Source organism: Carcharhinus amblyrhynchos, chromosome 16, assembly GCF_965287045.1.
Source record: "Carcharhinus amblyrhynchos chromosome 16, sCarAmb.v2.hapA, whole genome shotgun sequence".
Lineage (NCBI taxonomy): Eukaryota > Metazoa > Chordata > Chondrichthyes > Carcharhiniformes > Carcharhinidae > Carcharhinus > Carcharhinus amblyrhynchos.
The window spans coordinates 4,197,951-4,263,581 of record NC_137339.1 but is presented as its reverse complement, the minus strand read 5'-3'; the positions used below and the strand labels follow the sequence as shown (position 1 = coordinate 4,263,581).

General features: G+C 42.8%; 1 protein-coding gene across 1 annotated transcript; it reads right to left on the bottom strand.

The window, feature by feature from the left end:
• Window positions 1-6,879: 6,879 nt before the first annotated feature.
• Window positions 6,880-48,811, bottom strand: LOC145353603 (double-strand-break repair protein rad21 homolog). Its single transcript, XM_080204362.1, has 13 exons — window positions 48,668-48,811; window positions 41,943-42,072; window positions 38,934-39,033; window positions 37,207-37,307; window positions 34,032-34,223; window positions 31,888-31,995; window positions 30,137-30,250; window positions 27,108-27,337; window positions 19,891-20,005; window positions 18,070-18,212; window positions 17,321-17,431; window positions 14,474-14,554; window positions 6,880-7,068 (listed from the first exon to the last, which is right to left on the bottom strand). Exons 1-13 carry the CDS (start codon window positions 48,809-48,811, stop codon window positions 6,880-6,882), a joined length of 1,758 nt encoding a protein of 585 aa, XP_080060488.1.
• Between the last annotated feature and the right edge of the window lie 16,820 nt (window positions 48,812-65,631).

Below are 65,631 nucleotides of genomic sequence, written 5' to 3'. Positions count from 1 at the left end.
GTAGTCGGGAAGGGAGAGCGGGGGGTATAAAAAGAAGGCAGTGATAGACAGCGGGCAGCGGAGTGAGTGGGAGCTGAGTGAGAGGTATAAGGGCTTTGGCTCGCTGGGCTTAGGCGAGAGCAGGCTTAGACAAGGTGAGTTGCAGTTTCTATCTTTCCCGTGTTGCATTTCGGCACATACAACCCAAGTGAGGTTGGGACATGGCAGGGGCTATGGGGAGGAGCGTTAGCTGTGTTAGGTGCCACATGTGGGAGTTCTTGGGGGCATCACGTCTCCCGAAGGCCCACATCTGCATTAAGTGTTTAGAGCTGCAGCGCTTGAGGGCCCGGGTCAGGCAACTAGAGGTGCGTTTAGAGGATGCGTTTCTGGTCAGGGAGAATGAGGAGTTAATGGCTAGGAACCATGAACAAGTGGAGGTCCCAGGGGCTGAGGAACAGGATGGGTGGACAACTGTTAAGAGGTAGAAGAGGAAGAAGAAGAATAGTCCTGGTCCAAAGACCACCCCAGTGGCCCCCCAAAAGGCATTGACAGGGGTACAAAAGGAAAGACAGGAGGGCCAGAATGACTCAGAGGGAAGGAAGGGGGCTGGCAATGTGATAGTGGTGGAGGATGGGAGGTCAAAGGAATCGACATGAGGTTCTGTGGGCAGAAGTGTGACTCCAGGATGGTAGTCTGCCTCCCTGGAGCAGGGATACAGGACATATTGGAGAGGATAGAGGGAATTTTGAAAGGGAAGGGGACCCAGGCAGAAGTAATAATACACGTAGGTGAGAGGGACGTAGGAAGGCAGAGTAGGGCAGATGTACGCAGGCAGTTTAGGGAATTGGGGTCCAAACTGAAGAGCAGAACCTCCAGGGTGGCATTCTCTGGGCTGCTGCCTAGTACAAGCAGGGCTAGGAATAACGAGATCATGCAGCTGAATGCATGGCTGAGGGATTGGTGCAAGGTAGAGGGCTTTACTTTTGTAGACCCCTGGGAAGTATTTATGAGAGAAGGGCAACTGTACAGGAGGGATGGGGAAAATTTGAATGGGAGAGGGACAAATGTCTCAGCAGGGAGATTAGCTGGGGTGTTTAGGCAGGGTTTAAACTAATAGGGAGGGGGGATGGGGATGAGACTGATAGCTCATTTGACACTGGGGTCAGGAGTGAGTTGGGTGATAGGGTAGGTTTGGGTGAATGGAAAATTATCAGGGGGAAGGAAGTTCTGAGTGGCCCTGGTGGTTTGGACTGCGTCTGTTTCAATGCGAGGAGTGTGACGGGTAAAACGGATGAGTTTAGGGCCTTGATGTTTGTGAGGAAGTTAGATGTGGTTGCAGTGACGGAGACGTGGTTAAAGGAAGGGCAGGACTGGCAGCTGAATGTTCCTGGGTATAAGTGTTTTAGGTGTGACAGAGGAGGGTTGAAGAGAGGTGGTGGGGTGGCACTGTTAGTAAAGGAGCACATCACAGCAATGCAGAGGGAGGATAATATGGAGGAGTTAGGGATTGAGTTGCTGTGGGTGGAGTTGAGGAATAAAAAGGGAGAGATTACGATGCTAGGGGTATACTATAGGCCACCCAACAGCCCGAGGTCAGTGGAGGAAGGTATTTGCAGAGGCATTTTAGATAGGCGCAGAAAGAATAAGGTGGTTGTAGTGGGTGACTTTAATCTTCCTGGAGTGGATTGGAAGGTGCCTAGAGCTGGAGGTACGGATGGGGAGGAGTTTGTAAAATGTGTGTTGGAAGCAGTACGTAACTAGACCGACTAGGGAGGGGGCTATACTGGATTTAGTGTTGGGTAATGAGCCGCGGCAGGTGGTTGAGGTTGAGGTAGGCGAACGTGTGGCTAACAGTGACGACATGTCTGTCTACTTTAGGATAAAAATGGAAAGGGATGAGTGCCGTCCGAAGGGGAGGGTGCTGAATGGGGGGGAGGTGAGCTATAGCCGGATTAGGAGGGAGCTGAAGGACACTGATTGGGAGGGGTTGTTGGCTGGCAAGTCCACGGTTGGTAAGTGGGAGGCTTTCAAGGGCAAACTGATAATGTTGCAGGAAAGGTATGTGCCGGCAAAGAGCAAGGATGGGAAAGGCAGGATTAGAGAGCCGTGGATTACAGGGGGTATCGAAGACTTGGTCAGGAAGAAGAGGGAGGCATATGTTAGGTCAAAACAACTGGGAACGGAGAGTGCACTGGAGGAATATAGAGAGAGTAGGAGGGAGCTTAAAAGGTGAGTTAGAAGGGCGAAAAGAGGGCATGAAATGGCTTTGGCTGATAGGATTAAAGAAAATCCAAAGGCATTTTACTCTTATATTAGGAGCAAGAGAGTGGTTAGAGGGAAAATTGGTCCTCTTAGGGGCAAAGGAGGGGAGCTATGCATCGAGTCTGAGGGAATGGGGGAGATCCTGAATGAATACTTTGCATCGGTATTCACAAAGGAGAGGGGTTTGGTGTCGTGTAATGTCTTGGAGGGAGCTGTAGATCAGTGGAAGGAAATATCCATTACGAGGGAGGAAGTGCTAGGGTTTTTAGGTAGCATAAAAACGGACAAAGCTCCGGGACCTGATGGTATTTATCCCAGGCTGCTTAGGGAGGTGAAAGATGAAATTGCTGGGCCTCTGACGCAAATCTTTGTCTCTTCTTTGGACACAGAGAACTGGAGGATAGCTAATGTGGTACCGCTGTTTAAAAAGGGTAGTAGGGATAACCCTGGTAATTATAGACCAGTGAGTTTGACATCAGTGGTAGGAAAATTATTGGAAAAAATTCTTAGGGATAGGATGTATGAGAATTTGGAGCGTTGCGATCTGATTAGGGATACGCAACATGGCTTTGTTCGGGGAGGTCTTACCTTACGAATCTGGTAGTGTTTTTTGAGGTGACAAAAATGGTTGACGATGGGCGAGCCGTTGATGTCATCTATATGGATTTCAGTAAGGCGTTTGACAATGTCCCTCACGGTAGGCTGGTAGAAAAGGTTAAGGCACATGGGATACAAGGACAGGTAGCTAGATGGATTGAAAACTGGCTGGGAAATAGGAGACAGAGAGTAGTAGTGGAAGGGTCCTTTTCTGGCTGGAGGTCAGTCACCAGTGGTGTGCCACAGGGCTCAGTACTGGGACCTCTCCTCTTTGTAGTATATATAAACGACTTGGAAGAGGGCGTACGTGGTGTGGTCAGCAAGATTGCAGATGACACCAAGATGGCAGGATTGGCAGATACTGAAGAAGACTTTCAGGTGACACAGCAGGATATAGACAGGTTGGTATATTGGGCAGATAGATGGCAGATGGAATTTAATCCTGACAAATGTGAGGTGATGCATTTTGGAAGGAATAATGCAGGGAGGAGTTACATGATAAAAGGTAGACCGATTAAGAGTATAGAAATACAGAGGGACCTGGGAGTGCAGGTGCACAAGTCTCTGAAGGTGTCAACACAGGTAGAGAAGGTTGTGAAGAAAGCTTACGGAATGCTAGCCTTTAAAGGACGGGGTATAGAGTATAAGAGCTGTCATCTAATGCTTCAGTTGTACAGAACGTTGGTTAGGCCGCATTTGGAGTACTGCGTCCAGTTCTGGTCACCTTACTACCGGAAGGACGAGGAGACCCTGGAGAGGGTGCAGAGGAGGTTTACCAGGATGTTGCCTGGCATGGAAGGACTGAGTTACGAGGAAAGGTTGGAAAAACTGGGGCTCTTCGCGTTAGAAAGACGAGATTAAGGGGAGATCTGATAGAGGTGTATAAAATAATGAAGGGAATAGATAGAATCAACAGTGGTAGGCTTTTCCCTAGATTGGGGACAACTATTACGAGAGGTCACGATCTAAGGGTGAGGGGGGAGAAGTATAATTTGGATACTAGAGGAAGGTTTTTCACGCAGAGGGTCGTGGGGGTATGGAATGCGCTACCAAGTAAGGTGGTGGAGGCAGGCACGTTGGACTTGTTTAAGGGTTACTTAGATAGACACATGAGTGAAACAGGGATGGAGGGTTATAGTAGACGGTTATAAAAAGGGTCAGAGCCTCGGGATGACACTGGAAATGTATTACATGTTAATGTTTTGTCTCTTTTAATCCACAGGTGTCGGTCCACCTTGTTGTCAAACGAGGGGCATGCACACGGTGGGTCGTGCGTGGGCTGCTCTTGGAGGTTTTGAGAGTGGCCTAGTACTTTGTGTCATTGTGTGTGCTTAATCCTGGACCAGCAGACGGGCACCACAACAGCTCAGTGACTATCACTGCTAGCTGTGCAGATACATGGGATTTGGGCCTGTGTCTGTGGGGGTTTGCGCATTCTCCCTGCGGTTGCGTGGGTTTCCTCCGGATGCTCCGGTTTCCTCCCACACCCCAAAGATGTGCTCTTAGGCTGATTGGTGTACAAAATTGACCCTACACTATTCTGTCCTGAATCTGGCTACATTAAGGGTACCATTCACATACACACGGGGCAGGGTAGGTGTAGGAAAATGCTTTTTTGAAATGGCGGCGCGGGCTCGTTGGGCCGGAGGGCCTGTTTCCCGTGCTGGGTTGTTCTTTGTTCTTTGTCTCTCTACAAGGCCTGCCAGACCTGCTGAGTGTTTCCTGGATTTTCTGTTTTCATCAGATTTCTAAGGTTCATTTTTGAAAGGCATAAATCCTATTATGGCCACTAAATCTTGCGAGAGATCCATAGTGGGATTTGCATCAGTGAGATGTCTGTTTGAGATCTTCCTCGGCCCCTGACTGGGCATCAATCTGATTTGCATGCATTGAAATCAATTTTAATATCATCAAATGGCTTTATGCTCTATCACCTAGCCCTGTGGAATGTTCCCCCACACTGAATTGCACCAGCGTGCTGTCACGCTGGTGCAATCCATTATTGGTTTTCGAAAAGGAAAACCAGTCGTGATGATCACGTTGGGGTGCAGAGGTGCCAAGAAGCCCCAAAGGTTAAGGGCCAAGACTGGGCATTGCCCCCTGGGACTCAAGCAGCGCCATGGTGCACTAAGTTGTGCACTGCTAAGGGTTGCCCACAATAAATGGGATGTGCACGAAGGACAGCGCCGTTTGTAGGCTTGGGGGGGGGGGGGGGGGAGCGGTGATAGGGGGGCTAGAGTGACTCTGATTCTTCCATGGGAAAGCGGGATGGTTTCCCTGACTATTGTTGGGTGCAGGTATATGGGAAGTGTCTATTATTTTTATAAGTTGGACACCCTTTAAAAAGGGCACCCTGATCTCTGTGGAGCCAACCTTGCCAGGTCTATCAGGCCCCATTCCATCAGAATGACAGCACAAACCATACTCTACCAATCTTTTTTCTACATAGCATCAGAAAATCTGCTGAGAAATCTTGACTGTGTTTCTGGAAAGTCAGAGCCTCACACTTTGCCATTTTGTTTGGGAAAATCAGTCCCTAGTATCTACAGGACACTGTTTTAGTATGAGGTTCATTATTTCTATATCCAAAAGTCAACTTGCAGCTCATTGGTAAGGATGAACATTGGGAAGTAACTTGAATTGGAACATCCTTGTAGGGTCTAATGAGCTTTTACTGCTGTCATGTTTATGCGAGACTACTATACAATTGTTTTTGAATACTAGTTATAAAACTGTTTTTTAAAATGTAAGTAAATTAATGTTCAATGGTATTTGGATACACGAGTGGTGGTGTGAATGCTTTAAATCCAATTTCCCTGACAGAACAAAGCATATTTCTTGGCCTCTTATAAAGCTAATTTCTATAATTAATGCAGCAACATAATAAATGATTATGCCAGTCTAGTGTTCACAAACCCTAGCAAACATGTTTATTTACATACAATAATTAAATAATCAGAGCCAAAAACCATAGCTCCAAAGACTGCAAAGAAAACACTCCCTATTGAGCAATAGAAGCAAGTAGATTATTTCATGGCAATTATTGTTGGCCAAAAAAGATTACCTGTCTTCAAAGTTAATACAGCCATAACAAATGATAATAACAAGTAGAAAAAGCACAAAAATTAAGCAAATCAAGCTATTTGCAAAAACTGAACTGCTTTTAAATACAAAAACAGTGCAAACCTAAACTTTAAAACAAACATTTTAAAATAATGTTTCATGGTTGAAATTATGCTAATTATAAAGAAATGTATCATCTTTCTGAACAATCAATGTTAACAGGCGGGCACATTGATAGAATGAGGACCTTCACTATAAACCAAGTAAATAAGTGATTTTTAAGGGTATGTTACTTATTATCTCTAGAACTACTGGATCACCTGGGTGACGCAAACACAGGAAACTGGGTGGGTGCTTTTAGAGATGTTTACTTCTCCCTGACCTTTTCCTGTATTGTCTGAACTTAGTTCAATACATCCAGTAGAAGGACAGTCTTCCTATGCAAGTTAACTTAGTGGGGCTGAACATTAATAGGTGAATGGAAGGACAGGACAGATGGATCAAGGTACCCATCTTGACTAACTGCTAACCTCACTGTATCTAATCATGGTACTGCTATTACACTTCAGGCTGATCTGTGTTCAATGTCCTTTGAATTCTCTTCACAGGTGAAGCTACATTCAGTCATTAATGGTGTATGATAACAAGCTACTGAAGAATCTGCTAGGAATCTTATCTTTGCAGTGTCCAATTAACTCAGAATTGTTTTTTACTGGTCAGTGTGCTTTAATTTACTTACAACTGTGTTAAACCCTTTGGAAGGAACGCTCCCTTTATCTTTGTGTTGCGATGAACTCTTTATTAAAGGAGGATTGTAGTATTTCAAGTCAGAAATATTAAAAACTTATTTTAAGGCATTTGTGGCTTGAGGAATGGTTATCATTATCTGAATCATAAGTTTCAATGCAATAAAGGTATAAATATACTTCCTGTAATTTTGGAGGCTATTTTAAGGAGACAAAAAAAAACAGTATGTACTCAGAGGTAAAATGTTGCTCCTGGGGTTGCAATGATATCACTGTAGGGTTCTTTTTGGGTCAGTTCAAGCACCAACTGTTTCTTGAGCATTAGGAGGCTGTAGAATTTAGCAGCAGCCTGTTTGCGATTGTGATCCCTGCACAGTTCCTGTAGCGTGAAAAACTTTGCACCTGTTCTGTGATGGATCCGCTAGAAAAAAACAAAAGTAGAAGTAAAACAAACTGTCGCTGCATTTAACAGCATGGAAAATGATCAAAGGAAAAGTGATGCTTTTATAAGCATCAAATAGGTTGTCAAATAGGAGGCAGAGAGTGGGGGTCAATGGGTGCTATTCGGATTGGCGGTTGGTGACTAGTGGAGTGCCCCAGGGGTCGGTGCTGGGGCCTCAGCTATTTACCATTTATATAGATGATCTGGAGGAGGGAACCGAGTGTAGGGTGTCGAAATTTGCTGATGACACCAAGATTGGGGGAAAGGCAAATTGTGCGGAGGGTGTGGAGAGTCTGCAGAAGGATCTAGATAGGCTGGGCGAATGGGCCAGGAAATGGCAAATGGAATTTAATGTTGGCAAGTGTGAGGTGGTCCACTTTGGTAGGAAGAATGGTAGGAAGGACTATTACTTACGTGGCGAAAAACTGCAGCAGGCGACAGTGCAGAGGGACCTCGGGGTCCTTGTGCATGAGTCGCAAAAACCCAGCCTGCAGGTGCAGCAGGTGGTCAGGAAGGCGAATGGGATGCTGGCCTTCATAGCGAGGGGGATTGAATATAAAAGTAGGGAGGTCTTGCTGCAGCTGTATAGGGCATTGGTGAGGCCGCAGCTGGAGTACTGTGTGCAGTTTTGGGCGCCGCACCTGCGCAAGGATATTTTGGCCTTGGAGGGAGTGCAGAGGAGGTTTACTAGGCTGATACCGGAGTTGAGGGGGTTGAGCTATGAGGAGAGGCTGAATAAACTAGGCTTGTACTCGTTAGAGTTTAGAAGAATGAGGGGAGATCTCATTGAGACGTATAAGATGATGAATGGGATGGATAGGATAGAGGTGGAAAGACTCTTCCCGCTCAAAAAAGACAGTAGGACTAGGGGGCACAGCCTCAAGATAAAGGGGGGGCAGTTCAGAACGGAGTTGAGGAGGAACTTCTTCACTCAAAGGGTGGTGAATCTCTGGAATTCTCTGCCCGTTGAAGTGGTGGAGGCTGCCTCGCTAAATATTTTTAAGAAGCGGGTTGATGGGTTTTTGATAAGAGAGGGGATTAAGGGTTATGGGGAGAGGGCGGGAAAGTGGAACTGAGCCACGACAGATCAGCCATGATCTTATTGAATGGCGGGGCAGGCTCGAAGGGCCAGATGGCCTACTCCTGCTCCTATTTCTTATGTTCTTATGTTCTTATAAAAAAGAATATCAAAACTGCAGGTAATGGAACAACACCAACAGTGCAGCAGAGTGCAAGGTGGAAAAAAAAGAACATAAATACTACTTTCAGAAATAAATCTGTAACATGACACATTTAAGGTGCACTTTTACAGGCCAAATCATATTTATACTAACATGCTTTGGCCTGTAAACCCAAGGTATAAACTGAAAATGGAGAAAGAAAAGAGTTAACTTTTTGGAGCCTGAAACATTAACATTAATCTATAAATACTGTCACACCTGCTGAGTATTTCCAGCAATTTTTGTTTTTATTTCTTATTTATATTGCCTGGCTTCCAATCAAACGTTCATAGCCACAAGACAATTTTTTTTAGTTGTATCTTCAAAACAACACCTGTCCAATCATTTTTAATGGTGGTTAATTCTTGGGATTTCTGCATTACTAGCAAAGATGTAACTTCTTGCCTATTCATAGTTGTCCTGAATGTACTGGTCTGCTAGGCCACTTCATAGAGAAATTAAGAATTAACCATACTGGTGTTATGGCCAAATGACCAACAGCCAAGTTGCTCAATCTAAAATTTCCTCCACTATTCTTCATCTGTTATTCCAACTCCCACCCCCCAATCCCTCCACCCCCTACTTAACATATCCCTATGCAGATTCATTATCTCCTCCTCACAACTTGTTTCCCAACTATTCTTTTTGGGGCGATCTAACAACTCTCCCATGCCTATCCTATACAGGCAAGGTTAACTCTGATCAGCTTTGCAGAGAGAAAGAAGTCCCTGAAGTGTCTTTACTCCTATCACAACTGATTTAATGCAGGACTCATGGTTTAGGTGAATTGAGTTTCTACTCCCAAAAAATCCCAGTGGAAAAAAGCAGCATGGGCTGAAAATTAGCATTATAATAACTCCAGGAGCCAGTTGTAAAGGAACAGCACTGTATCGCACAAAATAAGGTAAAGCAAAACCACAAGCCTGTGGTCAACACAAACAGGTCCCAACTGGGACAATGTAATAATGGACCCACTCAGGGGCCTGCTTTATATAGGGTTCAATATACGTTCTCCACCTAGTGTTAATTACCAATTCCCAGAGATCTCGTATTCAATGAGTCTGACAGGAAAGTCAAACAGTGATTCCCCATGCAAGTCCTAAGGGTTATTGTACCCCACCCCCTCTGAGTCCAAGGGTTTGCCCTCATTCTTTCAGCTGTCTTCCTCTTTCGGCTCACAGCCTTCTATTTCATGCTCTGCCTGGTCAGGTGGGGTATACCGTATCAGCGAGTGTCTCTTTCTGGATGATTGTCGAAGTATCACTAAAGATGGTTCTTCCTCAATAACGACTTCTGACTGGGATTCCGCTGCTTCTGTTTCCATTTCGGAGTCGGAAATCTCATAGGCTGTTTTTGAGTCTCCCTTTGGTTGAGTTGCTTTGTACTTCCTCAGTGTTTTTGGGATCCCAGATGGCATGCTGATTGTATTAGCTACTTCCATCAACAAATCCCGATGGCATAGGTGGTGTACGTGCTTCCTTAGGATCTTGTCCCCTATCATAAAGGACATTGGCCCTACTCTTGCAAGTGTGTTCCTAGTGTCCATGAGGTGCTGCCTCCAAAATTTTACACTTGGGTCATGTCTCTTGATGAAAAACTATCAGCCTTGAGTAAATTTTAGTCCTTTTTTTGGGCTTCTTGCTTTTCTTCAATTCTTCCACTTGAGTTCAGAAAAGTAATGCTTAGCCTGGTCTGTAGGCACTTGCCCATCAGTAACTCACTGGGGCTAAACCGGGCATTACGTGTGGCATTGCTCTGTAATTAAAAAGAAAATATGCCAATTTTGTGTCTACAGACCCTCAGTCTGTTTCTTCATTTCCCTTTTGAAAACTTGGACTGCTCACTCCACTAATCCGTTTGATGATGGATGGTAAGGAGCTGTGCAGACATGTCGTACTCCATTTTTTTCCCTAAGTGTCCTAAATTCCCAACTGGTGAATGGGGTTCCACTGTCCGTCACAAAAATTTCTGAGATTCCATGAGTACTAAAAGATTGCCTAAGTCTCTCTATTGTGTTCTGTGATGTGGTAGACATCAATTGGTGCATTTCAGCACATCTAATAATGCTGGTCCATACTCGCAATGCTCCATCAGTTTTCTTAGTCGCATCTGGAATTCCGGCACTGTTTTCCCTGCAAATCTAGTAGTTGTATTCAACCTGTACCATTGCAAAATCGTGGAAGGTTTAGGTTGGTAATAACTTGCCACACTTCCACTAACTCATCAAAAGTTTTGGCATTCAGTGCGGCTAGATACATCAGACTTCTCTAATACTGAATATTGCAGCTTCACACGCAGTTAGTAGGATGACCTTTTGCTGGTTATCTCCTTCTATTTTATTAGCCTGAAATAAGTACGTTATTCTCTCAGCATATTGTGGCCTGTCCTCAGTACTCGTGTAATATGGCTCTAAATTCATGAAAAATGGCATCGCACAAACTGAATGATACAGGCTTACCAGGATCTGATGAGCAGAATTACTAAAACATTTCTTTTACCTCGTTGCCAGAATAATAATAACTCCAGGAGTCAACTGTAAGGAACAGTGCTATAATGCACAAAACAAAGTAAAACACCGTACCATAAGTCAATGGTGAACGCAAACAGGTTCCAACCAGGACAATGCAATAGTGGACCCACTCAGAGACTGCTTTGAACAGGGCTCCATATACGAGCTCTATCTGGTGAGTTAATTACCAATCCCCAGGGAGCATGTACTCAATGACTCCTACAGGCAGGTCACTCGGTGATTCCCCATGCAAATCCTGGAAAATAAAAACGCTTCTGCAACTCAAGACATTTTCCTGTCCTGCTGGTCAAGTTTTTGGCAGGAATCTGTGAGATGGCCTGATGTGTTTATATCTGTTGCCTGTGAAACAAACAGTAACTATGGATAAAAGTAAATGTGAAACTTTTGCAGGATAGTTAATTATTCAAACTTTCTATAAATGCAATATAGGCAAATTTTATTCTGTCAACGCAAGTTCTAATTTGCCATGAAGTAATTACTTATGAAGTGGAGCTCAATTTTGCAAATATGAGTATGATCTCACCTATTGCAAATCAATTGAATCAAGTCTGATGGAACTATGTAGTGCCTGGTCCATTGTGTCTCCACACTGACCAAAGAAATGTCATAAGCTGCTGCTATATTATTGTTTTTCCTGCTGGCGGTGATATTGTTTCATTATTTGTCAGTGAGCTCAGTGGAACCACCAACCACAGCAGGTGGAACTGCACGTTACATATTTCTAAATGCAAGTACAAGTGCAGAATTGTGTAACTCTGGCTGGCAACTAAATGGCCAATATCATATCAGATTGGCTGATGTACATCGACACTTGGTGCAGTAGAAAGTCACCCAGGCAGCAGTACAAAGTTTTTTTGATTTGATTTATTTATTGGCACATATATTAGTATACAATGAAAAGTTTTGTTTCTTGCCCACTATACAGACAAAGCATACCATTCAAAGAGAAGGAAAGGAGAGAACACAGAATGTAGCATTACAGTCATTGCTAGGGTGTAGAAAAAGATCAACTTAATGCGACATAGATCCATTCAAAAGTCTGATGGCAGGGAAGAAGCTGTTCTTGAGTTGGTTGGTATGTGTCCTCAGTAGCACTTTTTTCCAAAGGAAGAAGGTGGAAAAGAGTATGTCTGAGATGCATGGAGTCCTTGATTATGCTGGCTACTTTTCCAAGGCAGCAGGAAGTGTAGATGGTGTTAATGGGTGGGAAACTGGTCTGAGTGCTGGACAGGACTTCATTCATGTCCTTTTGTAGTTTCTTGTGGTCTTGGATAGAGCAGGACCCAGACCAAGCTGTGATATAACCAGAAAGAATGCTTTCTATGGTGCATCGGTAAAAGTCGGTGAGTGCCATAGTGGGCGTATCAAATTTCCTTAGTCTTCTGAGAAAATAAAGGTGTTGGTGGACTTTCTTAACTGTAGTGTCGGGGGAGGGGGAAGGAGACAGGTTGTTGGTCATCTGGACACCTAAAACTTGAAGCTCTTGACAAATTCAACTTTGACCCCATTGATATAGACAAGGGCATGTCCTTCACTATGCTTCCTGAAGTTGATGACAATCTTCTTCATTTTGTTGACTTTGAGGGAGAGATTATTGTCATTGCACCAGTTCTCCAGGTTTGCTATCTCTTTCCTATACTCAATTTCATCATTGTTTGAGATCCGACCCACTATGATGGTGTCATCAGCAAACTTGAAAATCGAGCTGAAGGGGAATTTGGCCATATGGGCATAGGTGTATAAAGAATATAGTAAGGGGATGAGGACACAGCCTTGTGGGGCACCGGTGTTGAGAATGATCAGGAAGGAGGTGTTGTTGCTTATCCTTATTGACTGGTTGTGGTTTGTGGGTTTGCAAGTTCAGGATCCAGTCACAGAGAGAGGAGCCCAGACCCAGGCCACAGAGTTTGGAGATGAGTCTCCAAGAAATAATGGTGTTGAAGGCTCAGCAGTGGTCGATAAATAGGAGTCTGACACAGGTGTCTTTATCATTTAGGTGTTCCAGGGTTGAGTGCAGGGCCAGGGAGATGGCATCTGCTGTGGACCTGTTGCAATGTTAGCAAACTGTCGTGGATCCGGGTAATCTGGGAGGCTTGAATTGAGTCGTGCCATAACTAACCTTTCGAAGCACTTCATATGATGGATGTTATAGCCACCCGACAATAATCATTAAGGCATGCTGCTTGGCTTTTTGGTACCAGGATGATGATTGTCTTCTTGAAGAAGATAGGGATCTCAGATTGTTGTAAGGGGAGATTGAACACCCCCGCCAGCTGACTTGCGCAGTATCTGAGTGCTTGTCCGGGTACGCCATCCAGGCCAGTTGCTTTCTGTGGGTTGACCTTCGAGAAGTCTGCTCTGACATCTGCAATGGTGACCTCAGATACAGGTTCATCTGTGATTTCCGGGATGGAGGCCATGCTCTTGCTGACCTTTTGCTCAAAAGGGGCATAAAATGCATTGAGTTCATCATGGAGGGGTGCATTGGAGCTGGTGATTTTACATACCTTCATCTTGTAGCCTGTTACGTCTTGTGGACCTTGCCATAGTCAGTGGGAGTTTGCTTAGCTGGCCTGGACGTGTAACTTGATCCAGTACTGTCTTTTGGCATTTGACTGGATCTCCTTAGATCACATCTGGCTTTCTTGTATAGGTCAGGGTCGCCTCAGTCGAACACATCAGACCTAAACTTCAGCAAGCAGTGGATATGCCTGTTCATCCACGGTTATGGTTTTCGCTGGGGTGGTGGTGGCAGGGGTTGTTTGAGGCCTAGAAGCACATAAGATGGACTAAGGTCTGGATGCACATGGAGAAATGTTGGACAACTAGGAATGGAAATAAGTAAGTGCAGGGCAGTGGTCTACTGACTTCCAAAATCTAGGATTTTGAGAATTTCACATGTTCCAGAATTTGGCAGCATTTTGCAGCAGAGTAGGGAGTATTGCATTTGGAAATCTGGAATTTAAGATTACTGGGCGTGAATCTGGAGTTAGATAACACTTGAGGGGATGTAGGCCTTTCAATGGGTTAGGCTGCAGGTAGGGTGGGGAGGGCAGAAGGCAGCACGCAAAGTCTATGTAGAAACAAATAAAGTGATTAATGCAGCAAGAAGAAAATACTACTGAACAGCCAGAGAAACTGTCAGTGGCAACAAAAGGAAAAACAGAATGACTAAGGAAACCTGAAAGAACAAAATGTGGTCAAATTTTGATTGGGAATAAATACCATGACCCTTCCACGAGGAGTGTTGCTTGGCCTTAACTATTCTTTCCACCCCCAATTCCTATGAAATCTCTACAGGACTATCGTTGGCATCCCAACAGTTTAAAATCAGTGTCTGCTCCTTCTGCCAGTGAGCTGCCTAGGGTCCACAGCTTACTGGTTTAACTGAAATAAGCTTCAAGGTCCAATTTCAATTGGTGTCAAACCTATCTGTTCTGCATATTGTTCCCTGCACCCAGTTTGCATTGGTAAGCCTTTATCCAATTTCCCAACCCCTCACGCTGCCTCATCACCAGTGTTAATCATTAGCACCATATAAGAAATATGACAAATAGAATTATTTTTCTCTAGTTATGTGCACAAGTAGACAATTGGCTTCAGCTGTAAATGTAAGTACTATGAAGATAATTACCTGTAAACTGTGCCAAAGGTGCAGCGATCTTTTGTTGCAATGCGTTTCATCATATTCCTGATTTCCTGCTGTACTTTGCTTCTGTGCAAAAACCCACAGTGAAGATTAAAATTTTAACTGTTCTCACTTTAAAACATAAATTCACAATTCACCGAGACGAATACACATATTGTTATGATTATGTTCCTAGACTAATAATCCAAAGGTTTGGATGAATAATCCAAAGATCATTAATTCAATTATGAATCTAAAGTCATGGGATAATCTAATTTGATTTATTATTGTCACATGTATTAATACAGTGAAAACTATTGTTTATACAGAAAAAGCATACCCTACATAAAGAAGAGGGTGCAGAATGGAGTGTTACATTCTTAGCTAGGATGCAGAGAAAGATCAACTTAATATAAGGTATGTCCATTTAAAAACCTGATGGCAGCAGGGAAGAAGCTGTTCTTGAGTTGGTTGGTACGAGTACTCAGACTTTTGTATCTTTCTCCTGATGGAAGAAGATGGAAGAGAATGTGTCTGGGGTGAATGGGGTCCTTAACTATGCTGGCTGCTTTTCAGAGGCAGTGGGAAATGTAGACGGTGTCAATGGGTGGGAGGCTGGTTTAAGGGATGGACTGGGCTTCGTTCACGACCCTTTGTAGTCTTGGATAGAGCAGGAGCCGTGATATAACTGTGATATAACCAGAAAGAATGCTTTCTATGATGCATCTGTAAAAGTTGGTGAGAGTCGTAGTGGACATACCAAATGTCCTTAATCTTCCAAGAAAGTAGAGGTATTGGTGGGCTTTCTAAACGATAGCGTCGGCATGGAGACAGGTTGTTGATGATCCGGGCACCTAAAATCACGAAGCTCTTGACCATTTCTACTTCCTCCCCATTGATGTAAACAGGGGCATGCCCTCCACTATGCTTCCTAAAGTCGATGACTATCTCCTTCATTTTGTTGACATTGAGGGAGAGATTATTGTCGTCGTACGATTATTGTCGTCGTACAAGTATTGTCACTATCCCCTTCCTGTACTCCGTCTCATCATTGTTTGAGATCTGACCCACTACGGTGGTGTCATTAGCAAACTTGAAAATCGAGTTGGAGGGGGATTTGGCCACACAGTCACAGATGTATACAGAGTACAGTAAGGGGCTAAGGACACAGCCTTGTGGAGCATTGGTTTTGAGGATGGTTGTGGAAGAGGAGATGTTGCCTATCCTGACTGACTGCTATCAAGATAACAGGGGTGAGCTCCCACGGAAGGCCATGGGGCAGCATTTTAGCATCAGATATTCTAAGTCCGGTGAGCAGAAACCTGCCAGCATTGCTGCATCTAGGCACCACAAAGTGATGATTAGGAAGCAGACCCCACCTCCCCAAGCCTCGCCTGAGGCTGCTGCATGGTCTATTCAGCAGATTGGAAAGCCGTCTGGTTGTAAGGCACAATCTAGAATCTAGAAGTAAAAGGATGTGTTTACCTGTTACGGTGACCATATCAGATACTGCCCCTAAGAAGATGGTGGTGAGCCAGCTGCTTGAAACACTGAAGACTATCTGGTGTTGGGGCACCACCAGTGTAGGTACACCAACAAAGAGGGAATTCCACAACCCGAAGGAGAAAATGCCGGAAAATCTCAACAGGTCTGGCAGCATCTGTAGGAAGAGGAAAGAGCTGACATTTCGAGTCCAGATGACCCTTTGTCAAGGCTCTCCTTACAGATGCTGCCAGACCTGCTGAGATTTTCCAGCATTTTCTCTTTTGGTTTCAGATTCCAGCATCTGCAGCAATTTGCTTTTATCCAGGAAATTCAACAATTTTGACCCAGTGACAAAGAAGGAACAGTAGTCTAGTTCTAAGTCAACATGATGTGTGAATTCGATGGGAACTTTGACATTTGCGCATGAAGGTCTGCACACTTAATTCACTGCACTTTTGTTTTCCTAGACATTCAGTCTGCTCTATCATAAAACCATATGGCACAGAAGGTCATTTGGCCATTAATATCTTTGCTATTAGGAGCACAGCCATGCAGAATTTGCCCTTTTATCCTTAATCTTAAAACCCAAATTTTGAATTCCTACGCTTTCCCAGATTTTTTATATGCAGACTTGAGAAAGATGTTGTTCCAGCAATTACACAAATTTTGTACTAGCTTGAATGCTCTGACGAAGCACCATCCAGGTTCAAAATGTTGGCTCTATTCTTTCATTATAGATGCTATCTGACCTGCTGAGACTTTGCAGCATTTTCTGTTTTTGCTTCAGATTCCAGCATCCGCAGTATTTTGCCTTTACCATTTGTTATAATGAGTGTAGGCAGTTGTGAAGCTTTCTCACAGAGATTGAGTTCCAGAGGACAGCAAAGCCCTTCTAGCTTCAACCAGGCTTCAGCAGCAAACCAAACGGCTTTCTGCAAAAGCTTTTTCTGTTTGCCACAGGCCCAGGACCATACATAAACCCCAACACTGCATGACCCTCAATCACTCTAATTAGTAATCCCCGGTGAACCTAAGTAAACAGAAGTCCATTAACTCTACTTTACATAGCCATTTGCAAAGTTAAAATGAGTAATTATCCTGCTCTTCCAAAATCTGAGCTACATTCCCTCCAGACATATCTGCAGCATAAAGCTGAATTTTTAAATGCTCCCTTCAAAGATAAAAAACAATATATGCATCTGTAGCAATTACACTATTATCATCAGATAACTATTAGATTAAAAGGACACAAGCTGCTTTTTACAAATAAAATGTAATCATAAAGTATATTTATTTTTCCTCCAGCGCTCTGTTAGCCTTATTCTTCCTTTCAGTCTATGTTGCAAGAGACATTTGCATTTTACCCACCTCTGCAACTTCATTTTGCAGACTGGCTTTCTCATCTCCAGTAGAAAGATGAACAACCAAAGAGTCCTCAAGAGGAAGCTCCACCGATGTTAAGTCAACATCAGATTTTTCCTATTTGAAGTAAACCAAAAAATATTTATAACTGCACCTTTTATCACTACATTTTCTTGTGCCAGGTCATCTATATTACAAAACCTTTCCTCCTGCTCCCACCCCTACCATTTCACCTATCATCCCTCGACGGCATGCTTGTAAACTCTCCACAGTAAACACAAATTAGGTTGGGTCTGAGTCTGAGACTGCGGCTGTGTTGAGTTTTGCAGAGGCATCTCTACAGCACACCACAATGTAGCACAACATTCTGCAGTTAGTTGTTGTATCATCTGCTTAAAAAAAATCTCTTCTGGATGTTAAATGGAGCTATTCTCTTACAATATGCTGAAAAAGTGTTATTCAGTCCATAAACTCATCAGCAATGTAATCTTATGAGAGGCGGAGGCAGGGGAGTTTGTGTGGAAGCAAGGCCAGAAAGTGGAGTTGAGATCATGATCTATCGAATGGCAGAGCACATTTGAGGGCCAAATGCTCTATTCCTGCTCCTATCTTGTGATGTTTTTCTGTTTCCACAATAATCAAACGTTTCAACAATTTTAGTAGGTTTCCTATTATGCAATAATAAAAGCACCTTTAACATTCTTAGAAGTATGTTGTTGCTAATTCAGACAGAACATTCGAATACAGACACTTACAGATTCATAGATCTCATTTTCAAATGGACTCTTCTCTTTGCTTATTTTCTGTACTGATATTGGTCTGTGATCAATGCTGCTCCTTCTGGATTCAATTATTATAGAATCTTGCAAATCACAAGGCTGCTCCGTAATGGGCAAATCTTTATCAAACCAGAAAAGGGTTTGTGTGGGGAGGGTGAGGAAAGAGAAATTTGTAAAACCATAATTCAGGTACAGAACGCTTCAAAGCACATTATGTTTGCAGTGCTCATATTCACATTTTGTAAACTATTTTCTATTATATTAGAAATGTTATATCTGCATGCATTTTTCCTTTAAAATATTATCTTCTGTTGTCATGTTTATTGCCACTAGTGTGACTCAGATATGATGGTGCAGTGGTTATGTAATTGGGCTAGTAATTCAGAGGCCTGGCCCAATAATCTTGATGCACAAATTCACAATCCTATAATGGCAATTTGTGAATGTGAACTTAGTTAGAAAACAAAAAGCTGGAATAAGGAGTCGGTATCAGTATTGGTGGCCATGAAGTTTTTGGTTGGATTGTTACAAAAATCCACTAATGTCCTTTGGAAACAAAAAACAACTTATATTTACTTAGCAAAATCAGAAAATGCTGGGGAAAGTCAGTAGCTCTGACAGAATGTGTGGACAGAGAATAGAGCCAACGTTTCGAGTCTGGATGACCCTTATCAGAACAGGTAATGGGTCATCCAGATTTGAAACATTGGCTCTATTCTCTCTCCACAGATGCTGTCAGACCTGCCGAGTTTCCCCAGCAGTTTCAGTTTTTGTTTCAGCTCTGATGAAGGGTCATCCAGACTCAAAACAGTCAGTCATTGATGACATTGCTGCAGTGCTCCAGACCTTGGCCCAGTCACAGAGGACCATGGCTGAGGGCTTCAGCACAATGGCTCAGTTAGTGGAGGGCCTCCAGAACTGTCGACGCCAGGTGACTCAGAGGCATCTGGACCTCACTTCAGCCCCTCTGTCCCATGGAATAGCCCACGGGCCAGCAAGCACCAACCCCCACCCCCCTCCCCAAGGAAGGAGGAGCACTGGAACCATTCCAGAGCTTTCCACCAAGCAGCTCCAGTAGTCTAGCACTTCTGAATCCCTCCCTCCTAGGCAGTGGGCAAATTAGAGTGACATGGTGATACCTGTGACACCCAAAACTTGGCTGGAGCCCTCCAGGCCCAGGCCCTTCAGAGGATGCCTGTCAAGAGCATCACAGGCCAGAGGCAGCAGATTGCCTCCACTTCTAATGTGCTCTCAGGGGAAACACCTAGAAGGAGCAGTAGGTCATAGAAATTTAAGAAGATGGAGGACACTGAGTCAATGACCCCACCTCACAACCTACCCTGTGTACAGCTTTTTACTATGTGCCAGAAGGAGGTGCTGCTGGGTGCAGAATTTGCCAAATTGTAACTCTTAGAATTATTGGTACAAGTGCACTAACATTTGGCTATGCAAAACCATACATTGCTTTACTGTATGTCTAGCACACAAGGTCATGCATTAGATTTGTGACTTGAACCTGCCATATTTGAGGCTCTGCAATGTTGACGCTGAATCAGGACTCTTATGTATTTTGTGATGGTTGATATTCAAAACTTAACCTTTAAGAATGTTTTTAAAAAACATCTTCCTCATTCCCAATCTAGTCTAGCAATAAAGAGATAAGAAAATTGTCAAATGTAAAAGGAAATAGTGCAAATATAAAGTAGGTCCCATCAGTTAAAATAATGGCCTATTACAGAAGAGAACAAAAAAAATCTACTTGAAACCTTTCACAAAATAACATTTTCAATTACTCACCATTTACATTGCGTTCCTCACTTCTCATTTGTTCTACAGCAGATCTTCTTTCTCCAGTGCTATTCCGATCATTTTGCTCCCTTGATAGGTTTGTTCTAAGGCAATGTCTAAACAACTGATGAATAAAATTAATTTTATAACAAGTTATTTATAATCTAATCTTCGAATTGAAATCAAATTGCATATCGACATTCTTATTTCAAGAATGGGATGCAAAAAAAAAACACCTGCCAATATTCTGGCATCCAATGCACCTGCCCCAAAAGTTTGTAGCCCTGATTTGTGATAGCAGCAAAATTAGGCTGCAGTCACTTGCAATATAGGCAAGCCCACAGCAGCAGAAAATCTGGCACCTAGGAAGTTTGTGAGACTAACTCCTAATTTTAATTTTAAGAAAGCTTGCATTTATATAGCACTGTTCATAGTGTCTGGACATCCCAAAAGAGCTTTACAGCCAATTAAGTATTTTTGATGTGCAGTCACTATTGAAATACAGCAACCAATTTACACACAGCAAGTTCCCATAAATGCTTTTGAGATAATCACCAGATAACAGGGACAGCACATTGATTAGCACTGCTGCCTCAAAGCACTAGGAACCCAGGTTCAATTCCACTTTGGCTGACTGTCTCTGGGTTTCCTTCAGGTGCTCTGGTTTCTTCCCACAGTCCAAAGACATGCGGGTTAGGTTGAATGATTGCAAAACCGGATAAATGTGGCATACTTTAATACACTCACGTAAGGACTGGCCACAGCCGGGACTATCTAGGTGTCCTGTCATCAAACATCAGGATATATGTTTTCAGAAGGCTGATCACAGCTACCTCAAACAAAGATGCACTTGCATGGGCCTTCTGCCAGTTACTGACCAGTATTTTGGTTGTGGTCCTTGCTTCAATGTATTTATCTTTCACTGGTGTGTGAAGATATCAACATTTTCAACAATGTCTATCTGCAATTTGATGCAGCTGTTTAGTCTATTTAGCCTTAACCCTGAAACATATCTAATTTTTCTAATATTTGTTTAGGAGATATGAGCATTGCTGGCTGTAGCAGTATTTACTGACTATTTCTAATTGCCTTTGAATTGAGTGGTTTGCTAGGCCATTTCAGAGGGCATTTCAGAGTCAGCCACATTGCTGTGTGTCTGAAGCCAGACCAGGTAAGGTTGGCAGATTTCCTTCCCTAAAGGATATTAGTGAACCAGATACGTTTTAACAACATTAAAGAATAGTTACATGACCCTAATTAGACTTTTAATTCCAGATTTTGTTTTGCTGAATTTGAATTTCACCACCTGCTGTGGTGGGATTCAAACTCAGGTCCCCGGGGCATTACCCTGGATCTCTGGGTTACTAATCCAATGACAATACCACTGTGCCACCTCCTCCTCCTAATTCTAATTCCATCATGGCAGCTGAGGAACTTAACTAAATAAAGTTTGGATATACCAGTATTAGTAATGACTATTAAACTATTGGACTGTCATAAAAACCCATCTGATTCATTACGTCCTCATAAAAGGAAATCTACTGCCCTTATCTGGTTTGGCTTATTTATGACTCCAGACCAGAGAGCTGGAGTTGACTCTTAAGTGTCCTCCGAGGTGACTAACAAGCCACTTGGTTGTATTCAAAAAGTAAGCTCACCATCACTTTTTCAGAAGTTAAGAATGGGTAATAAATGCTAGCCTTGCCAAGAATACCCATAACCAATAAATTAATGTTTCTTGAATAATGGGTGTTATTTTCATTGTATTTCTTAATAAGATGCACTGTAAAGGCTGACAAACATGGGAGACAAAAATGTGCTCAACATATAAAACATAATTATCAACTAATCACTCTGTCATTCTTTAATTGATAAGCACCTTGCATTTCAGAAGTTTAACCTCATTTTGATCAATATTCTTAATTTATTCAATAATTTAGTTTATTAATCCATCGGACATGGGAGTTGCTAGTTGGCCAGCATTTATTGCCCATCCCTAGTTGCCCTTGGAGGGCAGTTGAGAGTCAACCATGTCGCTAATTCTTGACAAATACATGAACAGAATGAGAATAGAGGGATATGATCCCCGGAGGGGTAAGGGATTTAGTTCAGTTAGGCAGCATGGTTGGTGCAGCCTTGGAGGGCTGAAGGGCCTGTTTCTGTGCTGTAATTTTCTTTGTTCTTTGAGTCACATTTAGGCCAGACCAGGTAAGGGCAGCAGATTTCCTTCCTGAAAGGACATTAGTAAACCAGATGGGTTTTTCTGACAATTGACAATGTTTTCATGTTCATCAGTAGATTTATAATTCCAGATATTTTTAATTGAATTCAAATTCCATTGTTCTGCCATGGTGGGATTCGAACCCGGGTCCCCAGAACATTACCTGAGTTTCTGGATTAATAATCTAGGATAATGCCATTAGGCCACTGAAAAGTCAAATAGTGTGTGGTCGCTACAAATGATATTTCTAACCTCATGATATTGTGACAATTGCTAATTGTAATAACTTCAATAAGGCCCATGAGGTCAGGCTCTTGGAGTATGAGCTCCCTGACTGGAGTCATAATTTCCTGTCCATTCTGGGAGCTTATACTCCAAGAGGCCTCATTGAATCATTACACTAGTCTATCCAATCTTGCATCCTATATGGAGCCTCTATCTCATGAGGAAGGGGCAGCTTGATGGCTCCATCAGGACCAATGTTCTTTGCCTCAGTGCCATACATTTTGTCATATACACTCTCTCCTGACTGTTTGGTGCTATTTATAACTTGGGTCAACTTCATTTGTTGCTTTCTTTAGCTAAATAACCAGTTTGGTCCGAATGTTATACTTGGGTCATGCTGAAAATCGATGCAGATGGGAGCAGATGTGAAACTCACTCCTGTCTGACATTGAGTTGTTAATGCAATATTACACCAGGTGGCCAAGTAAGCCCATCTACCGTGAACCAGGTCTGCCGGTTGGGTCTCTGTATGGAAAGGATTGGAAACACATAGGGCGCTGGGTCCAATGCAAAACATGATGAGGCAACTCCCTAAAGATTGCCTAGAGTTTTGGGGGAAGCTGAGGGTGTGGCTAAAAACTAAGAATTTTACTGTTCTACCCAAAGGGTTGTGAATCCACCCAAAGGGTTGTGAATCTACGGAATTCCCTGCCTAGTGAAACAGTTGAGGCCACCTTGTTGAATGTTTTTAAGGTAATGATAGATAGATTTTTGAACAGTAAAGGAATTAAGGATTATGATGAGTGAGCTGAGTCCACGAAAAAAATCAGCCATGGTTTTGTTGACTGGCAGAGCAGGCTTGATGGGCCAAATGGCCTAATCCTGCTCGTAGATCTTATATTCTCTAGGAATATTATCATTGCCAGGAGGCCAAGAAAAGTGGGAGGGCATGTTGGGTAGGTGAAGTGCCCTTGTTTTACAAACGAGTGCCTGCCTGTGATGGTGCAGGAGGTCAATGCCAAGTGTAACATCGTGATGCCCAGAGATGGAAAGAGAAGGCTTCCCACTTGACCAACAAAACCTGGAGCAAGATGGCTGCTGAGGTCAATTGGCATGACATTTTGCATTGCAAAAGGTTCAACAATCTTCTGCAATCAGCAGGGGTAAGTGCAGAGATGCCATAGTCCTGTGTGGGGATGTCCCCGTGCACTCAGAGGTCTGAATGTGTTTGCCAACTGGCACTAAAGCCTGCCGTGCCAAGTCTGGACTGTCAGCACAATAGGTGACAATGTTTGGAGGGTGATGTGTGCCACAATGAAATGGCTCACTGAATGTCCCTGTTGGGGGAGAATGGTCCCCAAGGATGATGAAATCCTAATGAGCCTTTCTATTGTCTATCAAGAGAAGACAAGTCAGAATGTTGTGAAATGCTGTCAAACTGGTGGGGGAGTCCTCAATCTGCAGATCCTCAGAAGGGAGCAAGAGTGACACTCTAGAGATGGATTGCCACTAGCCAGCTCATTCCTATGGTGCTGGTGGACTTGGGTCTGTGATGAAGATAAGTGTGTAGGTCCCAAATGCATGTGGTTGGGGTACGGGAAAGTTCATAGGCCCCTTCCATTAGAAAGTAAGATGTTCCAACCAATGTGCCATTCAAAATTCCAAAGTAGATGGCACCATCTTGCCATTGCCTCAGCAGACTATCTAGCATATATGGTGACGATTGAATTCACTGACATGTCTTCCTTCCTTAGGTAAGCCAACTGCATCAACCCCAAGTGACCCAGAGGATATCGTTCCTGCACTTGTGTCATGCTTTCTTTTGGTACCAGGCACTAGTGCAGATACTCCCATATTGGTGGGCGTGTGGTCGTCACCTCTGTCGACATTCCAATGGTCCAGACACACCATACTTATGTGAGAAGGTGGCAGAGGCACAAAGGCCCAAAGGTGCCGATTGTGGGGGCACTGCTGGAGACCAGGATCATTTTGAGTCCCAGGCAGACAATGAGTTTCCGGAGATGTCCATCAGGCAGCGAATGGTGTATGTCCAGCGGGATGCGTGGGGAGATCATAAGAACATAAGAACTAGGAACAAGAGTAGCAATTCAGCACCTCATGCCTGCTTCACCATTCAATACAATCATGGCTGATCACATCTTGGTCTCAACTTCACTTTCCTGCCGTTCTCCATAACTCTTCAACTTATTATTAATTAAAAATCTCTCTATTCCCCCTTAAATTTACTCAATGTCCTGGTGTCCACTGCACTCTGGGGTAGTGAATTTCACTGATGCATGAACCGTTGAAAGTTTCTCCTCATCTGTGTTTTAAATCTGCTACTTGTTATCCTAAAATAATAACCTCTTGTTCTCGATTGCGCCACAAGAGGAAGCATCCACTATACCTCTACTTGGTCAATATCTTTATCATCTTATATACGTTAAACAGATCTCCTCTCACTCTTCGAAACTCTACAGTATAAGCATAAACTGCTCAATCTCACTTCATAAGACAAGCTTCCTCATCTCTGGAATCAATCTAGCAAACTTTTTCTGAATTGCCTCTAATGCTACTGCACCCTTCCTCAAATAAGGGAATCAGAACTGTACACAGCACTCCAGGTGCAGTCTTACCAATGCCTTGTATAGTTGCAGCAAAACTTCCTTACTTTTATATTCTATTCCTTTAGCTTTAAATGCCAAAATTCCATTTGCTTTGCTTATAACCCGCTGCACCTGCATGAGTTTTCTGCAACTCATACACAAAGACACCCAGATCCCTCTGTAACGAAGTACTCCAAAGTCTCTTCCCATTTAGGTAGTAAGTTGCCTTTCCATTTTTACGACTAAAGTGGATAACTTCACACTTATCCACATTAAATTCCATCTGCCACATTTTGGCCCACACTCCTAATCTATCTATATCATTTGTAAATTTCTCATTTCCTCATTGCAATTTACCATCACTTATTTTACTGTCACCTACAAATTTGATTATAGTATCTTTTACCTCTGTATCCAAATAATTAATATAGATTGTAAATAGTTGGAGTCCAAGGATCGAATCCTGTGACACTCACTAGTTACATCTTGCCAACGAGAGAAACACTCATTTATCCTGATTCTGTATCTTCTGTTATTTGGCCAGTCTTCTAGCCAAACTAATAAATTACCCCAACCCTATAATATCATACCCTGTGAATTAACCTCCTCTGCGTCACCCTATAAAATGCCTTCCTGAAGCCTGGATATACTATATCTAAAGGATCTCAATTATCTACTTGGCTTGTTATATCTTTGAAAAACTCAAGCAAGTTAGTCAAACACAACTTACCCTTCATAAAACTACGCTGACAGATTGCTTTTTGACTTTCCAAATATCCTGTTATTACTTCCTTAATAATGGATTCTAACGATATCCCAACAACAGATGTTAAAGTAACTGGTGTATAATTTCTTACTTTCTGCCTCCTTCCCTTAGCATTCTTCCAACCTTATGGAACTGTTTCCACATCCAGGGAATTTTGGAGTATTATAACTACTGCCCAACCACTAGTCATTAATTAAACCCTGTACATTACACAATACCAAATCCAGAATATCCTGCTCTCTGGTTCTTGTGGAACCAACCAATCTTTAATTCAATGGAATAGTGAAGCAAGCTGTTTTACTTAAGGGCTGTTCCTAATTTTCACCATCACTGTGGCACGTGCTCACATTAAACACAAACCTTTAATAATCTGCAATTTATTAAGGGTTGGGCAGTAGTTATAATATTCCAAAATTCCCTGGATGTGGAAAAGGTTCAGTTGGATTGGAGAAATTGGACTAGTTGGATCCACCATCTCTGCTGCCACTTCCTTTAAAACCCTAGCATGTAGGCCCTGGGGACTTGTCTGTCTCAATCCCAACTGTTTGTCGAGCACTATTTCCCTATTGACAATGATTGTTCCAAGTTCCTCCCTTTCTATTTCCTCTGCATTACCTGTTACTACTGGGATGGTACGAGTGCCCTCGACTATGAAAACTGAGAGCGTCTCTACCACTTTAGCGTTCCCCACTATTAACTTCCCAGTTTCATCTTTCAAGGGAGCAACATTCACTTTTTATAAAATTGTAGAAACCTTTTCTATCCTTTTTTATATTTTGTGCTGGCTTTCTTTCAAAATTTACCGTTGCACTTTTTGTTACAACTTTAGTAACCCTTTGTTGATGTTTGTAATGGTGTTTCCAATCTTCCAGTTTTCTACTGGCCTTTGAAATATGGTATAACTTAGTTTATGTCTTTATGTTGTCTGTAACTTCCTTGCTTAGCAATTAATGTTTTTTTTCCCCCCTTAGAATCTTTCTTTCTCTCTGGAATATATTTTAGTTTGAAGGAATTGAACGTCTCCTTAAACAACTGACACTGCTCATCAACTGTCCTATCTTTTAACCTTCCTGCCCTGTCCACTAGGGCTAAGTCTGTCCTCATACCAACATAATTACTTTGTTTAACTCTAAAATGTGAATATGGGACTCAAACTGAATTTTGAAATCTATCATACTTTGATCACTGTTCCCTAGAGGATCCTTAACTAGTGACGTCATTAATTAAATCCTGCGCATTACACAATACCAAATCCAGAATATCCTGCTCTCTCCTTCTTATAGTAATATATTGCGGAACCAACCAATCTTTAATACAATGGATTAGTGAAGCAAGCTGTTTTACTAAGGGCTGTTCCTAATTTTCACCATCACAGTGGCACATGCTCAAATTAAACACAATGAGTTACCTTTAATAATCTGCAATTTATTAAGGGTTGGGCAGGCTGAGAGTTGAGCTTTTCAACACCACCTGTCTCCTTCCAGATCATCAGCTTCTTGGTAGGTGGAGCCAGCTCTATCATTGTGATTAGGTCTGAGAAGTCTTCAATCTGCTCACGAATAGTCTTACTATCAAGTTCCTTAACACAATCCACAGTAAGCTTTCGCCTTCTCTTACCCCGTTTTCTTTCTGAAGAAACTAACAAGAACAATATCAATATGATATGTGTATGACTTGTTCCATAGTGCTTACATTTTCGACACTATACCATTTACTAGTGTAATTTGAACGCTGTCACTATGATACAATTCAGATTGCATCATAAGTCTCGCTGATACATAATGCCATCACTAGCCATTTATTTAAAATATATAAAGGAAAGGAATATTTTATGCAATAGAAGTGTTGATTTTGTTCGATTCCTATGCAAATACTATCTTGTCACTAGCTACTCTGCATAATTATTTTATTAGTCATAAGAAATAGGAGCAGGCCCTTCGAGCCTGCCCCGCCATTCAATAAGATCATGGCTGATCTGAAGTGGATCAGTTCCATTTTCTTGCTTTCTCCCATAACCCTTAATTCCCTTGTCTATCAGATAGCTATCTACCCGTGACTTTAATATATTCAGCGAGATAGCCTCCACCACTTCAACAGGCAGGGAATTCCAGAGATTCACCACCCTTTGAGTGAAGAAGTTCCTCCTCAACTCTGTTCTAAACTGCCCCCCTCCCCTTATTTTGAGGCTGTGCCCTCTAGTTTTGCTATCCTTTCTAAGCAGGAAGAATCTCCCTACCTCTACCCTATCGAGCCCCTTCATTATCTTGTAGGTCTCTATAACATCCCCCCTCAGCCTTCTAAACTCTAACGAGTACAGACCCAGTCTATTCAATCTCTCTTCATAAGCTAACCCCTTCATCTCTGGTATCAGCTTGGTGAACCTTCTCTGTACTCCCTCCAAGGCCAGTATATCCTTTTGTAAATGCAAGGACCATTCTGTGTTAGTCATATTAAATACTGAAGTATTTCACTATCGATGCCTTACACCATATTATATTATGGCCACTGTTGTCTGGATGTTCCCCAGCTCTTACTTCTCTTACTAGGTCTGGTTCATTCTTCATTACTAGATCAGACTGCAAATCTTCCTTGTTGGGCTTTTCACGTATTGGGTTGAAATGGACTTCATTCCTTTATTCCCTTTACTACCACTTTGGTTCATTTAGTATCAAAGTAGTTGAAGTCCATAATGATTATTATTCCATTTTTTTAGGCAATTCATTAATTTATCTGCCTCTCTTTCGTTGTTAGGTGATGTGTAGGTTACACCTATTGGTTCAATTAATCTTTTAATTGATCTTTCAATATGGTTTCTATTTTTGTCTTGCTAATAGCTGTATTTGTTTCTTCTACTGCCATTATATTATCCCTAATAAACACAGCTCCTCCACCTCCCTTGTTTCCCTTCCCACCTTTTCCAAATGCATGATACCTTACAAAGTTGAATTCTGAGTTCTGATTTTTTGGTAGCCATGTCTCAGTTCCTCCCAATGAATGTGCCTTTTTTAATTGCAGACATTCACATGCACTGCTGTACAAACATTTTAACTATTTTTTAATAGGATTTCCTCACTTTGTGTAATAATTTTTCAGATTCTTATTCTATAACTCTATTTATTCCTTTGCCATCAATGTCTACCTTTATTCCTCCCAAACTCTCCTGCCCTTTTTTGTTTACATTTAGGCTGTTACAATTTTAAAAACCTTGTCCATTTCTTCTTGGACTTGAGTTCCATTCCAGTTCAGGTTCTACTTCAAGAAATTAGAAACACCTGTTTTCTCTTTGTTTTGCCTTCTATTACTGTTAAGACAGTGGGCCTATGCATTTATATCAAATGACCAGAATGACCTCAGCATTCTATGTAGTACAGGATGAAGTCCATACTAAGGACCAAATATAACCTTGCTGGATTACAGAAATGCAAGTGAAGTAAAGAACTATAACAGTGCTTCACCAACTATTTTCCAATGTATTTTAACTCACCAACAACTTCTCATGAACAATTAAGGACATGAAGCTGTTGTTGGCCTTGCCAATGATACCTACACCGCATATTTATAAAAAGCTCCTGAAGATTCACATGGCCCCAGACTTCAGAAGAAAAACAGCAATAAAGCAGTAATGTAACATTACGTTTATAATTATTGTATTTGACTAATTTGCTGGAGTCCTTTGAAGATAATGGGGGTCCTGTAGATGTGGTCCATTTGGACTTCCAGAAGGAAGATCCCAGGAGGTTGGGGGTAATATATTAGCTTGGATAGAGCATTGGCTAACTGACAGTGAGTGGCAAGCTGCAACTTGTAGTATGCCACAGCATTTGGTCCTTGGGCCCTAACTATTTACAATCTATATTAACAATTTGGATTCAGGGACAGAATGTACTATGGTCAAATTTGTACTATGAACAACACTAAAACAAGTAGGAAAATTTGGCAGATGGAATTTAATGTGGATAAGTGTAAAGTTATCCATTTCGGTCAGAGGAATAAAAGTGAACGTCTTATCTAAATGGAACGAAACTTCAAAATGCTTCGGTGCAGAGGGATCTGGATATCCTTGTACACGATTCGCAGTAAGTTTTCAACAGACAAAAAGTAAGGTTAATAGAATTTTGGCTCGCAATATGACTCACTTACACTTGCTAGAAGCTACATATATTCATATTTAGGGACTTGTCCTTTTTAGGCAAAAGAAGCATGTCTATGCATTAATTTTTTTTTAAAATTAAACAAAAGGTTGAGGGACAAAGATACCCTGGTGCATTTGCCATGATAACACCTCCACCAGAGTCAATTTGCCAACCAATCAACATCCTTTCCTCATTCAGTGTAAGTTGTTGCTCCCTTTGAAATTTGGCATCTGTCCTGAGCTTCAAAAGCATGTCTCTTTTTTCAGATATATTGTGTTTCATAGATACAGAGGAGTAAACTAACCAGTAGTATCAACGGGCTCTAAAGCGAAGCCCTCTTCTTCATTGAGTAGCAGAGTTGTTTGATCATACAGAGTAGTTTCTGCATGAGATAAAAGATCAGGAACATTTGAATCACCTATTAAGATAATGAAATGTAAAGATAAATTAAAAATGCCTCATCATACACTTTATGTTTTTGATGTTCCCTCGGAAGCAGAGCTATAATGCACATGATAGATGGCTTTTCCGTGCCCCATGGCATGTTTCACTTCAGTGGAAGCGGCTCATCACTGGCTGGTGATGGGACTTTCTGGTTTTACCACTGTCGACAGGGTTTTTCTGTCGTATGCATCCCATCCCCCATCGCCAGGAAACCTGAGGCAGGGGAACAGCCAGAAAATTTCAGTCAATCGCAAGAAACCACAAAGGGTCGTGAACGAAACCCAGTCCGTCACTCAAACCAGCCTCCCAGCCACTGACTCTGTCTACACTTCCCACTGCCTCAGAAAAGCAGCCAGCATAATCAAGGACCCCACACGCCCCGGACATTCTCTCTTCCACCTTCTTCTGTCAGGAAAAAGATACAAAAGTCTGAGGATACTTACTAACCGACTCAAGGACAGCTTCTTCCCTGCTGCTGCCATTTTTCTTTTGAATGGACCTACCTTGCATTAAATTGATCTTTCTCTACACTCTAGCTATGACTGTAACACTACATTCTGCACTCTTTCCTTTCCTTCTCTATGAATGGTATGCTCTGTCTGTATAGTGCACAAAAGAAACAATACTTTTCACTGTATACTAATACATGTGACAATAATAAAATTAAATCAAAAATCAGCATCAAATCAGAATCTAATAGATGCATGTAGATCACTGCATCTGTGCTCAGGGGTTGTTCATGGGTAATGCTGATGTATCAGCCAGGCTTCATAGAGTTTTTGGGTCTTCAAAAGGCCAATGTTACACTTCTTTCCAGGTCAAATGATGGTGCCTCAGTGGAACATCTTGCAAAATAGTCATCATAATCTTGGTGTCTGAGGCAACAACCAAGTACCATAACTCCCATTACAGTAACTGGAACATGAGACAATTTAACTGGAGGTCGGTTTTACCTTGTCACACAACTCAGGTACTGCCACCATTGTGAGTCACAGAACACCAATCCATTTTAGTGCATTTTAGCTTGGAGATTAATGACAGGTGTGATTTATTCATGTCTGTGGCAGTGTCACCTACCAGGGAACCAACCTGTGCTCTATCAAAATAAGAAAACCTACACATATTCATATAGATACGAAAGAGGTAAATTGAAATGAATAGGTCAACCAAATTAATAATCTTGCGTAGCATCACTAGTAACATGGACGATTTCACACACTAATGTAAAAGTACAATATACAGGTGAGTCATTTAGATTAAAGGAAACTGCAAAATGATTTAAAGCTCCCAGATCATGCAAGGTAAAGTAATTTTTGAAATTGGGTTAGATTTTTATTAGATAAGGGTGTCAAAAAATATGAAACTAAGGCAGATAAATGGAGTTGAGGGCAGATCTACTGCCATTCAAAATGAATGATGAGTAGGCTTAAGGGGCTGAATGGACTCCTGAAGCTATGTTCATTTCATTTTTGGATGAAACATGTCAAAAATCACTAACCTATAGAACAGTTTTACTGTTTACGGTTGAACTTTTTAAGTTAAAGAGAAATAACATGGAGCATACTAATGCACAGTATGATTTTTCACTTCAAATGCTATAAAATTCCATACCAGTCATATCAGTTGGTAGCTTTTTATTGGGTAGATTGTTAGTAATGCTTCCGTTAGTATCTGCAAAATCCACAAAAGCATTTTCAGCTTCGCCACTAAGAAGCTCCTCTGAAAATTAAATGAAAGTTCTCTGAGCCTTTATAGGTAGGATTACTTTTGTAAGTCATTTGAACACATGGGCAGTGAATCAATTTATTTCTTTGGCATTGCTTCTTGAATTATGCATTTGCAATCATACCACATCAATCATAAGGCAAAGCATTGTGTATATACCACAAAAACGTGCTGGACAAAGGGATAATCAAACACTATGGCTGGTACAAAGGTGAAGGGTTAACTTTAGTTCATCTAGGGGTGACAACTTTTGCCACATCCAAACCTGACTCACCTGATGAAGGAGTAGTGCTCCGAAAGCTTGTGATCCCAAATAAACCTGTTGGACTTCAACCTGGTGTTATGACATTTCTCACTACATCCAAACCAGGGATAGGATAGATGAGGGGCAGGGAGTAGGATCATAGAATAAGTTCTCCAATTTGTTTACCTGATGAAAATCTATGAATACATTTTAAACAATCTATTTTTCTTTACATTGTTGCTTGTCTCACCTTCTCTTCCTTCATTGGGGCATGCTGACACCATCTTATGTTAGTTTGCTCAAATGGTTACTGTTCTTATGCAACACAGCATATTGGCAAATTGCAAATAACAGCACCCAATCTCTGCTAAGGAGTATTAGAACTTAGAACATAGAACATTACAGCACAGTACAGGCCCTTCGGCCCTCAATGTTGCGCCGACCAGTGGAACTAATCTAATGACCCTCTAACCTAAACTATTCCAATGTTATCCATATGCCTATCACTGACCATTTGAACGCCTTTAACGTTGGTGAGTCCACTAGTGTTGCAGGCAGGGCATTCCACGCCCTTACTACCCTCTAAGTAAAGAACCTACCTCTGACATCCATCCTATAATTACCATGCCTCAATTTAAAGCTATGTCCCCTCGTGTTAGCCGTCACCATCCGAGGAAAAAGGCTCTCACTGTCCACCCTATCTAACCCTCTAATCATCTTGTATGCTTCAAATAGGTCACCTCTTAACCTTCTTCTCTCTAATGAAAATAACCTCAAGTCCCTCAGCCTTTCCTCATAAGACCTTCCCACCATACCAGGCAACATCCTGGTAAACCTCCTCTGCACCCTTTGTTTTATGTTGTCAGACCAGAGGTAAAGTTTCTTCCTGCAGCATAGGGTAAGGCAGTGTCAATTACAAAAAGGGCTAAATTAATATCATTCAGGTTAGATTATGTTATAAAAATGCATGTATTAGGTGTCTCATTTATTTGTTCTGTGAGTGCCTGTTCAGCTGTTGAGTAGCCTGCAGTCAATGCTTCTGTCACTTTGACATTGCATGCTTGTTTTACAAATGTTCATGACTCAAATATAATTCACTCAAGTAGTTTTGTCCACAAACGTTTGCCCACCATCTGAGAAATGTTTACAACAGGCTATTCTGCAGCTGAACAGCCACTCACATAACAAATAACCACGATACCTAATATATGCATTTGTATAACACAATATAATCTGAAAGACTAATATTCTGTCACCCAAATTTTCTGTATTTCAAAATAAAGAAAATCATGTGAGGTATAGCACTGGTTTGTTTTCTCTCAGTTTTGGTAAGCACGATGGATGGCATGGTGACACAGTGGTTAGCACTGCTGCCTCACAGTGCCAGGGACCCGGGTTCGATTCCCAGCTTGGGTAGCTATCTGTGTGGAGTTTGCATGTTCTCCCCGTGTCTGCGTGGGTTTCTTCTGGGTGCTCCAGTTTCCTCCCACAGCCTGAAAGGCATGCTTCTTAAGTGCACTGGCCTGAACAAGTGCTGGAGTGTGGCAACTAGGGTATATTCACAGTAACTTCATTGCAGTGTTAATATAAGCCTTACTTGTGACTAATAAATAAATAAGCTTCAGATGATAACCTATTGGGAGGTTTACACTAGATCATTATCACATGCTTAAAGGACAAAATCACAAAAGATAAAATGACAATTTTAGATCAGGGAATGGCTGAAGTGAATAAAACTTTATAAAATTAAAAGAGCAAAGTTATGCTTTTAAAAAATGAAACATACCTAACATATAAGCTGCTCCTTCATCTCCAAATCCATCATTATGAAATCCATTTTTATCACCGTTTAATGTAAATGTTTCTTTTGCAGCATTAGTGGAATTATTTTCTGGTGTTTGATCAAAAATGGATTCGCTGGTGCTATTCAGATTGTCATCCAATAAAACATTATTACTTAACATTCCATAATTATCACCTGGCAAGAAGAGTAAGTACTTATAAAATTGCATTCTTTTTTAAAAGCACACAAACAAAATGGTGAGGCCACAGGCAATTCTGAGAATGCAGGATTTTTTTTTCACTTGAGTCCAAGTGAACTAACAGCAGGCTTAGCTGCGAAGATGAGTGTTCACTGTGGTACTATATGCAGTTTTGGTTTGCTTACCCAAGGAAGTACATACTTGCCCTACAGGGAATGCAATGAATTACTGGTTCCTGGGATAAAGGGATATGATGAGAAATTGAAAACTTGGCCTATATTCCTGGCATTTAGAAGAACAAAAGATGATTAAGTTGAGACATGCAACATGGTAGATGCTATAAAATGTTTTCCCTGGCTGGGGAATCTAGAACGCCTGGGTTGAAAGTCTCAGAATTAGTAGTTAGTAATAGAGGACAGAGATGAGAAAAAATTTCTTCACTCATAGGGTTGTGAATCATTGGAATTCTCTAAGCCAGAGAGCTGTGGATGCTCATCTGTTAAGCATATTCAAGACAGACATTGTCAGATTTTTCAGTAATAAGGGAATTAAGGAATTCAGGAAGGTGGAATTGAAGAAGTTCAGCCATAATCTTGTTGAATAGAGAAGTAGGCTCAAAGGGCCAAATGGCTTACTTCAACTGCAATTTCTTGCTTTAAGTACCTACTTGCTTGGAGAGAGATAAAAATTGGTAGGCTCAACTTGCTTTTGAAGTTTTTAATAGAAAATTAATTATGATCCTGGTTGGCTCTCAAGTTAGAAAGTTGTGGGTTCAAGGTCCACTCCACAAACCAGAGCATATAAGCTAAGTGGACAGTTCAGCATTGAGGAAGTGCACTTTGATGCAGTATTGGGGGAGTGTTGCACTATCTTTCATTGAGACATTAAAGCAAAATGGGGCAGTCTCCTCAGTGTCCAAGCCAATGAAGAAACAATTAGGCAATATATAAGGAAAACAAAAAAGACCTATCTCCTTTAAGATGTTTAAGATCAGGAATGTATTGTTGCTCACGTTACCTTGTTTTATTTGACAAACTGTTAGAAGATCCAGAGAGAAACACACCAGTTTTCAGTCAGAATCAGCCACCGTTTCAATTTTTTTTGGAAAATTCTGCCCAGTATCACTCACTACGTTATTTACAAGGAGGAAGAATGGGGCCACTTGGATGGTTCTGTGGTATTTTGGTACCGCTTTACACAAGGCAGCTCCATAATGGAATTGTTAAATTTAAATACTTGCATTAGCCAACTTTCTTGTCAGAGTCAAATCATCTGAGATGCTTCACAGAATTAAACTGTTCTTGAGTCTAGTGATTATGGCCAAAATTTTCTGTACTCATTCGCGGCTGGGACTTTTAGCTGAAAGTAAATGGAGTTTTGGCTGGTATGCCAAATTTCCCATTCTCGTTTGCAACGGATCCTACCTTGGACACGATCAGATCATGTGTGCAAATACAGAATAAGTAAAAGTACAAAGGCAGCTTTGCAGATCCTGTTCAGTGTGTCCTTAAAATCAGCAAGAAAAGATCCAGTGAAATGCCATTTAACAAAACATTTTCTCCTGCAATAAAGCTGGGCACTCAGCTATGTTGCCAACTTTTTGTTACAGCCGTACTTGAAAAATGTGCACTAGATTGGACTCCGTTAAGAATTTTGTTCCATCAGCTTGACATTTTAAGACTTTTGCACATTTACAGCAGTATCTACATTTCATCTTTGATTTGCATGAGAAAGAGTGTAAGCAGGCAGTAATCTTAGAATGGGATTTCCAACCAGCCATGTCATCAAGCTGATCTATTAGCAGTTCTGAAGCATGCAAACTCTTATGGCTGAAACTGATGCTATCATGGGAACAGGCTCCAATTAAGATATTTTAACTCCAGGAACTGGAGGATTTGTGGAAAAGCTAAGTGCAGTTCCCAGAGATATATAATAGGTTTTCATATCATCGCCATAGCAATCTGCCACAGCGAATTGTCTGTAATTTATGAAATCTATCCGATTAATACTATTATAATTAATAAAACTAAAGATCAGGCAGGCATTATAGTCATTTGGTGATTCACTCCACCACATTACTGACCAGGATATGAAGATGAAAATCTACCCCACGGTGAAGGAAGATGAGTCTGTTAGATTTTTAAATTAATTACAAAAAAATTTGGCTGATTTTGCTGATCCCATATTCTGAATACAGAGAAAACTACAATCTGAGCTGAGATTTAACATTGAAGTAAATTCTCCGACGCTGATACAAATCCCATAAGGCTACAAAGGGCACCAATGCCATGGGCTGAATTTTATTGGAGGTGGTATTGTGTACACCATCATGCACCCCTTCACCTTACAGAAAAGTCAATTGCTTAAGATTGCCTCACAGCAATAATAAACTGGGAATGATCTTAACGCTGTCAGCCAATCTGATCCTTTGGCAACTGAGCAGTTCCAGCAGTGCCAGAACTCAGTAGTTTTCCAAATTTCTTGGTTGCCATTACTACTGCCATTTGAACTACACCCGAAAGAGAATGAGCCCCTCTTCCCTCAAAGCAAGGACTTCATTCACATAGATTTACCAATAGGAGACTCAGAACTGCAAAATCCAAATCAGGAGAAATAAACAAACCATTTATTCCTCACTGCATCTTTAACCAAATATATTTAGTAAGCGTCAACTTTTTTTGCTCTCCCGCCCACCCCAATGGCATAACATCAATTTCTTTAACTGTTTTACTCTCCCCATCCCCACTTTGACAATATAAAATGCATTGAGATGTTTTCACTTATAAAAGCATGTCAACTGCTGCAATTGCATTCTTTACAACCATTCCAGTCTAATGTCTGCCTTTAATGGTTAGAAATATCTGCTTATTCTAAGGGCAGTCACATACTCACTATGCTATGTATGGAGAAATTTCTAGCTATAACTGTAGATCATGAGTTAGTGGGTAATAACTTTAAAGAGCTATCATCTCTGCTTACCAAATCCATTATCCTGAAGAATACCACACATATCTTCTCGAAGGGTAATCGCCTCGGCTGTGCTCTGGTTTAGTGTAAAGTGTTCAGCAACATCAATTGCACTAGACACAAGATCAAATTTAATTGCATAGTAACCACAGTCTGTAAAACTTACATTTAATGCTGTAGAAACTGCAGTTGGTTTAAATCTGCAACACAGTTATTCACAAGAAACAATGATTTATTTAATTTTATGTCCTAATGTAGGCAGTTATGCTGGATTTGAACTTGACAAAGCTACTCTTAATTTTATATACCTACATTTCTCAAATCTTTTTATATTCAGTAAGAGTGAAGATAGCATCATGATCAAGAATTAAATAGCTTAGAACTGTCCAAATACATAAGTAATATGGAAAATGGATATTTCAGCCTGGGGCTGTGGATTTGTACTTGTGATTCTCCACATATAATGATCTCCAATTTCAACCAGTTTATTGAAGGGAAGCATCAACAAGATAACAGCAGAGATCCTTTCTGTAAAAATGCTTTGGTGCTGAACTCTCAACCCGCAATGTTCTAAAAAAGTCAATGTCCAGGACTGGACCACTTTTTATGTAGACTGAGCAAAGCAAACTGACTTTTCCAGCTTTGAAATCTTGCGTACCACTTGCTATTTTAATCTGAGTACTCTGATCAAAACAAGGGGCTGTATTATACACTGAGAACAGGTTCCTCGCATCCCAAAATAAACGTGGGTGGTCAGCCCGCTTCTACAAAGACCCACTTTAATTTTTCAAGTAACAGCCTTTTAATTAACACGAGGTGAGACTGACATTCATCTCCAGGACTTGCACAATGGCAGGAACACTTGCAGGAGTGGTGGCCATTGCTGCTGTTGTAGGTAGATCAAGGAGGTAAGTAGAGATGGTGGCAGTGTTAATATTACTGGACTAGAAGTCCAGTGGTCCAGGCCAACGCCCTGGGGGCGTGGATTCAAATTTAGTTATAAAAGAATCTGGAATTGAAGGCTGATCTCAGTAATGGTGACCATGAAATGATAATCTGTTGTTGTACAAATCCATCTGGTTCACTAATGTCCTTTAGGGAAGAGAATCTGTTGTCTTTACTTGGTCTGGCCCATATGTGACTGCCTTTTGACCACCTTCTAAAAGGCCTAATGAACCACTCAGCTCAAGGACAATTGGGGATGGGCAACAAATGCTGGCCTTGCCAGCAACACCCATATCCAATCAAATAATAAAGGAAAAAAAAGATGATGTTCAGTAACGAACTGTGACATTTAGGTGCATTGAGATCTCTTATTTCAGCCTTGCACATGAGGCTGAGGGAGGGCAATGTTACATTTAGAAAGCATAATCTTGGAATGGTGTCAATTTATGCATATTTGTGAATGTCATAATATTCATGCAACTATGGTGCTTGAGAATGTTTAACTAAAATTTCACACCAATTGTATTTGAATAACAGGCTAGCATGAATAAAACTGGAAAGCATCTCTCTCATGTAGAGTCTGAACCAGATATAATAGTGATATGTGTGACCCTGTTTGCTTTTATTTAAAACTCAAATAAAAACCACTCTTTTAAAAAGCTGCTCTACATCACAAGCAAATTAAACACCTGTAAGAGCATAAATTTAGCTCAGAAAAATCAACCTCCAGCATCATGCATACAGCACAAACAGGCACAGATTTGCCCATCAGTATATAAAATTCAGTTACTTACTCCAGATCGGGCAGTTGGTTGGAAAATTCATTAAATTCTTCAGGCAATGTTATGGCATTGTAAGTAGCTTCAAGGTTTTCTTCAGCAAGGTCCACAATATCTGTAACATCAAATTAACTCAATTAGTATATTGCAACGATTCAGAATATATAAACTAAATTAATTCTAGTTCTTTTCCTGAAGTTTCAAATGCAATACAGAAAACTGCAGCAACAAAAGAAAAACAATGATTTGATTCCTGCCAAGAGAAGTGTCTGCTAACAGTGAATTGGAATTGAATATTAATGAACCATTCTGTTATCAGCTGATCATACCGGTGAGCAGCCGCTCCAAGATCATTCCTTGGTTGTGATTTCCTTCCATACCTCAGGGGTATTGATGCCTGCAATGGATGGTCTCAGGCAAGTAACAATTATTAATGTATGAGATTGATGAAGTATTTGACAAGATGAGGAACCAGAGCAGAGCTTGAACCTGTCCTTACCTAAGCTTTGCAAACTTGGGATATTCCAACAGTGGTAAATAGCTAGTGAACTGGAGGAGAGGAGCTGGTTAATTTTCCCCCTCCTAGCCAAAAAGTGCTGACGTCAATTGCAATGGCCATATTGTCTCAAATAATGCAGTTACTTCAACTCAGACCAGAAATCAACTGCAAGCAGGTGGGGGGGGGGGGTGATCTTACCAGCTTGTCGTGCTAGCCGATCAGCGTGGCGAACCAGTAAGATTGCGAGAGGGGCGAAAAACCTCTCTCTTAAGAGACACCCACATATTGAGTGGGAAAGCTACACTATTGTTTTAGAAATACCCGGTTTCTCGCTACTCGCGATGATAAAGACACTGGATTGCCAGTGTGATCAGACTCGTGCCTGGGAAAGGCACAAGGCTGATTTAATTCTAAATTTCAATATTATTACTGAGCCAGGAATAGAATCATCTGGGCCTTGCCTTAACAGCAGTGAAGATCCTCATCACTGAGGATCATGAATGGTCCCCAGCAATGGGGACCTGCTGTGATGACTACGCTGGTGGGACTAGAGGCCGTTGAAGCCCCCGGGATGGTCTGCAGGGCATTGCCAGCATGGCACTAAAGTGGCATGGTCTATGGGAGGGAGCAAAGCCTAAGGGGATGGACGGGGTCTGAAGGGAGGCTGCACATGGGGACCTGTGCACTCTGTGACTGCTGCATGCACAATGGCACCCTCTAGCATCAGTAGTCAGCTTCCTGGCGAGAACACACTCCATCCATTCCCTCTACTGGCACAAATCCCACTGTGCCTCTTTTTTTTCTCAAAGTGGCATAAGGTTTGAATTTTTCTCTTGCCGAAAAAAATGGGTGCGATTCTCTCCCACTTTCACACTCATTTGGCACTTAAGACTCGTTTTGGTATGATGACCCTCAAGATCTTTCGAGCTAACTTGCCGAATCACTCCCTGAATCATTAGAGAGGGCCTTAAATAACATTTTGAACAAATTATACATGGCATGTTGGAAGGAGCTCATTTGGCATTTGAGTCAGACAAGCTGGAAAAGCTTATTTATTAGTCACATTAACACTGCAATGGAGTTACTGTGAAAATCCCCTAGTTGCTACACTCCGGCACCTGTTGGGTACACTGAGGGAGAATTTAGCATGGCCAATTCACCTAACCTGCACATCTTCGTACTGTTGGAGGAAACCAGAGCACCCAGAGAAAACCCAGACACAGGGAGAATGTGCAAACTCCACACAGATTCATTGTCACATTCTTATACTCTGCCCATTTGTATTGACGTCTGCATTCAGTGTCAGCTGACACGCCTTCTCTATTTGATAACATCAGGTCTGAGTATTTACCAATTTTAGAATTTAGTTCCCTGAGTTACAGTCCACGTTTTCCAAAGTTTCCTCTTTGCTTTCTTGTTAGCTTAAATCCTTCCCACAGAAAAACAGTAACGTAGTTTTGCCTTGAACAAACTGCTTGGTATTTGCAGAATTAGCTACCGGTAAAACTTTAACATTTAACATGTACACTCTATTGCGAATCAGTGGTCAACTGAGCTTTGAAAAATTCTCCTTTAGTATTACCAACAAACCTACATTTAAGTAAAAGCACAATTTTGCAGAAAAATTAGTTTGATTCCTCAAAACCATAAATTGTAAAGTAGGAATAGAATAAATTTATAATGTTAAATTACTCTTACAGCTTTCTATTTAAATGACAAAGAGTTTTTAATTGCTGCAAAACTTATAATGTACTTTATATACTTAATGAAGTACAATGGTACTATTTTTAACTTTTAATCTGGTTAAAACTAAATGTAATCTTTAGTTTGATCTAAATTAAACGTTTTAATTTAACCAATTATAAACCGCATGACAACATACCATAAGACATGTAACAATTGGAAAAAATGTTAGATTAAGCATTTATAACAATAGCTAAAGTTATAATCAAAATTCTAATCAAAAATCTGAGCAAAAAGTATTCCAAATGCCAGTTGTAATGATTTTAATCAGGCAACGGAGGTTGAATATGAACTCCCTCATTAAGGGCCAAGTTCATGATCCAATCAGGGAGCCCCATGCTCTGTACTTAAACAGGAGTGTCAGTTCCTCTGGCACTCTGGATATTGACTGCATACTGACAGCATTCTGTTTAGTGTTGTTGGATCTTGTAAATAAAGGAATTTTGGTGAAGGGACTTCCGCCTTCGAGGACTTGTTACACCTGTGACATTGATAGTGTCACAACAAACCGATGCATTCATGTGATAAGGATTGATTTGAGAAATTTATGAATGCAAAGAAAATCCCATAATGTATAATTCTACAGTATGATGTGGGTGATGCAATCCAAGGGTCAAAAGAAAGCCTGTGAAGTTCTGATGTGTCTTTAATAATATTTGCACTGCCATCCATTAAATTAAATCTTAAATAAAAATCTAAATGAGAAAGTAATCTTTTATAAATCAAAAGCAAAACATGTCTTAACTAAACAAAAGATGTGAGAACTGCAGAGTGTACAGTACCAGGGCGAAAGGCAATCTTAATTTTTGTGAACGCCTCATTGCAGTCTGCCAACAGGTACTTTGCTTTGCGATTGTAAATCCTCACCACCCCCAAAAGCAAATGTCCTGATGTTCTCAGTGCTATTTTAACCTAAAGAGGGGACACAAACATCATAAATTTATTTTTCTGTACAATAAAATTCTAATTTATCACAAGTCCTTATTTGTGTATCCTGTATATCTTAAAGTAATTTATATCCATCAGTAGAAATGCACATACCACCTACTTTTGGCCCTCACTGAAGCCCCCATCAATGATTTAGTAAATTTTAGTCCCTTATCCAAATTAAAGTCTACTAAATTCTAATAAGATTCTTTTCAGAGATGTATTCACTGCCCTCATCTACCTTCTTGGTTATCCCTTCAAAAAACTCAATCGAATTTGTGAGACATGATTTTCCATTCACAAAGCCGTGCTGACTGTCCCTAATCAGTACTTGCAACTCTAAATGCTTGTAGATCCTGTCTCTCAAAATATCTTCCAACAATTTATCCACCATAGATGTGAGGCTCACTGGCTTGTAGTTCCCAGACTTTTCTCTGTAGCCGTTTTTAAACAAAGGCACAACATTTGCCACTCTCCAATCTTCAGGCACCTCACCCGTGGCTATCGATGATTCAAATATCTCGGCTAGGGGACCCGCAATTTCCTCCCTAGCACCCCACAATATCCTGGGATACACTTCATCAGGTCCTGGGAATTTATCTACCTTGATGCGCTTTAACACTTCCAGCACCTCGTTCTCTGTAATATGTACACTCCTCAAGACATCACTATTTATTTCCCCAAGTTCCCTAACATCCATGTTTTTTTCAACAGTAAATACTGATGAGAAATATTCATTTAGGATCTCACCCATCTCCTGTGGATCTGCACATAGATGACATGTTGATCCTTAAAAGGCCCTGCTCTCTCCCTTGTTATTCTTTTGCCCTTTATGTCTTTGTGGAAGCTCTTTAGATTCTCCTTTGCCTTATCTGCCAAAACAATCTTGTGTCCACTTTGGCCCTCCTGATTTCTCTCTTAATTCTACTCCTACGCCGCCTATACTTTTCAAGGGATTCACTTGATCCCAGTTGCCTATGCATGTCAGTTGTCTCTTTCTTCTTCTTGACCAAGGCCTCAATATCCTGAGTCATCCAGGGTTCCTTACTTCTGCCAGCCTTACCCTTCACTCTAAGAGGAATGTGTTTGCCCTGAAGTCTAGTTAACACACTATTGAAAGCATGCCACTTACTAGACATCCCTTTGCCTTCCCACAGATCACCCCCGATTGACTTTTGAAAGTTCCTGCCTCATAGCATCAAAATTGGCCTTGCCCCAATTTAAAATTGTAACTTTAGAGCCAGACCTATTATTCTCCACAGCTTTCTTAAAACCAACAGAAATATGGTCACTGGTCCCAAAGTGATCCCTCACTAACACTTCAGTCACCTGCCCTTCCTTATTTCCCAAGAGGAGGCCAAGTTTTGCCCCTTCTCTAGTCGGGCCATCCACATACTGAATGAGAAATTCCTCCTGAATACATTCAACGAATTTCTCTCCATCCAGCCCTCTAATACTATGGCTGTCCCAGTCAATGTTAAGAAAGTTAAAATCTCCGACTATTACCACCGTATTGTTCTTGGAGCTATCTGTAATCTCCTTACATATTTACTCCTCAATTTCCCGCCAACTATTTGAGACCTATAGTATAACTCTACCAAAGTGATTTCCCCCTTCTTATTTTTCAGTTCTACCCACATAGACTCAGTGGCCAAACCCTCAGATATATCCCCTCTCAACACAGCCGTGATGCTTTCCCTAATCAAAAGTGCAACTCCCCTTTCTCTCTTACCTCTATCTTTCGTATAGCATCAGTCCCCCGGAATATTGAGCTGCCAGTCCTGTCCCTCCCTTAGCCATGTTTCAGTAATTGCTATAATATCCCAGTCCCATGTACCCATCCATGCCCTGAGTTCATCTGCCTTGCCCGTCAGGCCTCTTGCATTGAAATAAATGCAGTTTAATCTGGACTTCCCTTGCTCTCTGTCTTGCTTTTGCCTGATCTGTCTGCCACTAGGCTTACTGACACTGCCTTTACTACTTAATATGCTCTCTTTAACTTCTGTGCTGTCCTCAAACTTCTCTTCTGTCTCGCTACTTTGGATCCCACCCCCCTGCCAAACTAGGTTAAACCCTCCCAACTGGCTCTAGCAAATCTCCCCGTTTGGACGTTAGTTCCTCTCCAGTTCAAATGTAACCCATCCCTTTTGAACAGGTCAGCCCTTTGTCCAAAAAGATCCCAATGATCCAAAAATCTAAATCCATGCCCCCTGCATCGGCTCTCAAGCCAGGCATTCATAAGAACATAAGAACATAAGAAATAGGAGCAGGAGTAGGCCATCCAGCCCTTCGAGCCTGCCCTGCCATTCAATAAGATCATGGCTGATCTGTCGCTGCTCAGTTCCACTTTCCCGCCCTCTCCCCATAACCCTTAATCCCCCTCTCCTATCAAAAACCCATCAACCCGCGTCTTAAAAATATTTAGCGAGGCATCCTCCACCACTTCAACGGGCAGAGAATTCCAGAGATTCACCACCCTTTGAGTGAAGAAGTTCCTCCTCAACTCCTAATTCATCTGCCTAATCCTCCTACTTATACTCTCATTAGCATGTGGCAGCATGGCTACTTGTGGCTAATAAATAAATAAATTTTAAGAAAGAAACATGCTTTTCGAGCAGGAAACAACCCCCAAAATAACCGTTCACCAGCTCAACTTCCGGAATTACACCATTTTTCACCCAGAAGCTAATGTGCCCGAGAATGGCAGTGCCCAAGACAGCCTGCTGCTCTCAGCCTGAGTCAGGGCCATCTCTCTCAATGTGATGTGCCATTCACGCATAGGACACATCAGGATCACTGAAAGCAGCCTTTTGACTGGGAGAATGGACCCATTCCAGTACAATACTGTAAAGCACCATTTCTAAATTACACTGCCTTTATGCAGTCCATTAGTATAACTGTTCAGGCAGATAGTAATCTTGATTGCAACTCCACCTACCCCAACCCCTACCAACACCCCACTACCCCAGTGTTAAAAGGGGGAAAGAAAGCAATTTGAAAGAAATAACCAGCGAGGTTGGGGGGGGGGGGGGGGGGGGGGGGGGTACATGGGGTGGGATTCTCCTAAAAAAAATTCTAAGAATTGAATTCACATAAAAACTGGAGTAAATCCTGCTGTTTTTTTTCAGTGGGATTTTCAAAATAAATCTCCCACACTCTGTGCATCACAGAAGGCCTTAGCGTGAATCACAATAAAAATCAGTGGGCAAGGCCTATTCCCGCTAGAAAGGCCAGCAGCTGTGTGGGTCAGTGCACATGCGCCAATATCGGTGCATACACAGAAGCCCTGCACTGCCAGCCACCCGATTGCTGGCCCGCGACCCTGCATCGCTGGCTGTGCGACCTCCCTTCCCCCCAGTTGCTGGCCTCCTCTTATTCTTCTAAACTCTGAGTAAGATGCAACCTATTTAACCTCTCTTCATATCTAGGATCAATCTAGTGAACCTTCTCTGGACTGCCCCCAATGCCAGTCTATCTTTCCTTAGATAAGGGGACAAAGACTGTTCACCATAATCTTGGTGTAATCTAACTAGTGCCTTGTACAGTTTTAGCAGAACTTCTCTATTTTTATCATCCATTCCCTTTGAAATGAAGACCAACATTGCATCTGCCTTCCCAATTGTCATGTGAGTGTACCTTTAAGAAAGGCTTTTTAAAAAAATCATATAGCTTATAGCTTCAGCTATGTCATTAGGGGTGGAGCTAAGCTGCGGCAATCAGGTGACAGAGCTTTCAGTTTAGTTTGTGGCAGTCAAGTAATAGGGCTTTTTCCTTTGGGTTTTCAGTTTCATTTTGGAAAGCAATTTAGCAGCAAGCTAAGAAGCAGTCTCTTTCTCTGTTCTTTTTTACTCTTTGTTTGGTTCTGCCTTAAAGAAGCTGTGTTCTGGGAAACAGATTTGATTACAACCTCTTCTGAGTTTCTTCATAAGGGATTTTTAGCATTCAACTCAGGAGGCTGGATTCCTGTAATAAGTGAACATTAACCTATGCTGCACTGTGCTTATTTGGAGAGTTTTGTGTATTGGATGTTGGCTTTGGTTGGAACACATTAGAGATATTCCTTCAGAGTTATACATTATTGTGGTTGCTGTGTTTCTAGTTTGTAATTGTTAAAAGTTCTTGCTAATTGTCTTACTATACATGTCAACAATATTCTTAATTAAACTTTGTTTTCAATAAAAGCTCCTCATGGGTCAGTTGAATCACACCCGAGGTGAAATCTCTCATGCTTGTCCTAGCCACATTCAACATAGAACGTTATAGGTCAGGCAAAGTTCATAGAACACCTTGAAGTATCCAACCTGACTTGTAACAGAATTACCTGCTGAATTTGCACGCTAGTCTTTTTGCACCAGGATCCCAAAATCCCTCTGTGTTGCAGTTTTCTGCAATCTTTCTCCATTTACATAATATTCAACTTCTTCATTCTTCCTGCCAAACTGCATGACTTCATATTTTTCTCCATTATATCGCTTCGGACAAGTTTTTTTTGCCCACTCACCTAACCTGTCTATAATCCTCTGTAGACTCTTTGGGCATGATTTTCAGGCCATGCTCACTCCAAGACCAGAAAATCCTGTCCAAGGTCAATGGACCTTTGCATGGTCCTGCCCACCCCCCCCCCCCCACTACAATTCCTGTGGCAGGTGGGACAGGAAAATTCCATCATGTGTGTCATTCCCATCACTTGTCTTCCCACCCATTTTTGTCATCCGCAAACTTGGCAATAATATGTTCACTTTCCTCATCCAGGTCATTTATATTGTAAATAATTGTGGCCCAAGCACAGATCCCTGTGACACTCCACTAGTTACAGGCAGCTTCCCTGAAACTGCCCCTCTTATTTCAGCTTTCTGTTTTCTATTAATTAGCTAGTCCTCTATCCCTGTTAATATACTACCCCCAATGCCATGGGCTCTTATTTTTATTAAGTAGCTTCTTGTGTGATACTTTAGGGAATACTTTTTGGAAATCCAAATAAATTACATCTACTGGTTCTCCTTTACCTATCCTGCTCGTTATCTCTTCAAAGAACTCTAATAAATTTGTCTGGATTGTTTTCCTCTTTATGAAGCAGACTGATTCTACAAGATTATATTTCTAAATACCCTGTTGTTACATCTTTAGAACAAACTCTAACATTTTCCCAATGACCGAAGTTATGCTGACTAGTCTATAATTTCTTGTTATTTCCTTTTTTGAATAAACATTGGCAGTTTTCCAATACTCGACGACTTTTCCAAAATTGAAGGATTCTTGGAAAAATATTACCAGTTCATCTGCTATCTCTGTAGCTACTTCCTTTAATATCCTGGGATGCAATTCATCAGGTGCAGGGGGTTTATTGACCTTTAGCCCTTTTAGTTTCCCAAGACTTCCCCTCTCCCCCTTGATTTAGATCTTTTGTTGGTTTTTAAAACTTTTCCAATCCTCTGGTTTATCACTAATTTTTGCCACAGGATGTTTTTCTTTCAGTTTAATACTTCCCTTAACTTGTGTGGTTAACTGTGGACGATTTATCCCCTTCCTACAATCCTTCTCATTGGGCCATTAAGAAGTTTTCATCTGATCCTTTAACATGCTTTGGCCAAACAATACAAAAGTCTAACTTCCTTGTCTTTTTTTCTGGTTTCCTATTCAGCTGAACTTTTCCATCACTCCATAAATTTTGGTGACAACTATATGTGTCAATCAAATTCATGCATTGATTTTCAGCTTCCATTAACTTATTATGCCAAAATCTGTGCATTTCAAATGAAAAAGGTTTTTTTTCCCAAATATTGCACAGAAGATCATGAATTTTAATCCACCAATTTAGTCATAATCTGTAACAATTCAAAACTGCTATGTCAGGACATGCAAACTCCTTTATTTCTTGTCAACATTCAGGACCTAATATTAAGATGTACATTTTATCCAACTGTGACGTAAGTCGAAAACATTCATATAAGTAAACATACAGCCTGTCTGATAACCTGCAATGTAGCTACATGTCAAAAATATAGCCAATTTTCAAGTCCAATTTAGACCTATAAGGGAGTCAGGAAAGTATGCATCTTATTTAATCACTGGACAATATTATAATCCAGCGACATGAAAACAACTGAGCATCTATCACTGAAATATTTTAGTTTACAAAAAGGCTACTAAAACATTATTAAGCTGTGAAAGCAACGCACAAGACTGAACAACGAAAATACTAGCAACATGAATATTTACTGCAAATGTTTAGACAGTATATTTGTAAATAGATTTGCTTCCAAATATTCCGCTTAGCTTTGAACAGAAAATAAAGCGCCATCTGTAATTAGATGTAAAGGAAGGCTAAACCAATAAGAAAGAATGAGCATCTCCAACCTCTAAGTAGTGGATCTTTCCAGAGATGCTATTTTGAAACACCAATGGTTTTGCACTGTAATAACTGAGCCTTTTGGACCACATGACATTAACAAATATGTGAACTAATTTATAATTTGACTGGAATTAAATTCAAAATACAAAGCAATTTTACACTATCAATTCTGTCTTATATTTTAATGCTTTAGCATTTGCTCATTTGATGCACATTCAGTTACTTTACCTTGGGAGAAATAATGCTTTCCACAGTGGTCTCCAGATTGCACTCAAACACATGGGCTTTTGTTAGCTTTTTGTCCCAGTGGGCAGCAAGCCAAATCTTAGCCAGTGGCCCACGTTTGCTGAGAAATAAGGCAGCATAAAACATCACTGCAGCTGCTACAATGACCACAAGTTAAGAGAAAATGCTGAAGGGAAAAAGAAAACAATGAAACATTGCAAAATAAGGGATCATATTATTAAGAATACAGAAACTAGGTATAAGAATCCTAAATACCCATCTATATCAAAGAATTGCTTCTCTTTCATTTCCTGTTTATCACTGACATGCACATTATGTGTACCATCCAGGGTTGATCTTAAACCATTCTGCAACATGTCAGCCACTCTATTCTAATTATTTCCAGTAATGTATAGAACTCTACAGTTTGTCATTCCCCTCCAAGTTAAACATTATCCTGATTTGGAACATATCACTGTTACTGGCTCAAAATCCTGAAACTCTTCTCCTAACCACTCTGTGGGTGTACCTACGATACCGGATAGACTGCAACAGTCTGCGGAACAGATCTGATGGGCCGAGTGGCCTAGTTCTGCTCCCATGTCTTATGGTCTTAAAACAGGAGGCTTACTTCTCAAGGATAATTAAGGATGGGCAATAAATGTTGGGCTTGCAAGAAACACCCAGACCCACTGAAAGAAAAAAAGATTTGGTGCTTGGAACCTGATCAGTTTTGCCAATACAGTTGCTGGTGATTCAGTATAAATATTTACCACATATAAAGTTGTATTTATGCTACAGGAAACTAACTGTGTTCACTGATCGCAAGCTACTTTATTCTGTGACACAACTGTTATTCCAACAAGAGGACTGTACTGCAGTTACTTATACTTGCAACTTTAATTTGAATTGTGAACAAATGGAATTAGCAAAGTATGGTATTAGAAATTGGAGGATACAAATAATTTATCAGTTTAAAGTCTGACAAATCTAAAGGTTATTTCTTTTTGGGAGGACATTACATAAATAACTGCCTATTTTTATGTATGATTATGTAATGAAAAACTCACACCAGCATGTTAATAAACATAAGACTTTTTTTTCACAAGTTAATTGTACTACCAACATCTTCGAAAAAAATAATTTATAAATATATCCTTTTTATATAGTAATCAATATTAACATTTAATATAGAAATGGATAAACATTTGAAGGGGAGATAATTTGCAGGGGTATAGAGAAAAAGCAGGGAAATGGGACTACGTGGATAGTGGGACTAATTGGATAGCACTTTCAAAGTGCAAAGAAATGATGCAGCAATAATATTCTACACTTATTGTCTAAAATTATGCTTAGAATTGGGATTAGTGGTAAACTCTTGAAGAGGACCCATTAACAATGCAACTTATGCATAGTTATTGGAAAAGGCAGGTATCATGAGTGGCATGGTGGCACAGTGCTAGGGAGTTGGGTTCAATTTCGGCCTTGGATAATAGTGTGGAGTTTGCAGTGTTCTCCCCGTGTCTGCATGGGTTTCCTTCGGATGCTCTACTTTCCTCCCAGAGCCCAAAGATGTGCAGGTTAGGTAGCCAGGGTAAATGCGTGAAGTTAGGGGGATAGGGCAGGGTTTGTGCCTGGAAAAGATGCTCTTTTGGAACGTCATGGAGACTTGATGGGCCAAATGGCCTCCTTCTGCAATGTAGGGACTCTATGGAAATACATATATATGCATTTCATATGTCTACAAAACCCTTTCTCCAGTTGTCACAATCTTGTTAAAAATGTTCCCCCATGGAGTCCAACTGTTACTGAATCTTCCTTTCAGTGACAGAACTTCAAAACCCCACCTTCCAACTTGACTACTGTACAGAGAAACTCATACCTAGAAACATACATGGAAAATAGAAACCTGACTAGGCCATTTGGCCCTTCGAGCCTGTACTGCCCCGATTCATTAAGATCATAGCTGATTCAATACCCTGATCCCACCTCCCCACTATATCCCTTGATCCCTTTAGTCCCTAGTTATAGCAAATTCCTTCCTGAAATCACATACTCATTTATAGAATCACAGAGTGTAGAAGAGGCCCTTCGGCCCATCAAATCTACACAAACATTCAAGAAACACCTGAACTCCCATCTAATCCCATCGATCAGCATTTGACCCATAGCCTTGAATATTATGACGTGCCAAATGCTCATCCAAGTACTTTTTAAAGGATGAGAGACAACTTGCCTCTACCACCCTTTCCAGTAGCGCATTCCAGACCGTCACCACCCTCTGCGAAAAAAAGTTTTTCCTCTCATCCCTCTAAACCTCCTACCCCTCACCTTGAGCCTATATCCTCTTGTGAGTGACCCTTCAACTCGGGGGAACAGCTGCTCCTTATCCACTCTGTCCAGGTCCCCCAATCTTGTACACCTTCATCAGGGTGCCCCTCAGTTTTCTCTGCTCCAACAAAAACAACCCAAGCCTACCCAACTTCTCTTCAAAACTTAAATGTTCCATTCCAGAAACATCCTGGTGAATCTCCTCTACACACCCCCTTCAGCACTATCACATCCTTCCTATAATGAGGTGACTAGAACTGCATACAGTAATAGCTGTGGCCTCACCAAAGTTCTATACAACTCCAACATGACTTCCCTGTTTTTGTAATCTATGCCTTGTCAGGTGCTCCTGAGGTGGAACATTTATCCACAGAGATGAACATATGTGTGTTATTCAATTTCTTATAATGAATTGATGGCCCAGATCAAAAGAATAGAAAGGTAACTTCAGACAGCCAGTAGGAAACCAGTGCAAGTCTCAGATGGGTGCAGTGGACAGCTGGGCCAAATGCTGCTGAGTTAAAGATAATGCAAGTACTTTCTACAGTCAGAGAAAATTAGCATGATAACAATTGACTAAGCAGGAAACACGCACGACACAAGACTTTTGCCAGATTATAGATGAAAGCACACATTAAAAAAAAGTCTGTGATCTAAAATTCACGCTAGCCGTGGGTGTGATACCTGTAATGGCTGCTAAACCTCACAAGAGATCCAAAACAGGACCTGCGCCAGCAAGATTACAGTTTGAAATCTACCTGCTCCCCTTCGATGACACGAAGTTTCATGCCCAGGAAGGTTAAAATATTTTTAATTATTAGGGCTTAATTCTGCTATTTCTGTCCTCTCCACATTGTCCCACCCAGCCAGAAAACCAGTCAAGATCATGCCAGGGATACACAGATAGGTATAGTCCCTGAGTGATGAGTGGGACATGGTCAGGCAGCGGGCCCTCTGGGGGTTCCCCTAATGTGTGGTGTGGGGATGACCTGTGAGGATGAAGGAAGGGTAATGTCTGTGAAGGGAGTGCCCTGATGTGTTGGAAGCTGAGGAGAATGTCCTGCCAGTTACTTGCATGTTGGGGGTGGGGGTTATGTGGTCCCCTCTGTGTCTGTGAGTGTAAGCTTATTTTCAAATGCAGAAAGATGGTGCCCTGATCTCTGTGGAGCCAGCCTTGTGGACTTCTTCAGGCCCCTCCCTCTCAGAATGATGCACAAACTACACCCCTAAATTTTCTCCACTCACCTGATGAAGGAGCAATGCTCCAAAGGCTTGTGTTTCCAAATAAACCTGTTGGACTTTAACCTGGTGTTGTGAAACTTCTTACTGTGCCCACCCCAGTCCAACGCTGGCATCTTCGCATCATGATTACCACCGACACTCAAAGTGGAGAGGATCTCTGAGAAGATTGCACATAGCGATCTCCACTCACCTGATGACAGAGCATCGCTCTGAAAGCTCATGATTCTGTTGGACTTTAACCTGGTGTGAGTCTTCTTACTAGATTTTCTGTGCACTGAGTGTCAGAATAACTAGCTGTGCATTTGGAGAGATACATGCCAGTTTTCAGTTTGAATCTGACACTTTGCCAGATTTTGAGAAAATTCTGCTCAATGTTTTTTAAAGTGTATCCTCACATGACCAATTTGATAGCATTGTCCCTTTGCAGCTGAAGGTTATGACTTCAGTGCAGCACTGATGGAAGTGCTTCATTGTTATAGGTGCCATCTGCTGGATGAGATGTTAAATCTAGTTACAGTCTGCTTATTCTGATGAATGCTGAAGGTTCAAAGGAACTACAGCAATTGCATGTTACCTTAGTCCTCATCCAACATCCCCAAAATAAATTTCGCACCAAAAGCTGCTGCGACGTCATCGGTGCAAAATGGCTTAAATATTTACTCACATAATAGTCACCGCATTTCAAAAGTAATTTTTTTTGCAAAGCACTTTGAAAGGTTTTGATGTAATAATATGCCATATTACTTTGAGCATCACATGTACGCATTTAGGAGGAAATTATCTTATCAAGGGATTCAGATACAATCTTCAATGGCAAAATGTTCTTGTAATGTATCGCTATGTAATGGACAGCTTTGCAGCGTAATTTATATTGTAGCTTGCTGCCAATTTAATATGATGGAATTACGATTCAAAAGTTACTCTCGCAGCTGTATTCGATTGTTGTTATACAAGTGAGCTGAACATTCATAAATAATATGGGACCCGACTTAAAATCTGTGAATGCAGTGCCCGAGGTTTTCTGCTTAGTAACCAAGTTTAATAGAGTAATGGTGGACTGAGGGGCCAGAATTTTCCGACCACTGATGTTGGCGGGATTTTCCAGTCGCACGGAGGGTGAGCCCCCAGCAGCAGGGGGGTGCAAACAACGCAGTGAGAGCAGGAGGTCCCGCTGACCGTGGGCCACCTCCACTGCTGCGAAACACACTGCGGAGACAGATGGAAAATGTGGCCCAGTAACTACTTCCAACAGATAAGAGGAACTCTTGGGGAGAGGAGCGCATACCTCGTGGCTAGAATATGCTTAGTGGCCTCCACAATTATGAAGTTCCCTTTGCACAAAAGAGCGGTAAACCCGCACAACTGGAGACTGGGCCACTGACGCTGTACCCTGAGGGCGCGGGGCAGACACCCTGTGGCCCGGGGCTGTATAGGGCGCCCACCCTGTGGCCCGGGGCTGTAGGGCGCCCACCCTGTAGTCCGCGGCCGCTGACCCTGTAGTCCGAGGCTGTAGGGCGCCCACCCTGGACAAGTTTTCTGGTTAGTTGTCAAGAACGCCCAGATTAGGCTTGCTGGGCGATGCACATCACGGTGATTGAGCAATGCTGGGGACAGGGGTCTAATCTGAGGGTAAAGGGTAGACCGTTTTAAGACGGAGATGAGCAGACATTTCTTCACACACAGAGTGGTCAGCCTCTGAAATTTCCTGTCACATGAATTGGCTGAGGCCAAAACGTTGAATATTTTCAAGATGAATTTAGATATTGCACTTGAGGTGCAAGGGTTTAAAGGATATGGAGGGAAGGCGAGTTCAAACTATTGAACTGGATGGTCAGCCATGACGAGAATGAATGGCAGAGCAGGCTCCATGCACCTTATTTCTATTTAACCAAAAATGGCCAAAATAAAAGGATGCACAAGACGATCAAATTGCATTGAGAAAGTCTGCATTTTGCCTTACTAATTGCGGGCCATACATGACTGATGCCAACGGTCACCAATGCTGCAGCTGGGAAATATTAGCAGCCGCACCACCAGGGTTTTGGGAAAGGTGCCAGACAACGTGAAATGTTTGTACTGTTTGTATTTTAACACTTCTCGCTCAGGCCATTTGCATTATTCAGTGTTGGCCAGGTTGCAGGATTGGGCTGGGTTTCACTCGCAACTCATCCTCTCATTTACAGGGGGAAATCATCGCGCCGTCATGGGTGATGAGAAGTCGCCTTCTTGTCACTCGGAATAAGAAGACCAGCAGCAGCAGTGGAGTTTACTCACGCCGGTTGTTTCTCGCTCGGGATCCGCTCGGTGCTGGCGGAGTCCCCGCCGCCGCCGCCTCCTCACGGAGAAACCGCCTCGAGCCGCGCGCCAAAACAGCCGCGCTGATCCGGAGGGAGCAGCACGCGACCCAGTGACGGTTAGAATGGGAGAGCGCGCGGCTGGCGGTTGGGCTGAGCGTTCCAAACAGCAGCAGCTAATCCGGAACTCAAACCCCAGACCGTCCCCCCCAACCCTGACCCCCAAACTCAAACCCCAGACCGTCCCCCCAAACCCAGCCCAACTCAGTACTGACCCCCCCCAACCCAGCCCAGTGCTATCCCCCAGACCCAGTCCAACCCTGACCCCCAAACTCAAACCCCAGACCGTCCCCCCAAACCCAGCCCAACTCAGTGCTGACCCCCCCAAACACAGCCCAATGCTGACCCCCCCAAACACAGCCCAATGCTGACCCCCAAACCCAGTCCAACCCTGACTCCTAAACTCAAACCCCAGTCCAACCCTGACCCCCAAACCCAGCCCAACTCAGTGCTGACCCCCTCCCAAACCCAGCCCAATGCTGACCCCCCCCCCAAACCCAGTCCAACCCTGACCTCCAAACTCAAACCCCAGACAGTCCCCCCAAACCCAGCCCAACTCAGTGCTGACCCCCAAACCTAGCCCAACCCTGAGCCCTCAAAACCCAGCCCAACTCTGACCCCCGCCAAACCCAGTCCAACCCTGACACCCCCAACTCAGCCTAACCCTGACCCCCCCCAACCCAGCCCAACCCTCACTCCCCCTCAGACCCAGCCCAGCCCTGACCCCCTCTTGGACTGAGCCCAGTCCTGACCCTCCCTCCCCCCCCCCACCAAACCCTGGGGCTATGATGTTGTGGCCATTAGAGACATGGTTAGAACAGGGACAGGAATGGTAGTTGGCAGTTCCAGGGTATAGATGTTTCAGTAAGAGTAGGGAAGTCGGTAAAAGAGGTGGAGGAGTAGCATTGTTAATCAAGGATAGTTTAATGGCTGTTGAAAGGCATTTCGAGGGCGATCTGCCTACTGAGGTAATATGGACTGAAGTTAGAAATAGGAAAGGATCGGTCACGTTGTTAGGAGCTTTCTACAGGCCCCCAAATAGTAATAGAGATGTGGAGGAGGAAATAGCAAAGCAGATTATGGATAGGTGTGGAGGTCACAGGGTAGTTATCATGGGTGACTTTAACTTTCCAAATATTGATTGGAACCTTTATCGGTCGAATAGTTTGGATAGGACACTTTTTGTACAGTGTGTGCAGGAGAGTTTCCTGACACAACATGTGGATAAGCCAACAAGAGGTGGGGCCACATTAGACTTGGTATTGGGTAATGAACAGGCCAAGTGTTAGATTTGTTTGTGGGAGAGCACTTTGGAGATAGTGACCACAACTCGGTGTCCTTCATTATTGCAATGGAGAGGGGTAGGGTCACACGACAGGGCAAGGTTTATAATTGGGGCAGGGGAAATTATGATGCAATTAGGCAAGAATTAGGGAGCATAAGATGGGAGCAGAAACTGTCAGGTATGGGCACAAACGAAATGCATTTTCAAGGAACAAATACTGTGTGTCCTTGACAGGTATGTCCCTGGCAGGCAGGAAGGAAGTGGCAGAGTGAGGCAACCATGATTCACAAAGGAGGTTGAATGTCTTGTTAAGAGGAAAAAGGAAGCGTAAGGATGAAAAAACAAGATTCAGTTGGGTTGCTTGAGTGTTACAAGGCAGCTAGGAATGAGTTAAAGAAAGAGCTTAGGAGAGCTAGGAGGGAGCATGAGAAGTCCTTGGCGGGTCGGATAAAAGAAAACCCAAGGCTTTTTACTGATGTGAGAAATAAAAGAATAGAACATTACAGCGCAGTACAGGCCCTTCGGCCCTCGATATTGCACCGACCAGTGGAACTAATCTAATGACCCTCTAACCTAAGCTATTCCAATGTTATCCATATGCCTATCCACTGACCATTTGAACGCCCTTAAAGTTGGTGAGTCCACAACTGCTGCAGGCGGGGCATTCCATGCCCTCTGAGTAAAGAACCTACCTCTGACATCCGTCCTATAACTACCACCCCTTAATTTATAGCTATGTCCTCTCGTGTTAGCCATCACCATCTGAGGAAAAAGGCTCTCACTGTCCACCTTATCCAATCCTTTGATCATCTTGTATGCCTGAATTAGGTCACCTCGTAACCTTCTTCTCTCCAATGAAAATAACCTCAAGTCCCTCAGCCTTTCCTCATAAGACCTTCCCACCATACCAGGCAACATCCTGGTAAACCTCCTCTGCACCCTTTCCAAAGCCTTTCCCTTATAATGTGGCGACCAGAACTGTACGCAATACTCCAAGTACGGCTGCACCAGAGTTTTGTACAGTTGTAACATGACCTCACGGCTCCGAAATTCAATCCCTCTACCAATAAAAGCTAACACACCGTATGCCTTCTTAACAACCTTATCAGCCTCGGTGCCAACTTTCAGGGAGCTATGCACATGTACCCCGAGATCTCTCTGCTCGTCAACACTACTAAGAGTCCTTCCATTAGCCCTATAGTAGTGGGAACTTGTGCTTGGAGTCAGAAGAGATAGGTGAGGCGTCGAATGAATACTTTCCTTTAGTGTTCACTAAGGAAAGGGGCCATGTTTTTGAGGATGAGTGTGTGATACAGGCTGATAGGATGGAGGAGGTAGATGTTCTGAGGGAAGATGTATTAGCAATTTTGAAAAACCTGAGAGTTGATAAGTCCCCTGAGCCAGATGGGATACATCCTAGGATACTTTGGGAGGCAAGGGATGAGATTGCAGGGCTTTTAGCTTTGATCTTTGGTCCTCACTGTCCACAGGGATAAAGCAAGAGGACTGGAGAGTGGCAAATGTTGTTCCTCTCTTCAAGAAAGGAAATAGGAATGACCCTGCTAATTATAGGCCAGTTAGTCTTACTTCAGTGGTCGGTAAGTTAATGGAAAGGGTCCTGAGATTTATGACCATTTGGAAAGATTCAGTTTAATCCAGGATAGTCAGCATGGTTTCATAAGGGGTAAGTCTTGCCTCACAAATTTGATTGAATTCTTTGAGGAGGTAACTAAGTGTGTGGACGAAGGTAGAGCAGTTGATGTCATATACATGGATTTTAGTAAGGCGTTTGATAAGAACATAGGAACATAAGAAATAGGAGCAGGAGTAGGCCATCTAGCCCCTCGAGCCTGCCCCGCCATTCAATAAGATCATGGCTGATCTGTCGTGTCTCAGTTCCACATTCCCGCCCTCTCCCCACAACCCTTAATCCTCTTGCCTATCAAAAACCTATCAACCCGTGTCTTAAAAATATTTAGCGAGGCAGCCTCCACCACTTCAACGGGCAGAGAATTCCAGATATTCACTACCCTTTGAGTGAAGAAGTTCCTCCTCAACTCCGTTCTAAACCGCCCCCCCCCCTTTATCTTGAGGCTGTGCCCCCTAGTCCAACTGTCCTTTCTGAGCGGGAAGAGCCTCTCCACCTGTATCCTATCCATCCCATTCATCATCTTATACGTCTCAATGAGATCTCCCCTCATTCTTCTAAACTCTAACGAGTACAAGCCTAGTTTATTCAGCCTCTCCTCATAGTTCAACCCCCTCAACTCCAGCATCAGCCTAGTAAACCTCCTCTGCACTCCCTCCAAGGCCAAAATATCCTTGCGTAAGTGCGGCGACAAAAACTGCACACAGTACTCCAGCTGCAGCCTCACCAGTGCCCTATACAGCTGCAGCAAGACCTCCCTACTTTTATATTCAATCCCCCTCGCTATGAAGGCCAGCATCCCATTAGCCTTCCTGACCACCTGCTGCACCTGCAGGCTGGGTTTTTGCGACTCATGCACAAGGACCCCGAGGTCCCTCTGCACCGTCGCATGCTGCAGTTTTTCGCCACGTAAGTAATAGTCCTTCCTACCATTATTCCTACCAAAGTGGACAACCTCACATTTGCCAACATTAAATTCCATTTGCCAGTTCCTGGCCCATTCGCCCAGCCTATCTAGATCCTTCTGCAGACTCTCCACACCCTCCGCACAATTTGCTGTTCCACCAATCTTGGTGTCATCAGCAAATTTTGACACCCTACACTCGGTTCCCTCCTCCAGATCATCTATATAAATGGTAAATAGCTGAGGCCCCAGCACGGACCCCTGGGGCACTCCATTAGTCACCAACCGCCAATCCGAATAGCACCCATTGACCCCCACTCTCTGCCTCCTATTTGACAGCCAATCCTCTATCCACGCTAACACCCTACCCCCAACTCCATGCCCCCTGACCTGTAATAACCTCTTGTGAGGCACCTTGTCAAACGCCTTCTGAAAATCAAGAAACACCACATCCACCAGTTCTCCTCTATCCACCGCCCTAGACACATTCTCATAGAACTCCAATAAATTCATCAGACACGACTTCCCCTTAACGAGACCGTGCTGCGTCTGCTCTATCAAACAAATAAATTCGCCAGACACGACTTCCCCTTAACGAAACTGTGCTGCCTCTGCTCTATCAAACAAGGTAAGGTTCCCCCTGGTAAGCTCATGAAGAAGATAAGGATGTGTGGGATAGAAGGAAATTTGGCCGATTGGATAAGTAATTGGCTGTCTCACAGAAGTCATGATGTGGATATGCCAGCATTGGACTGGGGTAAACACAGTAAAAAGTCTGACAACACCAGGTTTCAGTCCAACTGATTTATTTGATAGTAAATTCACTAGCTTTTGGGTTAGCCCCTTCGTCAGGTGAATGGAGAGTTCTGGCCTCAGACAGAGCATATAAAGCACAGACAGTTTACAGATTACTGATTAGAATGCAAATCTTTACACCTAGCCTGCTGTTCAAGTCTTAAAGTGGCTAACAATGTATGTGGAAGGAGCACTGATCACAGGTTAAAGAGATGTGTATTGTCTCCAGACAGTACAGTGAGTGAGGTTTTGCAAACCCAGGCAAGTCACGGGGGTTACAGATAGTGCGACATGAACCCAAGATCCCTGTTGAGACCGTCCTCATGTGTGCGGAACTTGGCTATCAGTCTCTGCTCAGTGACTCTGCGCTGTCGTGTATCATGAAGGCTGCCTTGGAGAATGCTCACCCAAAGGTGAGCACTTCAGTGGTCATGGGCATTCAGCCTCTGACCTTCGGGTAAGCATTCTCCAAGGCAGCCTTCACGACAAACGACAGCGCAGAGTCGCTGAGCAGAGACTCATATCCAAGTTCCGCACACATGAGGACGGTCTCAACAGGGATCTTGGGTTCATGTCGCACTATCTGTAACCCCTGTGACTTGCCTGGGTTTGCAAAACCTCACTCACTGTACTGTCTGGAGACAATACACATCTCTTTAACCTGTGATCAGTGCTCCTTCCACATACATTGTTAGCCACTTTAAGACTTGAACAGCAGGTTAGGTGTAAAGATTCGCATTCTAATCAGTAATCTGTAAACTGTCTGTGCTTTATATGCTCTGTCTGAGGCCAGAACTCTCCATTCACCTGACGAAGGGGCTAACCCGAAAGCTAGTGAATTTACTATCAAATAAATCGGTTGGACTGAAACCTGGTGTTGTCAGACTTTTTACTGTCTCACAGAAGACAGAGGGTGGTGGTGGAAGGAAAATTATCAGACTGGAGGCCAGTTACCAGTGGTGTACCACAGGGATCAGTGCTGGGTCCTCTGCTATTTGTGATTTTTATCATTGACTTGGAAGAAGGGGCTGAAGGGTGGGTTAGTAAATTTGCTGACGACACCAAGATTGGTGGAGTAGTGGATGAGGTGGAGGGCTCTTGCAGGCTGCAAAGAGACATTGATATGATGCAGAGCTGGGCTGAAAAATGGCAGATGGAGTTTAACCCTGATAAATGTGAGGTGATTCATTTTGGTAGGACAAACTTGAATGCAGATTACAGAGTCAATGACAGAGTTTTAAGGAATGTGGAGGAAAAGAGAGATTTTGGGGTTCATATCCACAGATCTCTGAAGGTTGCCACTCAAGTGGATAGAGCCGTGAAGAAGGCTTATAGTATGTTAGTGTTTATTAACAGAGGGTTTGAGTTTAAGAGCCATGGGGTTATGCTGCAACTATATCGGACATTGGTGAGACCACATTTGGAATATTGTGTTCAGTTCTAGTCAACTCACTATAAGAAAGATGTGGAAGCATTGGACGGAGTGCAGAAGAGATTTACTAGGATGCTGCCTACTTTGGAGGGTAGGTCTTATGAGGAAAGGTTGAGGGAGCTGGGACTTTTCTTTTTGGAGCGGAGGAGGATGAGAGACGACTTAATAGAGGGTTATATGATGATGAGAGGGATTGATAGAGTGGACATGCAGAGACTATTTCCTCTGGTGGCTGTAGCTGTTACTAGGGGGCATAATTATAAGGTTCATGGTGGGAGATTTAGGAGGGATGCCCGAGGGAGATTCTTTACTCAGAGGGTGATTAGGGTGTGGAATAGACTGCCTGCTGTGATAGTGGAGTCGGACACTTTGGGAACTTTCAAGTGGTTATTGGATAGGCACATGGAGCACACCAGAATGATAGGGAGGGGATAGTTTGATCTTGGGAATGGACATAGCTCGGCACAACATTGAGGGCCGAAGGGCCTGTACTGTGCTGTAATGTTCTATGTTCTAAACCCAGCCCAGCCCTGACCCCCCCCTAAATGCACCTGAGCCCTGACACCCCCCAATGCAGCCCAGACTTGACCCCCCCCCCCAACAAATGCAGGCCAGCCCTGACCTCCCCCAAACGCAGCCCAGACCTGACCCTACAAACACAGCCCAAGCCTGACTCCCCCCAGACCCATCCCAGCCCTCATCCCCCTGACCCCCCCAGACCCAGCCCAGCCCTGACCCCATTCACACCCATCCCAGCTTTACCCTCCCCAAATGCAGCCCAGCCCTGACTCTCTCCAAACCTATCCCAGCCTTACCATCCCCAAATGTAGCCCAGCCCTGACGGCCCCAAACGCACCTCAGCCCTGATGCCCCCCCAAAGCAGCCCATTCCCATCCCCCCAATGCAGCCCAGCCCTGACCCCCCCTGCAAAATGCAGCCCAGCCCTGACCCCACAAAAGCAACCCAAGTATCACCCTCCCAATGCAGCCCAAGCCTGACCCCCTCAAACCCAGCCCAAGCCTGACCCCCCCCAAACCTAGGCCAAGCCTGACCCCACCAAACCCAGCCCAAACTTGATCCCCCAAACCCAGCCCAAGCCTAAACCCCCCAAACCCAGCCCAAGCCTGAACCTCCCAAACCCAGTCCAAGCCTGAGCCCCCCAAACCCAGCCCATGCCTGACCCCCCAAACCCAGCCCATGCCTGACCCCACAAACCTAACCCAACCTGATCCCCAAACCCAGTCCAATCCTGACCCCCCAACTTGAAACCCCAGACCATCCCCAAACCCAGCTTAGTACTGAACCCCCAAACCCAGCCCAACCCTGACCCCCAAACTCAAACCCCAGACCCTCAAACCCAGCCCAATATTGACCCCCAAAGTCAAACCCCAGACCCTCAAACCCAGCCCAATATTGACCCCCAACCCAGCCCAATGCTGACCCTCAAACGCCAGGCCCTCCCCAAATCCAGCCCAGTGCTCATCCCCCAAACTCAAACCCCAGAACCTCCCCAACCCAGCTTAATGCTGACCCCCAAACCCAGCCCAATGCTGACCCCCAAACTCAAACCACAGACCCTCCCTAATCCAGCCCAATGCTGACATTCCCTCCAAACCCCGCCCAGTGCTGACCCCAATCCAGAACTCAAACCCTAGACACTTCCCAAACCTAGCCCAGTGCTGGGTAGCACAGTGGTTAGCACTGCTACCTCACAACGCCAGAATCTGGGTTCAATTCTTGGCTTGGGTCACTGTCTGTGTGGAGTTTGCATGTTCACTCTGTGCGTGGGTTTCCTCCAGATGCTCCGGTTTCTTCCCACAGTCCAAAGATGTCTGGGTTAGGTGGATTGGCCATTAGTGTGAGGGGGACTAGCAGGGTAAGTATGTGGGGTTATAGGGATAGGGCCTAGGTGGGATTCTGGTTGGTGCAGGCGCAATGGACTGAATGGCCTCCTTCTGCACTGTGGGGATTCTATGATTCTTCGATTCAAACCCAGCCTAATGCTGACCCCAAACTCTCTCCCAAACCTAGCCCATCCCTATGCTTACCCTCAAACCCTGCCCCACCCCCAATATTGACCCCAAACTCTTTCTCCAAATACAGCCCCACTCCAATGCTTACCCAAACTTTCTCCCAAACCCAGCTCCACCTCAATGCTTTAAGGTTAAGCTTACTTCTCGTGTCATAAGTTGGCTTACATTAACACTGCAATGAAATCACTGCTAAAATCCCCTAGTTGCCACACTCTGGTGCCTGTTTGGGTACGCTGAGGGAGAATTTAGCCTGGCAAATGCACCTAGCCAGGATATCTTCCGGACTGTGGGCAGCACGATAGCACAGTGGTTAGCACTGCTGCTTCACAGTTCCAGAGACCTGTGTTCGATTCCCGGCTTGGGTCACTGTCTATGTGGTGGTTGCACATTCTCCTCGTGTCTGTGTGGGTTTCCTCCGGTTTCCTCCCACAGTCCAAAGATGTGTGGGTTAGGTTAATTGACTATGCTAAAAATTGCCTCTTAGAGACCTGAGATGCATAGATTAGAGGGATTAGCGGATAAATATGTTGGGATATGGGGGTAGGGCCCGGGTGGGATTGTGGTCGGTGCAGACGATGGGCCAAATGGCCTGTTTCTGCGCTGTGGGGTTTCTGTGATTCTATGAAACCAGAGTACCCAGAGGAAACACAGTGAGAACACTCACAGTGACCCAATCTGGCAATGGAACCCGGGTCCCTGTCACTATGAGACAACAGTGCTGACCACTGTGCCACTCTGCTGTCCCTAATGCTGATCCCAAACCCAGCCCCACTGTAAGGGGAAAAATCCTAATAGGTTAGTAAAAGTTTTTAAACCATTAGACATTAAGACACTGACAAAGCTACCAGCATTGAGTTAAATTACTTTAAAACAGACTTTTAAGCTAACAAGAAAGCAGTTTACAGACATATGACATCCAGTAAGAGATTTAAACAAGTGATTATGATTTAAAAAGGCATGCTAATATTTTGAATGTATTAATGTATTTTTAACAGTCATTGTTCACTTTAACCAAAGACATTGCTACAAAGCATCGTGGTAAAAGAGCATTAGAACAAAGCCATAGTCTAAAGGAATACAAAAACCTTGGAAATATGCAAGTATTATCAGCAGAGTTTTTAATGGTAAGAACATTCAGAACACTTAATCAAGCTTCATGAATCGGGTTTATTCTCTGTCAAGATAAGATGGATGCATGCCCAGACATGGAATATGGTTTGGCAGTGACCTGTAAGGGAACTTATGGGAACGTTCACTTTGAACTCTGTGGCTAGCTTCTGACATTACTAGGCAACAGAGGAAGTTAGGTTAGCTAAAAAAGGAGGAAGTGTCCAGATTCTAAGGAGTAATAAAATGCTATTATGCAGGCTAAAATATATGACATAGAAGTTAGGAGCAAGAGGAGGCTATTTGGCCCTTTGAGCCTGCTCTGCCATTCGTTACGATTATGGCTGATCATCCAACTCAATAGCCTAAACCTGCTTTTTCCCCATAACCTTTGACCCCATTCGCCCTGAGTGCTATATCCAGCCGCCTCTTGAATATATTCAATAACTACTTCCTGTGGTAATGAATTCCACAGGCGACAGGTATTATTGTTGATTTATGTATATTGAAGAAGATTGATTTAAAGCTAATGAAAGGCAGGAGTAATTGATAAAATCTGTAATTGATCTGTTTTGAATTGTATATGTTAGAATTCATTGGAGAGGTCTAGCTGCTCTATCTTGGGAACTGCCCCAAACCTTTGATTATTTCCCCTAGTGGCCACTGGTCAAAATAAAGCTTCCATCTTTGAACTGAAACACTAGCTTTGTGAGTCTGGTTTTGTCTGAAATTTGACAGTACCTGGCCATCTTCGAAAACCCCAAGCCCCACCCCAATGCTGACTTTCAAGCTCTCCTCCAAACCCAGCACTCACCAGGAATTCAGCCCCACCCTCAAGCATACCTTAACCCAGACCCACTCCCAAATCCAGCCCCCCCCTACAGTCTCAACGTCAAACCCAATTCCACCACATCGTGAAACTCACCCCCATCCCATAACTTGTTTTGAAGAGTTAGATATCGCTCTTGAGGCAAGCTGGCTTTTATGGACATGGGGGAAAACGGGAACAGGTGTTGGATGATCAGCCATGATCATAATGAATGGTGAGCAGGCTTAAAGGGCCAAATGGCCTTCTCCTACTTTCTTTGTTTCAAATCCAAATTGTCTGAAATCCAGCCCCAAACCGAAAAGCAGCTTTGCATTGCATTTTCAGGATGATGATTGGTTTGCGGCTGAGTTTTGGCAGTAGGGTTGAGTTGTGGTGACGCTGGGTTTTGAGGATGGGGCTGTGTTCGGGGATAAATATTGGGCATGAAGCTGCATTTGGGGGGATGACAATTTTGTACATGTTCCTGTCTAGGTATGGGTTTGAGTTTGGGAGAGGCTGAGTTTCAGATTGGGTGGTGATTGGGAATGGGGCTTATGATAAGGTTGCTTTAACTTGGGAATGGGGGCTGGGTCTGAGGGTGGGCTTGGATTGGTAGTATGCTTGGGGCTGACTTTCAATTTGAGGTGGAGCTGGGGTTTGGAGGAGAGCCTGGGTTGGGGCTTTGTTTCAGGGAGTGCTTGCAGGTAAGCATCGGGGTTGGGCTGGGTTTGGGAGAATTTGAGGGTCGGTGCGGGGCTGGGCTTGACTTTGGGGGTTGGTGAGTGGCTGGGCTTGAGTTTGAACATAGAATGTAACAGAGCAGTACAGGCCCTTTGGCCGTTGATGTGCCGATCTGTGAAACCAATCTAAAGCCCATCTAACCTAACTATTCCAATATCATCCATATGTTTATCCAATGACCATTTAAATCCCTTAATATTTGGGGGTTGGCACATGGCTGGGTTTGAGTTTAGGGGTTGGCACAGGGCTGGGTTTGAGTTTGGGGGTTGGCACAGAGGCTGGGTTTG

What these genes read in the sequence shown, in the direction of transcription:
- LOC145353603 (XM_080204362.1), bottom strand. Translation starts at nt 48,811, where the DNA reads ATGTTTTATGCTGCCTTATTTCTCAGCAAACGTGGGCCACTGGCTAAG. An exon ending in GCTACCAACTGATATGACTG is followed by an intron (nt 30,251 to 31,887) that starts GTATGGAATTTT and finishes TTATCTTAATAG; the next exon opens with GTGATTCAAATGTTCCTGAT. An exon ending in ACCTTTGGCACAGTTTACAG is followed by an intron (nt 7,069 to 14,473) that starts GTAATTATCTTC and finishes GTTTTTTTCTAG; the next exon opens with CGGATCCATCACAGAACAGG.